We start from the raw sequence: 72,089 nt of genomic DNA, 5'->3' as shown, positions 1-72,089 counted from the left end.
TCTGTCCGTCCGTCCGGAAAAAAACTTTAACGTTGGCCATAACTTTTGCAATATTGAAGATAGTAACTTGATATTTGGCATGCATGTGTATCTCATGGAGCTGCACATTTTGAGTGGTAAAATTTCAAGGTCAAGATAATTGTTCAAGGTCTAGGGTCGAAAATACAAATCCAATGGACCTTATAAGCTTTGATGGAGATGATTATCAGACCTGCCAAATTATAAATTTTTAAAAAATAAATCAAAGTGGCGCAGTAGGGGGCATTGTGTTTCTGACAAACACATCGTGGTAAAAGGTAAAGGTTATCCTTCCAGGTCTAAGGTCGAAAGTACAAATCCAAGAGAAGTAATAAGCTTTAAAGGGAGATAATTATCATATATATATAATAATATGAAACCATACAACTGAAGCATAATCAAAATAACATTTTATGGTCAAGTCAAGCACAAGATGACACTTTTGGGCATACAAGTATCTTAGGTACTTTAAGGTTACCTGTGAATCTACAGTCACGGTAGTGGCTTATAATTATTTGCTACTAAAAATAGAGATTTGTTAAAGACAATTATTTTCAAGGGAAGTAATTTATATAATTATAAATCTCAGACTATATATTTCCTTACTAAGAATTTAAGATTTTGTATTTTGTTTATTTATAACTTAAAATGATCGATTTGTCAAAGTTTTTTTTTAATGATATAATATCATTTCTTTCCTGTACTAATATGTGAATGGTATATTTCATTACTTACCTGTGGACTTATACATAGATACATGATGAACTGTGGCTATGATCTCTTTGATAAACCACAGGCCTTGGTAGTCAGCGATGTCTGACTTGGTCATTTTTGACTGTCTACAGACCCCCCTCCCCACGCGGTAGGGTGGCATATAGCAGTTTAACTGTCTGTCTGTCAGTCGCGGTCCGAAAACATAGGCCATAACTTTTGCAATATTGAAGATATCAACTTGATGTTTGGCATTCATCATGTGTATCTCATGAAGCTGCACATTTTGAGTGGTGAAAGGTCAAGGTCATTCTTCAATGTCAAAGGTCAAAAAACAAAATCCAAGGGAAGTAATAAGCTTTAAAGGGAAAAGATTTCTATACCTGCCAAATGATAAATATAAATTTGTATGCCCCCCTCGAAGAAGAGGGGGTATATTGCTTTGCTCATGTCTGTCGATATGTCGGTCTGTCGGTCCGTCCACCAGGTGGTTGTCAGACGATAACTCAAGAACGCTTGGGCCTAGGATCATGAAACTTCATAGGTACATTGATCATGACTCGCAGATGACCCCTATTGATTTTGAGGTCACTAGGTCAAAGGTCAAGGTCACGGTGACCCAAAATAGTGAAATGGTTTTTGAATGATAACTCAAGAACGCATACGCCTAGGATCATGAAACTTCATGGGTAGATTGATCATGACTCGCAGATGACCCCTATTGATTTTGAAGTCACTAGGTCAAAGGTCAAGGTCACGTTGACTCGAAATAGTAAAATGGTTTCCGGATGATAACTCAAAAATGCATATGCCTAGGATCATTAAACATCATGGGTAGATTGATCATGACTCGCAGATGACCCCTATTGATTTTGAGGTCACTAGGTCAAAGATCAAGGTCACGGTGACCCGAAACAGTAAAATGGTTTTCGGATGATAACTCAAGAACGCATATGCCTAGGATCATGAAACTTCACAGGTAGATTGATCATGACTTGCAGATGACCCCTATTGATTTTGAGGTCACAAGGTCAAAGGTCAAGGTCATGGTGACCCGAAATAGTAAAATGATTTTCGGATGATAACTCAAGAACACTTTTGCCTAGGATCATGACACTTCATAGGTACATTGATCGTGACTCACAGATGACCCCAATTGATTTTCAGGTCACTAGGTCAAAGGTCAAGGTCACAGTGACAAAAAACGTATTCACACAATGTAGTGTTTTATACAGGAAGGAAAAAGGGCGTGGTGCAAAATTTCAAAAAGGGCACTTTAGCGCGCGACATCCATAAAAAGGGCACAAATATATCTGTATAGTGACTTAATAACAAGCTTTGTTACACACAAACATTGTATGTATAGTTTTGAGATTTATTGTTGAATAATTAAACCAACAAAATCCAGAATGTATATTTTATTATGTGTTTTATATTTTCATGTAGTAACAAAAAACAAGATTAAACACCATAGGATATATATCTTATACAAACTATAGCTTTTCAAAGAAGTCTTAGAATACTGTTAAATGAGTTACCCTCTTAAACAATTATTTAAATTTAAAACGTGACACACATTGCACAAACAAGTCCTTTATATGCATCTTAAATGGAGATTCACAAACACTAACACTTTGTTGAATAGTCAGAAAGTTCTGCGTAATGACATTGTTTTCATGACCACGTGTTGTATTGTGTACATTTTATTTCGCAAAAAGTGTAACTAGGAACGGCGCCGTACTGTCTTTTGTTCATTGTCAATTAATTCAATACACGTTAATTGGTCTCCGATATAAACTTGTTTTGCTTACAAAGCAATTTGCATCAATTTCTAATTTACGTTTCGTCGAAAGTGGAATGCCAAAATCGGAAAGCGTACGTTGCGACATTCTAAACACAAATGATAAGTGGTACAAGTTCAATATTTTTGTAAAATTCATATCTGTGTTTGCCAATTAACATATTTTGACAAGTTACAAACGGGTCATAATGTTCTTAATTGAACCAATGGTGAAGGCCTACTACTGTTACAACAATTAACAACTTTTGGCCAAACAGGGTCCAAGACGGGGTATCAACTTCTTTGCCGACATTCACACGTTATTGTTATCAAAACATCGTGACAATAAACAAGCACGTGCTCCAATAAAGCGCAGTCTGCCTAACCGTGAACAGCAAACGTGTTAAGATTGTCGTCTGCTACAATTCATCAACACACATCTACTTAACTGTGAGCCTGCGCCAATTGTATTGGATAGGAGGCGGAGCGTTATTTTAATCGACAGCTTTAATAAATGAGCCTGCGCCAATTGTATTGGATAGGAGGCGGAGCTCTATTTTAATCGACAGCTTTAATATTTCACAGGTTGCTATTTTTGGCGTATGGCCAATTTTCAGGAAGTACAGTGGACGTCATGGGGTTTTGTAATCGGCGTATGGAAACAATTATCGGGCGTAATATACGGCCGTACGCCGCTTAGTGCAAGCCCTGTAAATTAATTATATTAACTTAAAACTGTTTTGCATTAAATTGAAATCTAATCACTATTTTACAGATACAACTGGTGTTTTTTGTTAAATTTAATTACGCGTAAAAATAAATGTTTTGATATAACTGAATAATGCATGAAATGCACAATTTCCACGTGAATAACATCGAGGTTTTCATCAAGTCTCCTAAGTAACTGTGCACGATTGTATCCGGACCGATTAGTGTTACAAAGCCACTGAAATTATCGATTGATATTGACACATGGTTATTCACGCATGACGTATTCACAACCGCGCGAATCTTCGCTGATAATAGTCGGCTTAGAAGCTTGGTTAAGAGGCAATTAAGATGTTATCAATAAGGTCGCGCACGGCGGAAAACAGGGCGGCGGCCTTTGAAAAGGGCAGCGTGGCGCTGATTTGCTTTGAAAGGGGCAGCGAGGCGCTTCAAAAAAGCGGCGTGGCGCCGCGCCATGCTAAAACGGCCTGGATAAAACACTACACAATGGCTGCCACTACAACGGACAGCCCATATGGGGGGGCATGCATGTTTTACAAACAGCCCTTGTATTTCAAAGCGGTGCAGTAGGGGGCATTGTGTTTCTGACGAACACATCTCTTGTTGCATACAATCTTGACAAGGAACAAGCAATGGTCGTGTGGTTCCCCGCTTTTGATTTACGATGATCAGAAGGATTGAAGCCAGTTATATGCAATTAAACCACAAAAAATGCGTCACGAAGCACTGTGCAATATATTTGACTGGTTCTTAGAATGGCACTTGGAGCTTGCTACGTCACTTTTTTATCCCCACGCTTTTTGAAAAAAAGGTGGGGATATTGTGGTGATCTCCGCCGTCCGTCCGTCCGTCAGTCCGTCTGTCCGTCCGTCCTGGCCACTATCTCCTCCTACACTAAAAGCACTAGAACCTTGAAATTTACACACATGGTAGCTATGAGCATATGTGCGACCCTGCACTATTTGGAATTTTGATCTGACCCCTGGGTCAAAAGTTATAGGGGTTGGGGTGGGGCCGCGTCAGAAATTATCACTCATTTTTTTAGGTTATTTTACATTTACTTCTTTATTTCTACACCGATTCACTTCAAATTGATACTGGACCTCACCTATGACAATACGGTCAATCTCAACCATGCATGGCCCCATTCCCAACCCTGGGGCGCCCCGCCCACATAGGCCACACCCACCAAAAATTTCCATTTACTATAATTTTTTCATTTCTACACGGATTCACTTCAAATTGATACTGAACTTTTGTTATGACATTAGGGTCAATCTCAACTATGCATGGCCCCAATCCCAACCCTGGGGCGCCCGCCCACATAGGCCACACCCACCAAAAAATTCCATTTACTATAATTTTTTCATTTCTACACGAATTCACTTCAAATTGATACTGAACTTCTCTTATGACATTAGGGTCAATCTCAACTATGCATGGCCCCATAACCAACCCTGGGGCCCCGCCCACATAGACCACACCCACCCAAAATTGCCTTTACTATAATTTCTTCATTTCTACACCGATTCACTTCAAATTGATATTGAACTTCTCTTATGACAATACAGTCAATCTCAACTATGCATGGCCCCATTACCAACCCTGGGGCGCCCCGCCCACATAGACCACACCCACCCAAAATTGCCTTTTACTATAATTTCTTCATTTCTACACCGATTCACTTCAAATTGATACTGAACCTCTCTTTTGACAATACGGTCAATCTCAACTATGCATGGCACAATTACCAACCCTGGGGCGCCCTGCCCACATATGTCACACCCACCCAAAATTGCCTTTTACTATAACTTCTTCATTTCTACACCAATTCACTTCTAATTGATGATGAACTTCTCTTATGACAATACGGTCAATCTCAGCTATGCATGGCCCCATTACCAACCCTGGGGCACACCTAGGTCAAACATTCGGCGTGGGGATACGCGTCGGCCTCTGCCGCGCCATTTCTAGTTTCCATATGGAATGGGGCCGAATACCGCACCAGATTTGGGGCCGAATACCGGACCGGATTTTTAACGAAAACGACACTGCAGCTTAAGTATTGGATAAATATTTTAAAAAGAACGTCCTCCTTCCAGTCCTTACGATTTAAAAAGAATATCTCAAAATCTTTGTATTTAAAAAAAAATGCCTCATGTTACAACTTAAAAAAAATCCCCTGGAACGGTGATACTATTTTGCAACATAATAATAAATGGGCCTCTGCCATGATTGCTGTAATTTGGGCTCTGGGATCATTCAGTTACAAAGCATATTTAAACAATGGAGCATATCTCGTTAAACTGTCTGAATTAATTAGCCATAATTAAATAACAAAAGCACTACCAATACTGGTCTATTATCATTCTGGTCTGTGATTTATCTTTAGCCTCGTTGACCCTTTCTGTTGAAAACAATTTAAGCAGTTACACATACGCCTTTATAAATGTTAAATTGTTCTATGATAAAATAAAAAGATTCAAAAGGTTTGAACATAATCTTTAGACATCAGTGGGCACAAGAAGATTTTAGGCTCCAAAAAACCTAACCTCTTTGCATCAATGTTTGTTAATTGAGTGAATGATCTAATCAGAAAATCCAAACTGTTTAAAGGGGCAAATGAAAAGTATTTCCCCATGACAATGCATATTCTTTGTTTTCAAAACGGTATTTATCTAAAGAATATGTTTTATTTTTTGTTTGACATAGATGCCTTTAGTGGGAGTCAAACTTATGCCTACACAAAATCTCCTTCCATGAAATTTTAGCTTCACTAAAGTCCTCTTAGTGATTGTGTGCATGTGTATCGTGGATATTTATGTACATTTCATTATATATTATTACTACCGGGTACTACCAATTGTTCCATGCATACTAAAAGTCTACGTAGCGACAATTTCTTATTTAGGTATCCAAATGTTTTAATGAGTGTTTATAAAATGGAGACATTATACAAGCAAATGTGTCCAGCAACCATTTAATCCAGTCTTGTTTAAATTTAATATTATTTTTCAAAATGTAATAAGGTATTAACCATCATTCTACCCCTTTAATTATGTATATTTAAAAATAAGATCTCTATTATAAATTTGGACAATACAAAAGCCTATTCAAGTGATTTATTCACCCAAATTGTCATTGTTCATAATTGATCATTTTTATATACCTGTTCGATAACTGTTGTTAATAAACTTTGTAGTGACCGGTATATAAGAAGAAACAGAGATAACACATTGTTTAATACTTGCTAAGGAGCCAATACTCAACATACATGCAGGTAACTGATGGCTTAAAACATAACCAATGCTATTGAATTTGATTATAGTGTACTTCATGAATATTTAAAGCTTGAAAATTCATGCCAAAATCACTGAAGGCAAATTATTAAAGTTTTATGTGTTTGTTTTTTTTTATCAATATCAATTTAACAGGTTTTTATAATTGGTAGTTCTAAAATGTTGTGCTATTACCTAATTTAAATATAATGCAAAATTGTAGTAGAAGAAAATTAAAACACCTGATAGCAATGTATTAACTCAGATAATTATCCCCCGCCATAGGCGTTGTCCGTCCGTCCGTCTTTCCGTCCGTCCGGAGCCATATCTTGGAAGTGCTTTTGCCGATTTCATTGAAACTTGGTATGAGTATATATATGGATAAGAGAATGATGCACGCCAAATCACATTGTAAACCATCTTTTAATAACGGAGTAATGGCCCTTTGTATATTGAAAAAATGCTTTTGTTGTGTGTCCGGAGCCATATCTTGGAAATGCTTTGGCGGATTTCATTGAAACTTGGTATGAGTGTATATATATTGTATATCAATAAGAGGATGAGGCACGCCGTATGGCATTGTACACCATCTGTTAATAACGGAGTTATGGCCCTTTGTATCTTTTTTTGAGTGTCAAATATTACACTTTTGTGTCCAGAAGCATATTGGCAGGGGATATCAATTCAATGAATTGCTTGTTGTACATAGTTTTCCTCAAAAGGCAATTCATATAAACCCACTTGGAATAGGTGTGTATGTGGGGAAACTAAAATCACTTAGTTAATGTGTCTGTTTGTTGGTCTGTAATTCTTAACATTTCCAGAAAACATTTCTTTTAACCCATACTGTTCCAAATACACGAGTTTCTGTTATATATCCAGGCCTTTTCCGCTCCATTTTGGGAAAACGCCACACTGGAAATTTGGGAATTTCGCGTCGTGAAAAACCCCATTATGGGAAAAAAAATAATCGCAAATAATTGGGGAAAATAATCGCATGTAAATAGTGTTTCTTATATTTCAAAGAAGTCGTTAACTGGTAAATAACGACTATTTTGATAACATATTAGTAAAATTTTACAAAATATTATGAACATGTGTGATAAGTGCAGGGTTTTTTTATCTGATTTTGGGGAAAGTGCCTGGCCTTTTTTGAGGTGAAAAAAATCGAGCGAAACACCGGTTTTGGAGAAGAGAAGGAAATTCTTAAGTAATCATTTATACTTATTTTACTGTTTTTAAAACAAATTCAAGGCAACATATAATTTAATTATGCAATATTTTTATGCCCCCCTTCGAAGAAGAGGGGGTATATTGTTTTGCACATGTCGGTCGGTCGGTTGGTCCGTCCAACAGATGGTTTCCGGAATGCCCCCCTTCGAAGAAAAGGGGGTATATTGTTTTGCACATGTTGATCGGTCGGTCGGTCAGTCCGTCCACCGTATGGTTTCCGGATGATAACTCAAGAACGCTTAGGCCTAGGATCATGAAACTTCATAGGTTCATCGATCAGGACTGGCAGATGAGCCCTTATGATTTTCAGGTCACTAGGTCAAAGGTCAAGGGTCAAGGGTCAAGGTCACTCAAAACAGTAAAATGGTTTCCGGATGATAACTTAAGAATAATTAGGCCTAGGATCATGAAACTTCATAGGTACATTGATCATGACTGACAGATGACCCCTATTGATTTTCAGGCCACTAGGCCAAAGGTTAAGGTCACAGTGACTCGAAACAGTAAAATGGTTTCTGGATGATAACTCAAGAATGCTTATGCCTACGATCATGAATCTTTATAGGTACATTGATCATGACTGGCAGATGAGCCCTATTGATTTTCAGGATCATGAAACTTCATAGGAACATTGATCATGACTGGCAGATGACATCTATTGATTTTCAGGTCACTAGTTCAAAGGTCAAGGTCACAGTGACTAAAAACTGCAGGCTTCCTGAAAAGGCCAGACGGCTGGTCTTTTCCGGCAAAATTCTTTACGGTCCGGCAAAGTCTCTAATATTGCCGGTCCTTGTGACAGGCCAAACAAAATATGGCTAAATAACGAAAAGTCTATTACTTGCTGAAAGAACGATTACACCCAATTGGAATCACTCTTTTCGTGAATTTTGAGCCTTTTTGTCATTAAGAACACTAACGCTTTACTAGTTCTTAAGAGTACTCTCCCTTTGTTGTTGTTTTTCAAAAACGTCAATTTCATTGTTCCGACCTATTACCATCTATCCAATTTACAAAGGTTGTAACAAAAAACTACACATGAAAAAAATGCTTATACAAATGATCGAAATTGTTTAATTTGAAGTTGTCATCATCATATATAAGCAATGTTTCGCTTTATGTATTGTTGGAACGCATGAAATAACACGGACATTTGCTTATATCAATGTTATATCCCATAATGCCATTATTATTTTATTTTTGATTATATAAACCAGATAGTTTTGGATTGATATTGTACAGAGAATATATAAGTATATTTTGTACAAGTTGACTACATAATTACATATTATATTGAATGAATCAATTTTACAATTACAGTTTGTTACATTTGCATAAGAACACATAATGATTTGATGTTATATGTTCCAAAATCAATTACTTATAGTTGTCCAATACTTATACACAGGCTGCACATTGCAATAAATATGAGTTAAATTTTACTAAATTCTTCAGTTATAAACTCACGCTGTTCGGTCAGGTGAATTTTTGTCCGGACAGGCTTACTTTTCCATCAGCCTGTCCGTTTGACAGACACTGTTTGGGACTTTTCAGGAAGCCTGAACAGTGGTTTCCGGATGATAACTCAAGAATAATTAGGCCTAGGATCATGAAACTTCATAGGTACATTGGTCATGACTGGCAGATGGCCCCTATTGATTTTCAGGTCACAAGGTCAAGGTCACAGTGACTCGAAATAGTAAAATGGTTTCCGGATGATAACTCAAGAATGCTTAGGCCTAGGATCATGAAACTTCATAGGTACATTGATCATGACTAGCAGATGACCCCTATTGAATTTCAGGTCACTAGGTCAAAGGTCAAGGTCACAGTGACTTGAAACAGTAAAATAGTTTCCGGGTTATAACTCAAGAATACGTAGGCCTAGGATCATGAAACTTCATAGGTACATTAAAATGACTGGCAGATGATCCCTATTGATTTTCAGGTCACTAGGTCAAAGGTCAAGATCAGTGACAAAAAACTTTTTCACACAATAGCTGCATCTACAACTGACAGCCCATATGGGGGAATACATGTTTTACAAACAGCCCTTGTTCTATTTTCTACACTGGATCAGGTTAACTTATATATTTAAAGGTTAAAAAAAATAATTTGGAATGGGATTTTTTTTTTCAATTGGGAAAAAACAACCAGATTTGCATTGGGAATGGGGCCGAATTTTGTACCCGTGGCATAGGGCGGAAAAGGCCCTGCATTCAATAACAAAGGGTCATTAAGTGTTTATCCCATGCGCATGTCTTTGCAAGTTTGATAGAAAACATAGTGGGTCTGTACACATCTTTTAACGCGTCATAACATTTTTTTCTTATAATTGTTCCTATCGGCATAGCTTTCAACGGCTTTTTTTCTGATCAAAGCATCTTGTATCTGACAAAGTTTATGCTTAGTTTGTTGAAGGCATCATTCCTAGCTACGGACTTTGGGTTTCTGAGGTAGGCTTTGTGGAGGTGGTGTTTCTCATCCAATAACTGTTTAATGTCCTCTCATCAAACCAGTCTTTGTGTTTCTTGCCCCAAGGGTGTCTGTGGTTGTAGCATAAATCAGTTTTCTTAGTAATGCCCAATCCAATGCGCTTCCAGAGCATTTACAAAGGAAAGCTTGCAGCTGGCAGTCTTTAACTTGGCAATGTTCATCCCGCCTGTAACTTTTTCTCAAGATAACATAGTCAATAAGATGCCAGTGTTTTGAGCGAGGATGCATCCATGACGTTCGGTAATGGGTGTGAAGGGGCAAGAAAGTGTTTGTGATCAGAAGTTCAAGATCATTACATGTGTGGAGAAAAAGACCATTGCTGTTGCTGTGGACCACTCCATGGTGTCCAAGGACTCCTTCATTGTCAGTGCAAACTATTGCGTTTAAGTCAATTAAAAGTTGAGCTTGTCTAAATATAACATTATTTGATTATTTTGGTCACCTGTGATGTTTAATATATATATATATATATATACAAATAAAGGGTATTAAGACTTAATAAAGTTCCTTCTTGTAATTTAGGTAATTATAGGTAATTATAGATTTTTTTAATGAATGCCATTGAAGATAATGTAAGATTAACAGAAGGTGTTCTCATCCTGAACAAGTGCGCCAACGTTTTGGGGACCAGTGAAACCCCTGCATAATGCTTCAATAAATAATAACCCTGTGGCTTATTTAACATGATTTAGTGGCTGTCTGCAATGTTTCAATACATCATGACCCTTGGGCATATGTAACATTGTTTAGTGGTTGACTACTGTTTCAATAAATCATGACCCTGGGGCGTATGCAACATGGTTTAGTTGCTGTCGACTATGTTTGAATATATCATGACCCTTGGGCATATGTAACATGGTTTAGTGTCTGTCTGCTATGTTTCAATAAATCATGACCCTGGGCACAACACTTGCCACACTGGGGAGGTCGTCTGCACTTACCCAGTGAATTATACATGTTTTAACTAAATTTGTTTTGCAAAATATCATTTCCTGAGAAATCACATGGCCAAAAGTTTAATTCTTGGTTTGTGGCAATTTATTTTGATAATTTTTATTTAATTTAAGTGGTTTTTACTTGCAACATTGAGTGTTTTTATCAATACTTTGACATTATCTCCTATTTACATGTATGTATTCTTTTACATGTCTCTGATCTGGTAGTCTTGATTTGTAAATACAGCTACACTAACAGGTTGTTCACTATATATTGTAGTAATGGAAATATTAAAGCAGTTAAAGTACATTTACAGTATGTTACAGTGTTTACAAATTAAAAACAAAAGTACACTAAAAGTGGCTTTTATTCAAGAGAAATATCTGGCAATAATTCTGTCTTTTTATTTATTCATTAGCAAAACATTTGTACACTGTAACTCCAATATAAAGCGCTCCGTTATAACGCTGAATCCAATATAACGGGGAGGGTGCTTGGATCCCATTTTTTCTCCAACCTTCCATTTTATTTCTGATTCAAATCCGTATAATGCAACTTCATGTATTTTCAGACAATTCAAAGATGGCGGCAATCACAACTATGTTGATTGCTTTATTCAACCGTCCGTTGAACCGATTATAATCGCCTCGAGGTTAAACAACACCGACAGCTAATTGGTGTTAATCTGTTGTGTAATGTCAATAAAGGTGTGAAAATCTCGCGTGTCAGTGTTTATTACATGTATACCTCATCAGAGCGGTTCAGTGCGATAATTTCTATAAGTTAAGTGCAAGCGGGATAGTTATACAATTCAAGTAATTCAAATGATTGAAAAATTCTTTCTTTGATATGGTTGCAGTTTGACTATATTAAATGAGCGGCTGTGAAATATACTGCCTACTGTATAAAACAACTTTTTCTGTCATTTTATTAGCTCATCTATTTTTTGAAAAAAAATTATGAGCTATTGTCATCACCTTGGCGTCGGCGTCGGCGTCGGCGTTGGCGTTGGCGTTGGCGTCGGCGTCCGGTTAAGTTTTGCGTTTAGGTCCACTTTTCTCAGAAAGTATCAATGCTATTGCATTCAAACTTGGTACACTTACTTACTATCATGAGGGGACTGGGCAGGCAAAGTTAGATAACTCTGGCGTGCATTTTGACAGAATTATGTGCCCTTTTTATACTTAAAAAATTGAAAATTTTGGTTAAGTTTTGCGTTTAGTTCCACTTTTCTCAGTAAGTATCAATGCTATTGCATTCAAACTTGGTACACTTACTTACTATCATGAGGGGACTGGGCAGGCAAAGTTAGATAACTCTGGCATGCATTTTGACAGAATTATGTGCCCTTTTTATACTTAGAAAATTGACAATTTTGGTTAAGTTTTGTGTTTAGGTCCATTTTATTCCTTAAGCATTAAAGCTATTGCTTTCATACTTGCAACACTTACTAACTATCATAAGGGGACTGTGCAGGCAAAGTAATGTAACTCTGACTGGCATTTTGACAGAATTATGTGCCCTTTTTATACTTAGAAAATTGAAAATTTGATTAAGTTTTGTGTTTAGGTCCACTTTATTCCTACAGTATCAAAGCTATTGCTTTCATACTTGCAAGATTTATGAACTATCATAAGGGGACCGTGCAGGCAAAGTTATGTAACTTTGACTGGCATTTGGACGGAATTATGGGCCCTTTATACTTAGAAAATTGAAAATTTGGTTAAGATTTATGTTTTGGTCCACTTTACCCCTAAAGTATCATAGATATTGCTTTCATACTTGGAACACTCACAAACTATCATAAGGGTACAGTAAAAGGACAAGTTGCATAACTCTGGTTGTCATTGTTACGGAATTATGGCCCTTTTTTGACCTAGTAACTTTTAATATATGGTTAAATTTTGTGTTTCGATCCACTTTACTTCTTAAGTATCAAGGCTATTGCTTTCAAACTTCAAATACTTACATGCTATCATGAGGTTACTGTACCTGGCAACTTGAATTTTACTTTGACCTTTGAATGACCTTGACTCTCAAGGTCAAATTATTAAATTTAGCTAAAATTGCCATAAATTCTTTATTTATGATTAGATTTGATTGATACTTTGATGAAACCACTCTTACCTGACATACCACAATAGACTCCACCCAAACCATCCCCCGTGCCCTCCCCTCCCCCCCTCCCCCCTCCCCCCCTCCCCCCCCCCCCTATGTTTTTTTTTTTTTTTTTTTTTTTTTTTTTTAAGATCATCTCACAAATGACCACCACACCCTCACACTATACCCCACCCCCCCACCCCACCCCCCCCCCCAATTTTTTTTTTGATTTTTTTTTTTTTTTTTTTAAGATCATCTCACAAATTACCACCACACCCTCACACTATACCCCCACCCCCCCCCCCACCCCAACCCCCCCCCAATTTTTTTTTTTGATTTTTTTTTTTTTTTTTTTTTTAAGATCATCTCACAAATTACCACCACACCCTCACACTATACCCCCCCCCCCATTTTTTTTTTAAAATGATTATGTTTGAAATACCCTCCAACCATTGCACCGAAACCCCCCCAGTCCCATCACCCCACCAACCCCCCCCCCCCCCCCCCCCCCCCCCCCCCCCCCCCCCCCCCCCCCCTGATTTTTTTTTTTTTTTTTTTCGCTTTTTTGGAAGATAATGTAATAAATGTCCACAACCCCACACTATACACCCCTCTTCACTCCACTCCTCCCTCCTTTGTGATTGAAAATGAGAGTCCCTTCACCTTTAAAAAGAAAATAGATGAGCGGTCTGCACCCGCAAGGCGGTGCTCTTGTTATCATTCTAGTATTATGTCATTTAATCTCTTTGAGTTAGTGTATAAGAAATTAAATAATGCAGACGATTTATTTACATGCGAACGCAGTGTACCGGCAATTGTTAACAGAGTTTCACTTTCATTTTCGCGCGGTATCAGAAAGTCCCCGGGAAACACGTTTTTTGCATGCGTATGACGCAATATAACAATTTTTTGTAAGTGAGTTGTATTGCATTCAATCTTAATTTAAAGTTGCTCGTCCAATGAAAGCTCTGCCCCATAATGCACTGAACTTTTAACACTTCTGACAATGGCATATATGCGTACGGTTGTGTTTACGAATTTCTTAAACATATATCGTCATTAATGTTCAAGATAATTATTTTTAAGTGATGTTGCAATTTTATTGGATTATCGGATAAATGTGCACATAAGAAAAGCGGTATGTATACTGTTATCGATACAATTCGGTTTATATGCATGTATTTGCGTCAACACAGCATGGCAACATGTCACATGACCTATATTATAGGCTTTTCTATACCTGTTTTGTTTATAGCGCCCTGCAGTAAATGAGCTCAAAACCTATAACGCGGATCCGTTATAACGCTGTTTCGCGGCTTGGACCCCATTGACCGCGCTATATTGGAGTTACAGTGTAATATGAAAAGTTATAAAACAAAGTAAAAAAATGATTTAAAAAATCTGTCACACATAATAACATAAACTAGCCCTTCCCCTGCAATTCCACCATTTATGGTAACCCAAGAAAGAACACTAATAATTTGGGTTAAAATAAACTAATAAAGTATGAATACTTTTGGAAAATTACCTTGTTTCAGTACTCTAGAGAAATATCTGTATGCTATTTTAGAAATGCTTTTGTCTGTGGTTAACATTCTTATTTTCATGTAGAACTTTAACATGTCTTTATAAACCTTTGTACTTCACCACCTTAAAACTGTGTATTTATCTGTTCTGAAACAATCAACTCCTTTTTGTCATTACTCACTTATTATTCCCCAAAAATGGCGGAAGGATATAGAATAAGCTTGTGCCTCAGTCTGTGAGTCTGTCCGTCCGTCAATAACTTTTCAGGGCTAAATCTCAGAAACTAAACAAGATATCAACATGAAACTTCATGTGTGCATAGATATCAATGAGAAGGTGTATTATGCACAAGAACCATTACCCCACATTATCTTAAATAAGAGTTATTTCCCTTTTTTATGGTGTATTTTATCAGGGCTTTATCACACATACAATAGTCCAACATGAAACTTCATGTGTGTATATACATTGTACAGGGCCCTCGTTTTGCACTTTTTACCGCCGAATATCAGCAGCTTCCCCCATGAAAAAAAGTATACTTTTTTCCCCTTTTTCAGCTAAAAATTCCCTCTCCAAATGTTTATACCTATGTTGCCAGCTGGTATAATGCTACTTACCTTTGATTTAATGTATATTTATATGAATCACAATAAAATATAGCAATTTGAGGTGTTGAATGGTTGGTGAAAAGATCTTCTAAAATTCCCCTTTTCGCCCAAAATGACGCGAAATTCCCCCTCATGAGGAATGTGGGTGGCTTCCCCTGGCGGCAAGAGAGGACCCTGATATATATAAATCAGGAGAAATGCCTTGTACAAGAACCATAGCCCTCCACTTTTTGAACAAAAGTTATAATGCCCTTAAGTTTGTTCTTTTTGTTTCATGCAAATGTTCATGGTTATATATCACATACCATTCAAGATTCCAACATGAATTTTCATGGGTGTATAGATATCAATAAGGAGAAATGCCTTGTACAATAACCATAATCCTTCACTGTCTTAAACAAGAGTTATTGCCCATTGTTATTTATGTATGATGTAATTGTTCAGGACTATATGTCAGATATGGTACAATATTTTTGCATGAAACTTCATGGGTGTGTAGATATCAATGAGAAGTGCTATGCATAAGAACCATAACCCTACACTTTCTTAAATAAGAGTTATTGACCCTTGCTTTTTTTTTAATGATGCAACTTTTCAGGTCAATACATCCGATACGATACAGATTTCGACATGAAAGTTCATCGATGTATAAATCAATAAGGAGAATTGTTTTGCACGAGAACCATAACCTTACACTTTCTCAAATAAGAGTTATGACCCCTTGTTGTTGTTGTACATGTATCAAGTAACATGTCAAGGCTTTATATCAGATATGCTACAATATTTCAACATGAAACTCATGGATTTATTTATATAAATTAGGAAAATTAAACTGCTTATAAACAATAACGTTACACTTAATTATTTTGTTAAGGATTATACTGTATATCAAGAAATTAGCACCCATCCATAAACAAACTTTATTTAGCGGGGATATCAATTTAACAAATTTACTTGTTATGTATGTCCTTGATCGGTGTACATTGTAACAAGGCCATTCAAGATTGAGTTTACTATTTTTAAGAAAATAAAAAAACTTAACATGAATAAATCATTGTTAACGCAATCATTTAATGTCAGTAGCAGTAAATGGTTTTTATGGCCCCCCATAGGGTGGACATATAGCAGTTGAACTGTCCGTCAATCAGTCCGTCAGTCAGTTGGTCCGTCCGAAAAACTTAAACATTGCCCATAACTTTTGCAATATTGAAGATAGCAGCTTGATATTTGGCATGCATGTGTATCTCATGGAGCTGCACATTTTGAGTGGTGACAGGTCAAGGTCATTATTTAAGGTCAAAGGTCAAATATATGGCTTCTAAGCGGTGCGGGCATTGAGTTTCTGACAAACACATCTTAAATTTTTGAAGTTTGATTATAAAATTAAGAAATGTAGTTGCATAAGATAATGTATAAATTGTGGCCAACTCAATAGCTTTAAAAGAATTTTGCAAAAAAGAAATGCCCATAGAGTGTATTAATTTAACTTAGGTCTGTTGGAATGTGAAAGCAATTTTTAAAAGCTGAATAACAGATCTATTTGCATGTTTCTCTTGACTATACTAATGACACAAAATTGACATTGCTTATTTGATCATTTGAATTGATAACACACTTGAATAATTATAGTGGAAATATCATACCTCTATGGTCAAATTATAACTTTAAAAAATTCTTCAGTACCCATGCTTCAATAGCTCCTACAATCAGATTACCCTACCCGTGAATACCTGACAATTGTAATATATTTATTAGATATAATCGCTCTGCAAATCTCTTTGTGTGAGTGTAGTGTCAGGCAATTTGAATAAGATTTTTAATAGATTGAATTGCTTTCATACCTGCCAAATCAATTTAGGCCTTAGACTATATAGTTTTAATGGCTGTAATATGAGAACCATACTTAAAATTGTCTATACAAAAATCACTGGTGATCATCAATTAAAAAGACTTTTGCAAATGTTACAGTTACAACCCCAGGTTTCAAAACTGACCATGATCAAGTGACAAATAAGCGATATAGATGTACATATTTGACTAAGATTACAACTCATCTTTACAGGCCAAGTCAGAGTAGTTATATATGGCATGCAACATCATTTAGTGGTCATCTACCAAGTTTGTTAAAATAATTATCTTGGATGAAAATTGGCCATGCTTGTTGATGTGGGAACTTAAATATTTTTAAAATTAATTGCATAGCTTAACAACTTAAAAAACACACACAAACTACACAGCTTTGATACATGTATGTGGTATGTTTGTCCTCTATAGAGATTGTATGAAACAGTTGACCCTATTATACAGGTAAGTGATCAAGAGCATTCTTGGTTCTCTTGTCTCAACCATTTAATCAATAGAACATTGTTTTCAATGATAAATTTCAGCTTGAAAAGAGGAATACACGATATTAATGATTATAAATGCAGTGCTTAAATAGTGCCTATATTTAGAGGAAAGTCTATCCTTATGCTGCTTTAAGTTACTGTAATCCTCAGGGCCGATCACAGGATTTTTTTACTGGGGGGCCCATTTATTAACCCGGGAGGGTTTGGGAGGGGTCCCCCCTCCCTTTATATATTACAGGTGTTGGGCGCGTGGCCAAGTCACTTTAACACTATCAATTTGTCATAAAACAACATTTTTTATCATATTGACCAAAAAAACATAAAAAAATTCTGATATGTAATATATATGAACGTTCATATATAACATATCCGAAAAAAAATAAAAAATTTTTTGGTCAATATGATAAAAAATGTTGTTTTATGACAAATTGATTATGTTAAAGTGACTTGGCCACGCACCCAACACCTGTGATTTAAATACTTTTTTTTAATTTGGCACTTTAAAAGGTGAATTTAAATGCTTATAAAAACCGTATTTTGTGATATGAATTAATGGAATATAACACGTAAATCAGCACATTTCGGAAGTCTTAAGCTTTAAACATTGGGGTGATTTCACAACAATATTAAAAGCTTTAGATTTCAGAAACTTACAGGTTAAAACTGACGATTATCCACATCAACTCTCGTATTGCTTCCACCATTTTTTTCACAAATCAATAACTTCACAGGGTTTTTTTAATCTGATTTTTTGCGAAAGACCTTGCCATTTTTTAGGAAAAAAATTGTGCGAAACGCCTAATTTTTGGGGGAAATAATGAAAGTCTTAAATAATCAATTTAACAATATTTTTCTACACTAGATCAGGTTAACTTATATAATGAGATCGATTTGTTGTTTCAATTTTCATTTCTTAACCAATGATCCATTAATAGGTTGATATTATTCAATTCTCGGTACCCAATTATATATTAAATACTGAATTCTGCCAAATTCTTATCTGTTGCTCGGCAAATTTATGAATCTGTTTTTCTTTTAAACAAACATGTTAACTATCTTCTCGTAGTCTTTTTCAGTGATTTCCTGTCAAAAATTATAAATACTCAGTTTTAATACCTTTGTCAGTGTTTTTGTTCCGGTTGAAATTCAGGGCCCTATTCTCAATGCAAAAAGTATATATTGGGACCTAAAAATTCCCAATAAAAGGTTTCCAAAAAAAAAACAATTAAACTTTTAGAAGGGAAAAATACGTCTAAGGCCTTCTCAAAGAAGGAAAAAAACCTGCGTCAGCAATTATCAGACCATAGTCTACGACCTCCTGTAGCAGTTGCTTCCATTCGCTGCACTTATCAAAATACATGTTACATCAACCATCGATAGATGAAGCATTCATGATCACAATGGGGGACTGATCGGGGATGTGTGTACACGGCGATAAGAAAACATTGCCTAGAGGCTTATCTCAATTGGCGAGCTTTAATCCCCTTGTTTATCAGGGACAATAAAACATAGCTGCTCTTTTGTTTTGAGGGAAAGTGTTCTGTGAGCCCTTGCACGAGAGAAAAAATTGCAGTGGGCCGATTATTTAAAAAAAAAATGTAGTTATACAGCCAGCTGGGGGGGGGGGGCCTGGGCCCCTGGGCTTATGGCCTGGATACGGGCCTGATCCTTTCAGTTGACACAAACATGGATATAACATTATAGGAAAGAAAATACACGTTCTATGGCCCAACAAGTTTTAATAGTGTTTGAAAACAAGTCAATACACATGACAAGATTTTAATAGCTTAGCAAATTAGATTGTCCTCTCCTGCATATTCCTTTTATGAAAAAAGAAATGTTCAAATTACTGTAAAATTTGGTATACAAGGTTTTGCATTTAGTTCACAGTAGAAACTGTAGTTAAAGTATTTTCAATAAGTAATTTGCCTATTGTCTTCGTAATCCACTCCAATAAGAATTTGACCCTTATCAACATATTAATATTCCTTTATGAACGATTTTCAAGGCATTTTTGTGAAATTGTATATTTTACAAAATAAATCTTGAATTGCTTCTTATTGAAATTCATATCATAAAATGTTTAAAATCAATCCTGTTAATTGCCTAAAATATTGTCGCTTTGAGGAATGGCTTTGCACATGACCGTCAGTTGGTCTGTCTAAAACCACGCAAATTGGTATGACATTATTTTGTGAGAACAAAAATGCACCTATTAATTTTGAGGGTTACAGGTCAAAGGTCAAGGTCACAAGAGTTTGTCACAGTATATTTGTTTCTACATATCTTGAGAATTCTTTGACCCATTATCGTTACCATGCAAAGGTATACATGTATATTGGTTTTTGAGAGAAAGAACAGTGGATACTTATTGATCTAGGGGTAATGAGGTCAGTTATACACGGTACAGCTCCGGGCTTGTAACAGGAAATCATCCTGGCACCGTAATCTGAAACCTTTTGAACTACAAAAATGTGAGTTTGTGATGTTTTAATTAGAGGTGTCGTGCGAAATGTGTCTTTGAACAGAAGCGACCAGCAAAGCTGCATTCCAGCGAGGCATCTGCCTTACTGTCTACAGATCCGTTAAGTATTGCCAGCCCATATTGTTCTATAGTCATTCTAACCCAAGCTCTGATGCAACCATAACAGTTGTCAGATACTGGCATTGGTATGTGAACTTGGCACTGGTAAACTGTTCAATGGTAAACCAGCTCATCCCAGGAAAGTGCGAGTGTAGGTCTTAACACTGAACATGACTGAACTATTATTGCACAAAATCAACAAACCAAAAAGAGTGTGCTCCCAATTTTATAAGAGTTTTTTTTAATTTTCGTTGGTAGGTCCTTCGGTTGATCCGTAGACTGTCTAGAAGCGAGCATTACATGTACGTTAACACATATATTTGACGGTTGATCTACAGGTTGTTCTTTATCTGCGCGTGCAATATCTGAACCGGAAACCGGAACTGGAAATTTTCAAAGTAAATAACCAGCGTCTGCTGATTGTTCATAATGATACAATATATAAAAATGATCAAATTTACGGCTTTTAATATTCCAAAATTCTTCTCTGTATTTATTGTGACTATATTTCGAACAACGCATCAGCATTCTTCGTGTAAAACAGTTGTCTTCATCCTGGGAGTTCCCCGTTCGATGACGTCAATTTAGCACTGTAGTTCCGATGTTTATGATTTTCGGGCATTTGATTGGTTGAAATGTTAGAAAATTGAAAAGAAACGGCTACAAACGACTACATTGTATACTCTATTCTAAACAACAACTTCGTGAAATGTTAAAATTTAATTAAAATATTATCTTTATTTAAGCTTTTTGTAAGTTAAATCTTGTCAGACTGTGACAATAAACTAGGACAAATTTATTCTGTTTAAATGCCATCGATACAAATGCCTGCATTTTATGCAGTGTGTGGTATTTCAAAGAGATATGACAGAATACTATGTAAGTATCATTGAGTACTGGAATATGTCAGATGCGTTAAAGGAAGGATAACACGGCGAGGCATGCCATGAGCAACACATCATTAGCATCATAAAGTGACTAAGAAATAAACAAAATGATCAAACACAATTGTAATTTAACGAAGCACACAATTGGGATATTAAAATATCTATTGCAACTGAAACTGTTTTGTAGGATAAGTTGATGATACAATTACAGCTTTAACAAGAGTTTATAAAAAACTTAATATAGTATAAAAGTCACGCTTACCTTAATGACATTGTTAATCCACTCCTAGATTAGGACTTATTTGAAGATTGCTACTCAACATTTTGCCCATTCACATCAACAAAATGTATATTCTAAGATTTAAGAGAATTGGGTTCACCCCATGCAGCTACAATAATGAATGTGTGTAGTAATTGACTGCTTTAAGATTTTTATTAAATGGTAGTTATTGTCTGTACCATATTTTAAATTACTTAATCAGTGGAATAATAAAAGTAAAAAACCCACAACATTTGGACATATTTATGAAAAGCTTTCAAGTATGTTGATTGTTTAACAAAATATTAAGGTCACAACTTTCTCAGTAGCTCAGGCTCAATGACTTATCCGAAACTTATAATGAATGCATCAAACACATTTATTGTCAATGTTATTCATTCATGTGTTTAAAACAGAAGGTGTATCACTCAGGCTTTTGCTATGTCAGTATGCAATATTCACACTAGTCAATTAGCGCAATTGCATTTAAATGGCCAAGTATTACTTGTCAGTTTTAAATGCTGTTTGAGGAAAAGTATCTAATATATTGTATTAAAATATGTTTATGTAACAAGCTTCTGTATTATCATTATAATTATATTATCATAACATGGCATGTATTAGAGCAATTAAAAATGTGGTGTGTTAAACAATCTGGTTTAAAGTGTTTATCTACAAAGCTTGTTTTTTGCAGTTTAAAGTAATCAATACACTCAGTACCCAATAGTCAGGTGACAGTATACATGGTTACACTGTTTACTCCTATAATACAATCGCCATTTGACGGTTAACTTGGTTGCTGTTCAGTTCAGTTCAAAATTTCATATTACTTGCCTGTGTTAAATAATAATTGTGTGTGCTTTCTGGGATATTTATTGTAACATATACTTGGACATAAATATTTCAATTGATTTTAGATTGTATAATCTTGTTTGTTGAAAGTGAATTATCAAAATGGCGACATCTGCATTTTCTAGAAATTTTGATTTGGTTAAATATTATTGTTGTACAATCTGCGAGAAAGAACGGTCTGTAGAAATAGATGCAGAATTTTACTGTAAAAAATGTCGCAAGTATTACTGCAAACCGTGTATTCAATCTCATAGACAGCATGGTTGGTGGTTTAATAAAAAATCTCCTTATGGAAAGGATAAAATAATGAAGTGGCCACGTTCTAAGAAGATGGAGAATTATCTCATAACATGTGACATACACAAGGATGAAAAAATAACAATATTGTGCAATAGCCATAGTGAGCTGTGCTGCTCCAGTTGTGTTGAGCTTAATCACAGGTACCTGATAACGAATAATTATGTTGTTTATTAGTATTATAAATACTGGAATTGTATGATGAAATTACCAGCGTCCATAGTCAGTCATTGAGATTATTGTTAGCAGTTGCTTTACTTTTATTTCCTAATCATTACATGCATGCTATTTGTTGGTCAGCTTTTAATTTACTTACTGTTTAAAAAAGATGTTTATTATATAATGCCATTTTTAAATGCAATTTAATAATCACTTTACAGATGTAAATCAAATTTTCATTAACTTAATTTCAAGAAAACATAAGTCATTGTCCCATTCTAATGTTATCCTTAACTATAAATGAACAAAATCAGTCAAATAATATCGACTTTGATTATAACATTTTTCCAGATAGAACAAACTTACATAAGTTACTTAATGACCTGTCCGATGATTTGGCTTTCAGGCTACATCTTATATTAAACAATAAACCTTTATATCAGTTTATATTTATTTATATTTTATGTTCTCCAACCAGTTGGGAGCTCGGTTTATCACTTTATTGATAATCAATATAATTTTTGATTTCGAGTTTTGTTGGAATAGCATAAAATTGTGTGTAAATCAAAATGCTCTGCTAATTATATCTGTCATACTCCATGCTTGTCTGCCCATTCTTTTGTCTGTATGACTGGTAACTAGTTTCTGGGTTAGATTTCAGAAAATAATGATAAGAATTGACAAAACAGTTGAAACTTTTTTAAAGGGTTGACAAGTTAAGCTATTATCAAACAGTTAAAATATACCATAAAGAGACATGCACACAGATAAAAAATCTGCTTTGATTAAATTTCATTGAGCTTTTTGTCAATTGGTTAACAATAAGTGAGACAATATTATATGACAGTGTTCGTGTTTGCACAAAATTTCATGAACAAGTGAACCTAAGTTAATCAAATGATCTAATGATTCTTTTGGATGTTATAATTACTTTGTAAAAAGTAGATATCTGAAACATGTAAGCCTATATCATGTACTTTTTATGCCCCGGTAGAGTGTCATATAGCAGTTGAACTGTCCGTCAGTCAGTATGTCAGTATGTTTGTATGTCAGTCTGTCCGTCCGAAAAAAAGATTAACGTTGTCATGTACTTTTGCATTATTGAAGACAGAAACTTGATATTATGCGTGCATGTGTATCTCATTAAGCTGCACATTTTGAGTGGTGGAAGTTCAAGGTCAAGGTCATCCTTCAAGGTCCAAGGTCAAACAAAATTTTTTTTTTCAAAGCAGCGTTCTCATGAAGCTGCACATTTTGGGTAGTGGCAGTTCAAGGTCAAGGTCATCCTTCAAGGTCAAAGGTATTTTATTGTATTTCTAAGCGGCGCAATAGGGGGCATTGTGTCTCTGATGAATATATCTCTTGTTTTAGTCAGGTATACAAGAGTTGTGAGTATTTTGTGAGGTTGTTCTGGTCTGTTGATCTGTCAGTGAGTAAATAAATGTTGACTAAATTGTCTCAGAAACCACAGGGTCCTAGATTGTTAGTTATTTTGCATGTAATTCTTAAAGTGGTTTTCTACTCAGTTTGTTTCAAATCATGTTGATGGGGACAAACTTGCCACTCCAAGTGATCAGATGTATAAAAACCTTTATTGTTTATTTCAATAAACCTTAAAAAATCTTCTCAAAAACTGATATTTTGTGTGTAACAAAGTATGGTACTCCTCTTCAAAGTTTGCTCAAATCATGTGTCTGGGGTCAAAACTAACCAAGCCTATGTGTCAAATGATTTAATTAGACTGATGTAGTAAATAACCTTAAAAATTGTATTCTAAGAAACCACAAGGGTCTGGGGTTTAATGTTTGGTGTTTAACATCATTATGTGGTCCTCTACATAGTTTGATCAAATCATGACGCTGGGGCAGTCTTCGAATAAGCCTACAAGCCCGAAGCCCAAGTCGATTCTTGGGCCAGTTGGTCGATCCTAAATGCTTATAAAATAGCCCGACAGGTCGATTAAATATTTGAGCGTTATATCAATAACCTGATTTATACCCGTTTTTAAGATGCACGATTAAATTCGCTATTTAAATGCCTAAAATGACGTTATACTTTTAAAGAATTGCATGAACACATGCGGCCGCCATTTTTTTTAACTGTTGTGTAAACATCCGGCTATGTTGCTATTTAAAGTAATGATGATGCCCAATCGAGATGAGATTATTCAAACTGACCATGCGTAGATCACGTTTCGGGATGTTAATGCATTGGTCACTTCGTAATGTTTTAAAATAATGACTAATCTAGAAGCGTATTTAATTTTAGAAGTGTTTTTCGAAAATGTATTTATAATTCATGAAAAATGAAGGAAGTAATTTTTCAAAAAAAATAAAAGAGTCTGTAAGGGATATTGTACGCATTGGTTTACAAACAAATTGATCCTTAATACAGATAGATTTCCATATGTTTTACTCAATTATTCTTGCGTATTAGGAGACGTTTTTTTCAACTAATTATTAATAATTGTAGAACTTTCGTTTATTCTGTAATCTCTTTCTGCTACGTGACCTACTTTGCTACTTAAAATCTGCTTACGAATATACAATACTTTTCACGGTTGACACATGCTTATCAAAACATCGGGAGTAAATTGAAGAAGCAGACATTGTCATTTGGTAGATTGGGCAATTAACACAAACGGTGGCCTTTTTGTTTTGAAGCCACATGCCGACAATTCGGAAATTTACCGGCGATTGTCCTAGTAATAATACAATAATAATCAATTTGCTTTAAATAAAACCAAACACCGGTCAAACTGATTAATGGAATCATTGAATGAGAACATGTGTAATAATAAAGTTAAAATAAACAGCATAATCATCTGGTGCATTTTGTATAAAATGCATTTCAACAGGAAACAGAATATCCTTTATTACTGTAATCACATGCATCTGTTTTTACTAATGGAAGTAGATTTTCTGATTGTTAATAACTATTTTGGTGTTCCTGGCCAAAAAAGTCATAAAATTTATATTGACCTCTTCGGGCTATCAAACATGTCTTCGGGCTATTCAAAATTCCATCTGATTAGCCCGAAGGTCTATTTTGCCAAAAAAATTAGCGTGAAGATTGACGCTGGGGTCAAAATTCCCCTTACTCTAGGTGTTATTTGTTTTTGTCCCTTACCGGTATTACCGGTGGGGACTTATGGTTTGCGCTCTGTGTGTCCGTGAGTCTAGCTGTGAGTCCGTCAGTCTGTCACACTTTTCTGTCTGTCTGTCTGTCTGTCTGTCTGTCTGTCTGTCTGTCTGTCTGTCTGTCTGTCTGTCTGTCTGTCTGTCTGTCTGTCTGTCTTCATTCATTCATTCATTCATCATTCATTCATTCATTCATTGTATGTGTGTGTCCCAAAACTTTAATCTTGGTTAAAGTTTCATTTCTTGCGCATTATTGAAGATAGCAACTTCATATTTGGCATGCATGTGTATCTCACAAAGCTGCACATTTTGAGTGGTGAAAAGTCAAGGTCATCTTTCAAGGTCAAAGGTCAAATATCATTTATTTTTCTTACCTTAAACTTTAACCTTCGTTAAAGTTTGGTCATAACTTTTTTAATATTGAAGATAGCAAGTTGATATTTGGCATGCATGTGTATCTCATGGAGCTACACGTTTTGAGTGGTAAAAGGTCAAGGTCATCCTCGAAGGTCAAATGTCAAATTTATGGCTTCAACGCGATGCAATAGGGGGCATTGTTTTTCTGAAAAACACATCTCTTGTTTCATGTTTCATCACCCCAACCAATAAACAAGAGCAGACAACTGTATCAAGCATTTTGTAAGAATTATGGCCCTTTTTTTACTTAGAATATGCATATTTTTGATAAATCTATGTTAAAGTTTACGTACCGCCTCAAATATTTTCAATGTCCCTTGACATATTGCTTTCACATTTTGCAAACTTCTTTACCAACATGACCCCAACCTATAAACAAGAGCAGACAACTGTATCAAGCATTTTGTAAGAATTATGGCCCTTTTTGTCTTAGTAACTGAATATTTTGTTAAATTTTGTGTTTAGATCAACTTGACTTATAAAGTATCAAAGCTATTGCTTTCAAACTTCAAATATTTTCTTACCATCATGAGGGTACTGTACCTGCCAAGTTCAATTTCACCTTGACCTTTGAATGACCATGACTCTCAAGGTCAATAGTAAATTTTAGTTAAATTGCCATAACTTCTTTATTTATGATAAACTTGTATTAATACTTTGACAAAACAACACTTACCTGAATACCACAATGGATTCCACCCAAATAATACCCCACGCCCCAACCCAGAATCCCTGCCCCCCACCCCCAACCCCCCCCCCAAAAAAAGAATTCTTTATTTTCGAAAGATCATCTAATAAATTACCACACCCCACATTATACCCCCTCTAAAATACAAATATTTATTGTCCCCTACTGGTTTCACCGGAGGGGACTTATGGTTTGCGCTCTGTGTGTCTGGCTGTGAGTCTGTCTGTGCGTCTGTCTGTGAGTCTGTCACGCTTTTCTGAATCCTGCAAAAACTTTAAAAGTTCTTAATATTTTTTCATGAAACTTGCAACATGGATAGATGGAAATATGGACATTATGCACGTCATTTCATTTTGTTCCTAAGTCAAAAATTGTGGTTGCTATGGCAACCAAATGAAATAACATTCTGAAAATGGTGGAATTTCTGACAATGGTGGAGCCAGTAGGGGACTAGATTGCTTGACAATTGCCTTGTTTACTTTATTTTTGAAGGACCGTCCAAACTTTCCACCCAAGCTATTACTATCAAATTTGAAATAAAATCTTATTACTTTGTTTTATGTCTTTACAAATGTTCAATACATTGCGGAATATATTACTTTGATCTTATTGAATTATTTGAACAATTACCCCATGATGGCTTACGTTATACTGTCAAGCACTCGAATAGTCGAGCGCGCTGTCCTCTGACAGCACTTGTTTAGGTTATTTTACATTAACTTTTTCATTTCTACACCGATTCACTTCTAATTGATACTGAACTTCTTTTATGGCAATACATGCAGCGTTGGGATACCCGTCGGCCTCTGCCGTGCCATTTTTAGTTGTATTTGTAAAGTGTCTGGAATACTTGTTGAGTAACGTGTGACATAAAAGTTGCACTGTTGGAAGGACAGACAGGCATGTGCAAGTATAAGCTCTCCCTCCATATTAAGCCTCAAAATATCATGCTTTCATTTAGTTTCCATTTCCATAGTTCTTGTTATTATGCCCCCCTTCGAAGAAGAGGGGGTATATTGCTTTGCTCATGTCGGTCAATCGGTCGGTAGGTCGGTCGGTCCGTCCACCAGGTGGTTGTCGTATGATAACTCGAGAACGCATACGCCTAGGATCATGAAACTTCATAGGTAGATTGATCATGACTCGCAGATGACCCCTATTGATTTTGAGGTCACTAGGTCAAAGGTCAAGGTCACGGTGACCCGAAATAGTAAAATGGTTTTCGGATGATAACTCAAGAACGCATACGCTTAGGATCATGAAACTTCATGGGTAGATTGATCATGACTTGCAGATGACCCCTATTGATTTTGAGGTCACTAGGTCAAAGGTCAAGGTCACGGTGACCCGAAATAGTAAAATGGTTTCCGGATGATAACTCAAGAATGCATACGCCTAGGATCATGAAACTTCATGGGTAGATTGATCATGACTTGCAGATGACCCCTATCAATTTTGAGGTCACTAGGTCAAAGGTCAAGGTCACGGTGACCCGAAATAGTAAAATGGTTTCCGGATGATAACTCAAGAACACATACGCCTAGGATCATGAAACTTCATTGGTAGATTGATCATGACTCGCAGATGACCCCTATGAATTTTGAGGTCACTAGGTCAAAGGTCAAGGTCACGGTGACCCGAAATAGTAAAATGGTTTCCGGATGATAACTCAAGAACGCTTTTGCCTAGGATCATGACACTTCATAGGGACATTGATCGTGACTCGCAGATGACCCCTATTGATTTTCAGGTCACTAGGTCAAAGGTTAAGGTCACAGTGACAAAAATCGTGCTCACACAATGGCTGCCACTACAATGGACAGCCCATATGGGGGGCATGCATGTTTTACAAACAGCCCTTGTTTAAATGTGTAGATTTGTTTAAAGCATTACATAATATCACTGACTATTCCTTGGTATGTACATGTATTGATTGTTTATTTCAGCCAGTGCAGTAAAGTGACTCCAATTAATGAGCTGACTGACATGCAGCCCACAGACCTACAGGGACTGTCAGTGGAGCTGGAAACTGTTCTGGGAGAAATCAAAAGCCTTCAGATCAGTCAGGAGCTCAGTGTTCAGGCATTGCTAAGAACATATAAGGAACATGGGGCAGTCATGATAGAACAAATGCGTGGCAATTTAAATTTTAATATAGATGATATAGATGAGTGTGGTAATAGTTATGTGAGTACATCGGGCGGACATGAGCAATATTTAAAAGAAGAGATGTGTAGGAGTGTTCTTTTTATCTTGAATGAATTTGATAATATTACTGTGAAGGAACTAAACGAGATGAGAGATGAAGTTATAAGCATAAAAGGGTCAATTACAAGTTCTATTCATAAATGCACCAGTCTTCACAATGACTTGTCACATTTCCATGAATTTGTTCAGAAAATTGGAGATAATAAGGAGCTCTGCCTTATAGCCAGCATAAAATGTAAGCATATAATACAGCAGGCATTAACTCTGCTAGGAAAGTCAGGCAAGGCGTTTAATGTCCAGAGTAATACTAAGCACAATGTGAGAATACCAAGTGATTCATATAATTGTATTATCTCAGGCATATGTGTTCTGACTGATGGGCAGGTACTGGTTGTAGACTGGAAAAATCAGAATGTCAAGCTGCTGAACCAGCAGTACCAGGTGGTGAGTCACTGGGATGTGAATGCTCGGCCAGTTGACATTTGTTTGATCACACCCAGTGAGGTTGCAGTGGCTGTGAATGACCATGATAGCAAGATACATGAGGTCCAGTTTATCACTGTCAACCAGGGAAAGCTTGTTTCTGGCAGGAAGTTTCAGTTACAACATGAATGTACATGTATTACCCATCACCAAGGAGACCTTTTTGTCACCTCTGGTCAAGAACTGTACAAATACTCACTGAATGGCAAACTGATCTACAGACTCTACCAATATAGATCAGCTGATTGGACAGGTAAGAATCATGGTGAATCCATCCTGATAACATGTGTATTATGTACAGGGATTTGTCTAGCCATTGTGGACAAAGGAGTCTAGTCAAATTGTGTTATTTTAAAGCGGGTATATACGATTTTGTCAAATATTTATGAATTTATATAAAATGTGTAAAAAACTAATTATATATATATTTCAATATAAATTAAAATAAAAGCTAAGAAGAACATGTGTCGAAAAATGCGAAATAAGCCAGATATTTAATTCTCAAATTGAAAACGGCTGTACAGCCGAATTCGCCAGCATGTATATCATACATGTACAATGTGAATCTAAACTTAGTTTAACGGTTTATTTTAATTTCTGCAACGATATCTATTCATACGACACACGAACACTAACTCCAATCCTAATACAAAGACGAATGCTTCGGTTATTGTAGGAAAATATGTTCGTCACAATCGGCTCGGGCCGCTAATTTGTCTTTGCTGCATTTTATGAAATTCGGCTTTAATGTATAATTTTTCTTGTCTATTTTGTGTAATTGTAACATATTTTATCAATATATTACAAATAAACACATATAAAAAATCGTATATACCCGCTTTAAATCCATACAATGACAAATTTGGGAATTTTTATTGACTAAATGAACCGAGTTGGAATTTATTTTTTTAATCAACAAATATTGACCCATTAGGCCTTTATCTTGTTATTTTGAAAAAAAAATCATATAAATTATAGTTATATACTTTGTGAGATGATAATAAAATAAAATTCAGATGTAATAGCAGAAAACCCACTGATGTTTTATAAACTATTTGTTCTATAATTCATATGTGCCCTTTGAATGCTACAGTACATTGTAGCCAAAACAAGATTCAGAAATATTGATTTATAAATATGAGTAATGAAGTATTTTGACTGTCACTACATGGCATGTCTATAAATAGAAACTGAGTTCCTGGGAAAGAGACACTTTCTGACCCTGTCTTAATTTTGTGGTTGTTAAATGATTGTACATGAACACTATGTTTACCTGTTGATTGAACTGTGCAATTGTTTCAATATGTGTAATTGTTTTCATCTGTGTAATTGTTTTACTTCAATTCATATCTTACTCAACAGTCGCATTTCAACATGTCAAACGTTAACTAAATAGCTCTGCTACTGAAGTTTATTGTCATGTTTTACTATTGAATCATTGAAATGTATGCATATATTTTAGATGTGTAAAGGCCTCTTTATAGCAACATATGCGTACTACAATATCACTGCAGTATGTTTAATAAGATTATTTAACATTTACAGTAATTCAATATCTTGATGTTACTCTGTTTTGCAGTATACAGGTGTGCTGTGAGTCCCACAGGAGACAGGCTGTACATCACCAACTACCAGCAGGACAAGCTTCTCACCCTGGCCAGGGATGGCACACTCCTGGCTACATACTCAGACCCAGCACTAGAGGGCCCACATGGTCTACATGTGACCCCTGCAGGCCAGGTGCTGGTCTGTGGATGGCCCCACACTGTACTACAGGTGGGCTGGGAGGGAGAGAGTAAGCTGGCTAATCTTGCTACTGAGGAGGATGGAGTGTGGTACCCAGTGTCAGTCTGCTACAGCAGCACAACATCCTCCATCATTGTGGGACAGAGGTGGAACGACAACATCCTGGTGTTCAGAGTGGAATAGTGTGTACATGTATGTATTAGTTGTTGTAATTAGTGATTAGTATTTCAAGGACAATGTGTTGTTCAGCATACGAACATAGTAGTGTGTGATGTTACAATACAACATTAGTGTGTAGTTAAAGATACAAATAATTTATGTACACATATTCTTAGCTGATTACACATTGTGAGGGGTTTTGTTTGAACATTAGATTTTTTGCATATTATGTTGTTTGCATAACATTTTTGTCATTATGGTCCTAAATTTTAGTTCTTGTAAACTTTGCATGTAAAAACAAAGCACTTCAAATGAAAATTTAATATTTGTACATAGATGCACATGTACATAGCAATGGGGCTATTTTTAGACTTTCATTTCTATAAATACCATGCCATGTAAGAAATGTAAATGGATGAATACTTTTATTTATAAAATATCAAATTGTTTAAGTAATCTTTCGAGTAGTATATATTGATACTTTTCGCAATATTTACAGAAAGGTTACACTTTTTATGCACCCTTTCGAAGAAGAGGGGGTTTATTGTTGTGCACATATGTCCGTACGTCCGTCCGTCCACCAGATGGTTTCCGGATGATAACTCAAGAAGGCTTAGGTCTAGGATCATGAAACTTCATAGGTACATTGATCATGACTTGCAGATGGCCCCTATTGATTTTCAGGTCACTTTGTCAAAGGTCAAGGTCACGGTGACTCAACTTAGAAAAATGGTTTCCGAATGATAACTCAAGAACGCCTATGCCTAGGATCATGAATTTTCATAGGTACATTAATTATGACTTGCAGATGACCCCTATTGATTTTCAGGTCACTAGGTTAAAGGTTACAGTGCCAAAAAATGTATTCACATGATGGCTGCCACTGCAACTGACAGCCCATATGGGGGCATGCATGTTTTACAAACAGACCTTGTCAAATGTGAGATTTATTAATGTGTCGACTCGTATTTTATGCTGTTGAACATATGTTATTGATTTTCATTACATTTATATAAATATGTGTGAGTCCTAAATATAAATACAATAAATACATCAATCTATTCTGCTTCTCCAGTGGCTGCTGAGTCAGGGCAACAATGATGAGGATGTGGTGGACAAGAATGACCTGAGTACGCAGAAGGTAAAAAAGACGTTTTAATTGTCAGGCCTTTTCTTGGCCACTTTGGGAAAAAAATGCAATTTTGGGATTTTGACATTTTTTGTTCCAAAAGTCCATTGATTTCAGCAAAACTAATATAATATAACTCTTTCTAATACTTCAAATTATAAAAATAAAATCATAGTATGATAGTAATATACTTTTCTAGATAATTGAGATATATTAATCATAAGGCACTTATTAAAAAAAGAAAAACGCTATTCGTATGGGTCCGTTTCACTTACCCATAAATATACAAGGAAAAGGCATGCTTTTTTATTTCCTATGTATTAAGAATGCAAAACAGATGAGGTGGAAAAGAACAGTATGAATTTACATAAGGTAAACTATCCTCTTTAATTGTTTGTAAACTGTAAACCATTTATATTTGTCTGCATGAAATTGTCTGCATGAAATTGTCTGCATGGTTGAAAAGACTTTCGTGGATACAGTAGTTTATGCGTGGATTGCTCAGTTTGGACAAATAAATGAGGAATTTGTTGCAGTGTGTTTGTGTTAAATTTGTGGATCTGTAAAACCTTACAATCAATACACAATAATGTCCCAATAATAATAATGATTTGACTGTGTACCTCCGTATTAAGAATAATAAAGATGAATTGGACAATACTGATATGATTTCACAAAAGGTTAAATGACTTATTTTACTTGAGGATCCATAACGCAAACCCTTCTTCAGATCGGGGCTTTCCAAACCTGAGTAACAGAGAATTTCAAAATGGGATTCAAAGTAAGCACCGTTCTGTGAAAAGGGGGCTTAATGCATTCAAATTAATTCAGGGACAATATTTTCCGCTTTTGAGGAATTATTGTTTAAAGGAAATTTCTTCTAAACAAAAATCAAATCTAGGCGGAAATTGTCGTCTCAGGTTAGCCTGTGAGGACAGCACAGGCTTATATGGGACGACACTATATGCACATGCATTAAGCCCAATTTTCCCAGAACAAGGCTCGAGTTCTTAAGTCAAAATTTATTTGAAAAAAATGCAATAATGCATGTACAATAAAAAATGTATAAAGAGAACCTATTCATGTATTAGGACTTGTTCACAGATTAGTAGAATGGCAAATTTTTACTAATTATAATATCCAGCAATAAATATTTAGATTGTATTAAAACTAAGGAATACACCTGACTAAGAAACGATATATATATATATATATATATATATATATATATATATATATATATATATATATATATATATATATATATATATATATATATAAATTAAAAATAAATAAAATAAAGCATTACAAACACTTTTTGCAGAAAATGTTATATATGAATTATACAATCGCTTTTATTTGTGGGACATTAATAAATGTTGATATCATGGGTTTACTGATACACAAATTAAAATCACAAACATAACAAAAAATCAAGTACAAATTCCTTTGTTTTACAAAATAAAAAATCCACAAATTTACATAAAGACGTTTGTAACTAATTTATATTTTCAAACTTTTGTTTTCGACTTATTTTTTCACAACATGAGGGAGCCAAGGCCCCTTCACAAGGATGAGAATAAACAAGCCCTGTGATTTGATTTGTGTTTGTGGGTGTTATTTACTATTTTTTACTGAAATTTTTTATTTTCCCTGAATTTATCAAACACAGTAAATGCTCGTATTTACTTGGAAAAAAATCATGCTTTTGTATTGGTTACTGTGAAAATGTGGAACTTTAGGCGTCTTCAAATACGGACAAACTAGTTTAGCCAGCTGGAAGTCGTTCAGGGCAGGTGGCTTGTAACAGAATTTTACTCCCAGGTGAATGTGGACAGCCATGTATTTCCTTCTTTATAAAGTACACGTTCAAGGCATTTGCTTATACGCTTGCAGGCTAATTGGCACTGACACTGCAAATTAGCAAAAACGCATATAAAATAATAATTCGCTGGGTTTGTGCAACCCATTATTTCCAAATTAAAAAAAAAATCTATGAATTTTGCAAATGTCATTAATAATCACAGTAATTACAGTAATTATTCCTAATTGATGTCATAAGGGGACTTAAGCCAATTTGACCCAAAACATTCGCTGGCGTTTTACTTACGTACTGCATATAGTTCAAAAGGCTGACTATGCCAACATATTTCATATTGGTTTCCTCCACATTACAGCAACTGCTCAGCACAGAAGATGACTGTCTGACGAAGGCTCAGCCGTATCACAGTCCAGTAATGTGGGGGGATGATGCGGTCGTTCCATGTCGCACCATGAAAGACATTTTAGCTGACACTTGCAAGGAAGGGAATTGAAGATCTGCAACAGCAGTGAGTTGTTTACCTTAAGTTACTGTTTAATCAATTTAGCTGACATTAACAAGGGAGAGAACTTTTGATTTGCACCAACAATGAGTTGTTGCCCTTGTTGCTATTAAGTTTATGAAGCTAACACTAACAAGGGATATAACTGTAGATCTGCACACAGCGTTTTTTTTCACCTGTTTGGGAACAGGTCCTGTCCACTAGAAATTGGGAATTTTTGAGTCGCGAAATCCTTCAATTTGGGAATTTTCGCGTCGAAAAATCCATCAAATTGGGAAATATCAAAAATCATACCAATACATCAACTGGAATCTATTTTATGTAGTAAATAATGCTTTTATACACTATCAATGGCATTCTGGGATAGGGTAGATCATAAGTCTGTATAACAAATACCAGTTTATTTAAAAAAAAAAAAAGAACTGGTTTTCCAGATATCGGGAATTACCGTCTGACTCCATATGCCCACTTAATGAAGATAATGCATAACAAATCTTACGTCATGTTTCCCGATGTTGCTTGAAATTGAACATGCTTCAACGGCATCTGCTGATAGTTGCATGTTCTAACGTGAACAAACACATTCAAATAATTAAGTCACTGAAGTTGAGTGACTGAACATAGCAGATGTGTTTATATTTATAAGGGTTGGCTGCAGCAACTTTTCACCGAAATTTGTTACAACGTTCACCACAGCGAAACAGGAAGCCATTTGTTCTGGTCGTCTCGATCGAATTTAAGAGCGTCTGCAGTTATCGATTAAAAAGGTTAAGAAACACTATATTTGGCATTTGTATTAAGCGTCAAATTTGGGATTTTCGAATCGATACGAGGCCGTTTTTATATAAACTATTTGGGATAAGACCGTTTTCTAAATTGGGAAGGGTCCGTCGGCGATTTTGGGACCAGGTCCGGTCCCGATTGGGAACAGGGCCGTTTACCGGACCTGTTCAAAGAAGGAAAAAAAACGTTGGCACAAGCAGTGAGTTGTTGCCCTTTAGTTGCCTTCTAATTTTGTCTACCACTGTTTGTTGATTTACTTTTAAATGTTTGTCTATTGAAAAATGTATCTCAAATAAAACACCTTTGGGCATTTTAAAAGCTAAGTGATTAATTGAATAAGTACCATTAGAAAACATTACATTTTCCATTATGTTTGTGTTGTTATGCAGGACAGAACTGGCAAACAAAGATAAATGAGCCGTGCTGTGGGAAAATGGGGCTTAATGCATGTACTCTAATTGTTATTCCATATTAGTCTGCGCAGTGCGCAGGCTAATAGGGAAAACACCTTCCTCTACAAAGGTATTTTTCGTTGAAAGGAATTGTCCTTTTAATAAAAATCCAGTCTAGTCGTAAATTGTCCTACCTGATTAGCGTATGTGGACTTGACGTGCTTATCTGAGACGACAATAATGAATATTAATGAGCTGCATATTGGTTTACGAAATAACATCTCTTCAAGTTGAGAAAAAAAACGTTATTATAAATTTGCAGTTTAATATAACATTGACCAACACTTTTAATGTTTTAATACGAAATGGTTTGATTGAATAAATTGTCATGCTTTTTTGGGCAAGGAACCAATGAAATGCCTGATTAAAAATTGATGAGAATGGAATGTATCTGTTGAAAACCTTCACATCCTATCCAATAAAGAGGCATAGTTTGTTATAGAGTGTTTGATGAACTTTTCTGTTAATGTTTCATATTGCCCATGGTGCTGTTGATTTCAGGTGAGCATGAGCATTGTTATCAAGTTGACATCGCAATGGCACCAGTCGGACCCCCAGGAACCTCAGTCCAGGACAACCCTTCCCCTCCCATGACCCATAGCTCCACCCCTTTGACCTCCTGCCTCAAAGCTTCGTTGAACAATACCATTCTGCTGGAATGTCTGAGCATGTTGAGTTTTCACAAGCTGTTCTCAACAACAGGACAACCCTTCCCCTCCCATGACGCATAGCTCCACCCATTTGACCTCCTGCCTCAAAGCCTCGTTGAACAATACCATTCTGCTGAAATGTCTGAGCATGTTGAGTTTTCACAAGCTGTTCACAACAACTGCCGCGTCCGTGCTGATCGATAAGCACTCGAGCCTGAGTAGTTTGGATAACTTGTTACATGCTTTGTGGGACTAACAGAGCAACAGCGAATAATGTGAGAAAATCAAGAAACAGGTAAAGAGTTAAAATTGGAAGCATAAGCTATCCACGGGGGCTACTTTTGATTTCAATAGTAGAAGCATAATGGACCATCCTGATTTGTCCTCTAATGCGTCCAAAATGTTCAAAACAAACATGCTTTTTACGCAGTTGCTGACAAAAAAACTTTGTTATGAACACTCATAGCATGATGAATACATCGGGTGTGGTTCAGGCGCAAATACTGCCCATCATCGTTAACAAGGTGCTTAAGGTGCATCCATCAGGGTTGTTACAAGTACTTCACACTCTGAGACAAAACGGCCTTGCATTGAATAGACACTAGATGAGGCGTTGAAAAATGACAGCAGTTTTGTTGTGTGGTCAAGTATGACCTTTGACTCTCAACCCGACATTAGGTAGAACTCAAACTCGGCCCTCAGCAATATCAGCGAGGCTAGCAGTTTTGTTGTTTGGTCCAGTAAGCCCTTTGACTCTCAACCCGACATTAGGTAGAACTCAAACTCAATCCTCAGCAATATCAGCGAGGCCAGCGTGTCATCTCGCCTTCTTCAGCCTCAGGTGAGACCTTACAGTTTTATTTATTTAGAAAATTAGGGCTGATAATTCAGTCCCATTTCTAATCTCAAAATGTCTATATTTAAACATAATTACTGGTTAAAATTCCCAATTGACATTTTGCCATAAAAAAGGACACTTTTCACAGAGCTAGCCCCTAGTTCTAGCACATGTCTAAGAAGAATTACTGGCTGAATTTTCTTATTTCACTAAGTTATAACTATTTTGAAGTTATAGATGTTATAAAAATTGTTTATGTTGTTTATTTCACAAAAACTGTGAAACCATTTATTTTCGTCAGCTCGAAATTGTGTGTTGAAGAAAAATGACTATTTCATCAGCACTTCAATTTATAAATTTATGATAAAACAAAATTAACAAAATTGTGTCAGTAAATACCCGGTTTGTTTGTAGTACATTTCCGCGATAAATTGCTGTGGGAAAAATGGGAAAACCCTTGAGAGTAACTTGCAGGATGTAGACCATGTTTAGCACATGTAAATTAACTAGTCTTTTATTATCAGGTTATTATGTCATCCACTATAGTAGTGGGGGACATATTGTTTTTGCTCTGTCTGTTGGTCTGTTGGTCTGTCTGTTTGCGCCAACTTTAACATTTTGCAATAACTTTTGCTATTTTGAAGATAGCAACTTCATATTTGGCATGCATGTGTATCTCATGAAGCTGCACATTTTGAGTGGTGAAAGGTCAAGGTCAAGGTCATCCTTCAAGGTCAGAGGTCAAATATATGTTGCCCAAATCGCTTATTTTATGAATACTTTTGCAATATTGAATATAGCAACTTGATATTTGGCATGCATGTGTATCTCATGGAGCTGCACATTTTGAGTGGAAAAAGGTCAAGGTCATCCTTCACAAGGTCAAGGTCATCCTTCAAAGTCAAACGTCATATAGGGGGGCATTGTGTTTCACAAACGCAGCTTCTTTTTTTTTTGTTATTGGTCACTGTAGTTACTGGCCCTTCCTTACTGTATGCCATTAACAAGTTCATTGTTATGAATTAAGCTGATTAGTGGGACTGAATAACTGTTTTCATACCATTTTCCTAATATTAATATATATTAACTGTTAACATACCATTTTTCTAATATTAATATATATCCTAAAATTGAATATAATTTATGGCAATTTATTACAGAATGTTTAAGTACATGTATATCAGACAATAATGTCAATGAATTAAACAAATTTGAATTGAATGGTACACAAACATTAGATAATAGTAAATGTAGGTAAACGCAAACAATCAAACACACATTAATACGTGTTTTATTTCTTTATAATTAAAATTCAGAATGTAAATCAGTCAGTTGTTGATCATAAAGTGTTATTGTCTTTGATCCAGATCCCCCATTTGCCTGCAATACCCCTGAAACACACAACACGGATCATACAGTTGTAAACAATTAGCGCTAATCATTACTATTGTACCTTAGTGAAGTCAATGTTTTCAATACAGCTTTTGGATTGTAATTGGATTTGATTATTATTTAAATAAGAGCCCAGATGTTTGCGAGAAACAATGGCGCTATATTGCTTTTATATCCTATTGCACACAATTTCAACACTAGAAGTGAAACTTTAAATCAAAGGTGTGTCCTACAAAAAGATGCCATATAATGTAGATACACTGTATAACTGCATGTAGTATCTATTCAATATCACTTACATTGCATAGTTTCAATCAGAATAGGCAGTAATGACTATTAAAAGTATAAAAGTCCCCTGTAGCAAGATAGAATGTGGTACACTGAATTCACCTTAAACATCCATCTATTTTTGCATTTGTGTCTAATCCATACACAAAACGTGTGTGATCAAGAACTCATACACTTACAGTATTCAACTCGTAAATTTATGTTTCTTAAGATATGCTATACAGTTGTATAGTCTCACATTTAAAGTTGAAAAAAGTTTCACATTTAACGTTGTATAGTCTCACATTTAAAGTTGTATAGTTTTACCTTTAAAAGTGTACAGTTCTAACATTATAAGTTGTTTAGTCACACATATAAAGTTGTATAGTCTCACATTAAAATTTGTAATGTGTCACCTTTAAATCTGTACAGTCTCACATTAAAAGTTGTTTAGTCTCAAATGTAAAGTCGTATATGTTCACTTTTAAAAGTTACAGTCTCACATTTTAAGTTGTTTTGTCTCACATGTTAAGTTTTCCTTTTCAGCAACCATTATTAGCCAACAAGACAAACATTGTTGAGGTAAATGTCTATGGCAATCCGCACCCCCTTCTTGCACAAATACTATAACTCGCTCAAGAAATTCAGCACGGGGACATTTTGCTTCAGTCTAGCATGCCACCTATGATCATCTTCTCCCATGTTGGATACATCAACACTTTGAACAGCAGAGCCTTGGTGAGTCCGACTTCCGACCCAGCAGCGATGTTGCTTAGCAACAATTCCATGCTGGGTATGGAAAACTTGTTCCAGACGAGTTGCTCGAGTAGAAACGATCTGCTACAGCAGATAGAGCAGGCGTTGAGTGACTTTCTGTAAATATGACTGACCTTGATATGTTGATCTCGAATAATGTGAACCTGATGCCTGTGATGCAGTCTGTGATTGACGCCATTTAGCAGCAGCTGTTACCTGACATGCCCGGGCTTGGGGTGGCGACTACGGCACCTGGACTTGCACCATCTCTGTCTGTATCCCATTAACGGCAGCTGCAGCATTAACAACAACAGGTAGTATTTCCACCTCATTCTGGGAAAACAGGGCTTAATGCATGTGGATAGTGTTGTCCCAGAAAAGCATGTGAAGTGTGCTCAGGCAAATCAGAAACAACACTTTGTGAATTAACCTTTAAACTAAAAATCACATAAAAGCAGAAAATGTCAGAAAATGTCACAACTTATTAGATGTACAGACTGCGCAGGCTAATCTGGGACATAGTTTAGGCTTATTAAGCCCAGTTATAGTTTAGGCTTATTAAGCCCAGTTATAGTTTAGGCTTATAAAGCCCAGTTATAGTTTAGGCTTATTAAGCCCAGTTATAGTTTAGGCTCATTAAGCCCAGTTATAGTTTAGGCTTATTAAGCCCAGTTATAGTTTAGGCTCATTAAGCCCAGTTATAGTTTAGGCTCATTAAGCCCAGTTATAGTTTAGGCTTATTAAGCCCAGTTATAGTTTAGGCTTATTAAGCCCAGTCATAGGTTAGGCTTATTAAGCCCAGTTATAGTTTAGGCTTATTAAGCCCAGTTATAGTTTAGGCTTATTAAGCCCAGTTATAGTTTAGGCTCATTAAGCCCAGTTATAGTTTAGGATTATTAAGCCCAGTTATAGTTTAGGCTTATTAAGCCCAGTTATAGTTTAGGCTTATTAAGCCCAGTTATAGTTTAGGCTTATTAAGCCCAGTTATAGTTTAGGCTTATTAAGCCCAGTTATAGTTTAGGCTTATTAAGCCCAGTTATAGTTTAGGCTTAGTAAGCCCAGTTATAGTTTAGGCTCATTAAGACCAGTTATAGTTTAGGCTGAGTAAGCCCAGTTATAGTTTAGGCTGAGTAAGCCCAGTTATAGTTTAGGCTGAGTAAGCCCAGTTATAGTTTAGGCTTAGTAAGCACAGTTATAGTTTAGGCTGAGTAAGCCCAGTTATAGTTTAGGCTGAGTAAGCCCAGTTATAGTTTAGGCTGAGTAAGCCCAGTTATAGTTTAGGCTTAGTAAGCCCAGTTATAGTTTAGGCTCATTAAGACCAGTTATAGTTTAGGCTGAGTAAGCCCAGTTATAGTTTAGGCTTATTAAGCCCAGTTATAGTTTAGGCTGAGTAAGCCCAGTTATAGTTTAGGCTGAGTAAGCCCAGTTATAGTTTAGGCTGAGTAAGCCCAGTTATAGTTTAGGCTTAGTAAGCCCAGTTATAGTTTAGGCTGAGTAAGCCCAGTTATAGTTTAGGCTTATTAAGCCCAGTTATAGTTTAGGCTGAGTAAGCCCAGTTATAGTTTAGGCTTATTAAGACCAGTTATAGTTTAGGCTGAGTAAGCCCAGTTATAGTTTAGGCTGAGTAAGCCCAGTTATAGTTAAGGCTCATTAAGCCCAGTTATAGTTTAGGATTATTAAGACCAGTTATAGTTTAGGCTGAGTAAGCCCAGTTATAGTTTAGGCTTATTAAGCCCAGTTATAGTTTAGGCTGAGTAAGCCCAGTTATAGTTTAGGCTTAGTAAGCACAGTTATAGTTAAGGCTCATTAAGCCCAGTTATAGTTTAGGATTATTAAGCCCAGTTATAGTTTAGGCTTAGTAAGTCCCATTTTTAAAGAGTTAAGAGTTTCACATTTATTTCATGTAACATTAGTTCGACTTTTTCCTGACCTTTTTAGAGGAAGGTACCTGTGACTAATTGGGAATTTTGTGTTTTAGATTTGTCAAACTGAGTGAATACATACATTTAACAGTTGATTTAATATAAGTTTAAATTATAAAGGGTCAAGACATATTTCCATCCATTTTGGGCTGAAATTCAGCCCTAAACCAAATGTTTAACTATTTTTCACAAACTTGTAACACAAAATTCCCTTGCATAACTACCACCAAAATAATTTTGTAATGCTGTCACTTAAGTGATAATGATCTGATCTATTAAGTTACAGATAGAGCAGTTGTTGAGTGACTTGTCTATTAACGTCATTTACCGTAATGATCTTGAATAATTTGAACATAACGCCAAGAGCAGTTGTTAAAAGCCAATAGACACTCAAAATCATAGAATATTTCATTCAATATTTCTAAACGTAAAGTAAACACATATAAAATCAGTGTACCTTAAAGCAATAGCCAAAATTTCAACGCTAGATGTGGTCTGGTAACATAGATTTAATAAGATACACAATGGTTTTTGTGGGACAAAATTTCAACACAGGTTCATGTGCCATGTTAGTTTTCGTGTGTCGCATAAATAGAAATCATTGTGGGAAATCAAAATGGAATATATTGTGTAAAAAAAAATAAGCATTTTATATCTCGTGTATTTTATGTAACTAACATTGTCTCTATTCAGCAGCAACTATTGTTGGACATTGCCGGGTTTGGGGTGGCAACGTCAATGTCGGGACGCTCCAACTCTGTCTATGGCTTGGTTGCAGCAGCACCAGCAGTGGCAACAACAATAATAAATGCAAGTAGTCATTGTGTCAGAGTCTGGGAAAATAGTCCTTAATGCATGTGAGTAAAGTGTCTTCCCAGATTAGCTTTAAATTGTTTTCTGCGAAGATGACACTTCGTTTAAACAAAAAATCCATAAATGCGGAAAGCATTGTCCTTGTTTATCCTCTGCGGACTCATCTTGGATGACACTTCATGCACATGCACATAAAGGCATGTATTCCCAGAACAAGGCTCATATAGTTCTATAAACCTCCTTCTGATCTTTGTTGGGAAAAGCTATGAAAAGGGTGTTTTTAAATTTACATCAAAACAGTTTAAATCATAAAAGGTGAGGGCAATTTTGTTTTATGTTTTTGGGCAGAAAAGCAGCAAATTAAAGAGCGTTACCTTGGACATTATGTCTGTTACTTCTCATATGAATGTGTGCCTGTTGGTATGTTCATTATTACCCAGTTAGAAATGAAAGAGGGGGTATATTGGAATCACCTTGGCCATATGTCTCTCATTCAGTCTGTCTGTTCGTAAACACAAGCTTATCCTCAGGCATTCTTCTACAAATAAATCCATGTAAATACAGACCGATTAGATGATTTTCAATTAAGAACCATTTAAATTGTTTACAACTAAGGAAAGTTCAGATTTTTAATTTTAATTATTGAACATTTAGATACATTTTGGTGATTTCAAAAATAATGAAGCCTAAATAAAACATGCATTTATTTTCTAACCATTAAGCATGTTTGACTTATTTTGCTTTCTTACAGAAGCGTTTCCATGTGGTTAACTTAAATGTGAAAATTCTTCTCCGTAACTTGCTTCATTACCAAAATATCTTAAAAGATATTCTTAAAATCGTCCCAAGTGTACTGGTTTTGAGTGACATTTTAAGTAAAAGGCAATTTTCAAATCTATACATAAATAAAATTTTAAGAAATATTAGGTATTTCCATCATTTAATAAATAGGAAAATGTATATACTTTAAGAAACATAGAACATTGCGTCTTGCTTAGGTTGACATCTCTTGTAGCATGTGTTCAAACAATGATGTTCTTGGCAATTTTGTGCCACAATTTTCACCTCTCTTCACATATTAAGAGGTGGCATCATAAAGTGCTTCAACATTTATAGGCAAATAGTGTCCTTTTAACATGTCACATGCTTATTCTACACATGTGTACATGTATTTATACAATTATTTGTCATGTAACTTGTGAACAGCGGAATACTAAATATGGTCAGAATTTGTCCCAAGTGTAAACTTTGTAAGAAAATTCTTCTGAAATTTTCATAAGATAGAATTTTCAAGGTTTTACATCATTTCTTCAAACCATTAATGCTTATCACAAGATGTACTGAAAATTTGATGCCAAAACCTTGTGAACTTTTTTTGCAAGACAAATATTGTGTTGTCCCAAGTGTACGAATTTTTTATCATGTTTGATGGACAGGTGTCATCTTTAAAAAATACACAAAGGTACTAATTTTCTGGAAAGAAGTACACAGAAGGGTGTAATCTCCAAGAGAAAAGGTGGTTGTTTTACTCTGGAGGCGAAATACTCTTATTATATGGGTATGTCTACATATTTTGTGTTCAGAAGGAAAATATAAGCGTATTAACCTTTATGTGTAGGAAGTATATTTGACTTTACCATAAGATTATAACACAAATACATTTCCGTCAATTTTAAACAAAATCTTTCTCCAATAATCTTTAATGTTAGCCTGAAGTTGGTTATTAAATCCAATAAAGTTTTAAAATGTCAATTTACACACACTAGTTATTGAAAGCTATACCTGTATCTTTCGTCCGTGTACTACGGACTTCATCAGCAGGATGAATGTCTACTGTTGGGAAATGTTAACACCGCTAATTGTCGGGGTGAGCGATGTTAACGTATGGTTCCAGGTGTGCAAGGTTGGTTTAAATTGGATCATCATGAAAGTTGTTGATAATGTTTGTGGTCAAAATATCTCGAACCAGTTTAGTAACAAGCCAGAATGCATGTAGCACTTCCAAAATATGACTTTTTTAACTAAAAACAAATGACCAAAATAAACTTTTCTGCCATTGCACTCACGATCAATTTAACCCAGTCTTTTAAACAAGTGTATTTTGTTGGCTTTCTTGTTTTGAATGAACAACACGGTAAGCCGTCTGAAATCTTGCCCCTTGTCAGTGCAAAATGCCATCAGAATGTATGCAATAAGGCGTCATTATCTCAACATTTCATACACTAAACTTTGTAGTGCTGTGTATTGTTTTTGTCCTGTGTCTTAATTTTAGTGAAGTACCTTTTAGTGATGCTAAGAATGATTTCCTACAGATGCAACTTGAGTTATACTGTGTTTATATTTAATTGTACAGGACATCTTGCCAATGAACATGGTGCCCTTTCCGGAATGAACAGTGCCACTGCGACTAACGTGACCCTTCAGAGAAATAGAATTTTAGGACCAATATCACCCCAGTATCAATCAGGGCTCCAACAACAGCCGCCCCCAGTCCAAGCCTTGTGAGCCTTTGGGAAGGGGTCAAGATGCCCACAAGGTCTCAACTCTGTTTGTCCCGAGGCTTCTTCCAGCAGCAGTGGAACAACATGGCATCCCAGGTTAGCTGTGGATGCATGTTTCGGGCACGATGCCGGTTTAATCCAATGATTTTGACCACAGAAGCCTACTGTTGCTCTTTCATTACTATTTGTATAGAGGACTTAGTTATCGCAAACAATTTAGGGGTTTAGAATAAATGTTAAATAAATAATAAATAATAAATACATCATGGTTCTCTGGTAATAAAAGTTCAAAGGGGTACAATCAGTCGCTGTCAAATACTTCGTCTGTTGGTCTGCATACATTTTGTGTTATAAGTTTGTTGAACAAACTTTGTCCACTCCTCTTAAGCAATTGCATTTTACCTTCATCGGTGTCATCCCCTTGAAGAATACAGCTAACATGGTTATATTCCCAACTTAAGAACACAACAAGAAACCTTAACCAAGTCCATCATATTAAAATAAAATAGCTCTTATAGCATTTTCAAAATTATCGAGGAAAAGATTTACAATGCTGTATTATTTTGCCATTTTGAAAGTTGATTATCCATTTAAGAACAAACATTATTTTTAATGCTTGTTAAATTTTAACACCCATTCATCACGGTGCTTATTTCACTTGTTTAAACATTATGAATACATTTTTTGAAACTTGTCATTTCATCAAACTGTGATAAAGTCCCTAAAACAACTCTGAAAAGTCATATTTCGTGGAGTTCAATTGATTTTTATCTCTATCTTCCTTTCACAGCAGGGGATATCACACTATAACAACGGTCACCTATAATTGTCTGGTGGCGTTCAGCTTCAGACGTTGCAAAATCAGCTTTATTCGTTCAGCGAGCCCACAGTATCCAAACAACAAAGCCACCCGCACAGGAACAACAACAACATCACGCGGATCAGCCATCTCAAATGTATGGACAGCAGTTTATTGAAACGTTTGCTCAGTATGGAAAACGATTATATATGCTGTGTTCTGCAAAAAGTGGGCTTATGCTTGAGCATAAACTGTTGTCCCAGAGACTTTCTTTTAACGAAAACTACCATTCCAAAGGAAAGTGTCCTCCCTGATTACCCTAGGTTAGACTGCACAATTTAGGCAAACACTTTAAGCACATGCTTAAAGCTCACTTTTCCCAAAACAAGCCTTATATTTATATACCACGTGCATGTTGCAAATTTCCATGAATCATTCCTTGTGATATCAAAGTTTGCATATTACATTTTGTATAATCATACGTTTGTATGGATCATGTTAGGTAAGTTTTGTTTACATATATGTTTCCATATGAGCCAGGCGTTGGGAAAACCAGGCTTCATATATGTGCACTCCACACAGGCTAATTAGGGAAGACAATTTTTGGTTCATGTATGTGCAGTCCACACAGACTAATCAGGGAAGACAATTTCTGCTTCATGTATGTGCAGTCCACACAGACTAATCAGGGGAGACAATTTCTGCTTCATGTATGTGCAGTCAACATAGGCTAATCAGGGAAAACAATTTCTGCTTCATGTATGTGCAGTCCACACAGGCTAATCAGGGAAGACAATTTCTGCTTCATGTATGTGCACTCCACACAGGCTAATTAGGGAAGACAATTTCTGCTTCATGTATGTGCACTCCACACTGGCTAATCAGGGAAAACAATGTCTGCTTCATGTATGTGCACTCCACTCAGGCTAATCAGGGAAGACAATTTCTGCTTCATATATGTGCACTCCACACAGGCTAATCAGGGAAGACAATTTCTGCTTCATGTATGTGCACTCCACACAGGCTAATCAGGGGAGACAATTTCTGCTTCATGTATGTGCAGTCAACACAGGCTAATCAGGGAAAACAATGTCTGCTTCATGTATGTGCACTCCACACACGCTAATCAGGGGAGACAATTTCTGCTTCATGTATGTGAAGTCCACACAGGCTAATCAGGGAAAACAATGTCTGCTTCATGTATGTGCACTCCACACAGGCTAATCAGGGAAGACAATTTCTGCTTCATGTATGTGCACTCCACACAGGCTAATCAGGGAAGACAATTTCTGCTTCATGTATGTGCACTCCGCACAGACTTATCAGGGAAGACAATTTCTGCTTCATGTATGTGCACTCCACACAGGCTAATCAGGGAAGACAATTTCTGCTTCATGTATGTGCAGTTCACACAGGTTAATCAGGGAAGGCAATTTCTCCTTCATGTATGTGCAGTTCACACAAGTTAGTCAGGGAAGACAATTTCTTCTTCATGTATGTGCAGTCCACACAGGCTATACAGGGGAGACAATTTCTGCTTCATGTATGTGCAGTCAACACAGGCTAATCAGGGAAAACAATGTCTGCTTCATGTATGTGCACTCCACACAGGCTAATCAGGGAAGACAATTTCTACTTCATGTATGTGCAGTCCACACAGACTAATTAGGGAAGACAATTTCTGCTTCATGTATGTGCACTCCACATAGGCTAATTAGGAAGACGATTTCTGCTTCATATATGTGCACTCCACATAGGCTAATTAGGGAAGACAATTTCTGCTTCGTTGTCTGAATAAGTGTCAAAATCGTTTCTGATCAATAACTCGTCAACCAATTGACCGATTGGCTTGATCCTTCCTATGCCGATTGGACTTGGGCAGTAGATGACCCCTTCACATTGGGGTCACTATGTCAAAGGTCAAGGTCACTGTCACAATAAGTGTAAACATCAGTTCCAATCAATTACTTGTCAACAATTGACTGATTCACATGTGCATTGGCCTTGGGCAGTAGATAACCCCTATTGAAATGTGCACATTTTATCATCCTATGTGAAAGTGACATAATGTATGCCCCTTGTTATACCCAACCACACCCAGAGTGATCTAGAATTGGCTTTGTCTGTATGTCATTTTGTCACACACTGTTTAGGGCTATATCTAAGAAAATATATAAGATTTTACATTTAACTTTATGGTTGTATAGATGAAGAGAAGTAACTTGCACAAGAACCATAACCCAACATTGTCTTATGTAAGAGTTATTGCCTTTTGTTGTTTTTATATGATGTAACTATTCATGGCTATATCTCAGATACGATACAAGATTTCGACATGAAACTTCATGGTTTCAAAGATATCAATGAGTAAATATGCTTGCACAAGAACCATAACCTTTCACTTTTGTAAATAAGAGTTATTGCAGAAAAATATAAGGCAAAACAATTACTATTTAATAAATAAATACATTGAACCACATTATTAATGAAATAATAAATCCTAAATGGAATTCAGAGCTAAATGATGCTTACCTGATCATGGATTTCAACCAATTAAGTAGAATCCTGCTTTTTGATTCAACCATGTGGCAATGTTGTCACTTTTTCCCTGTACTCATTATCTGCCTTGCATCAGATCGCTGCAAATGTTACCGGAAAGTTAAATAATTTCTTTTATATTAGTACAAATTATGTTAAATTGCATAATTGTGTAAAAATGTATACTTGCCCTTGTCTGGTCATAGGTTTTTAATGACTAGGAGTTAAATGTTTATAATTCATTTCAGGTCCAATATCTGAAACACAACAACTTTCCAGCTGAGAGGCCCATTATGGAGATACCAAAACACCAAGATACCAAGCCGCGGCTTGCTACCATGCTCCGTGTCCACCCCACCCAAACTTAGACCCCTCTGTCTTCAACCATGCCACATAACCATAGGGGAGTTAACCAGGACTTGAACCAAAACAGGGACTTTAACTGTGAGACAGTTTGGAAGGTCCTGAAACAATACTTCTCGTTCAGAACTGCTCAGGAGGGACGGTACTCTCTGTCAGATTTTCTGGGGGCGTCCTTGTCTTCAATTCAGTCCCCGGTGTCCACTCTGGTTCCATGGGAATGTACTCGAATCTCCAGTAGAGCTACCAAAACCAACAAAGCAACTACCCGCAGCCAAAGCTAGTTTACCCTTAAACATTTAGCACGGCAGGGAAATGCAAAAGGCCAAACCATGCCTCAGCCAAATGGCAGCAGCATAAACGCTTATCCGGGGCAGTCCGGTTTGTCGCAAAGTGAGCCCAAAATGTTTGGCACCCCAGTTACATCACGAGGTTATGTAAAAAATTCAGAGTGTTTAAGAACAAACCCTGAACCCACCTTTCGGAGCAGGAAATCTTAGCGAGGAACAATTATGGTGGATATCAAACCTGCCCAGACAAAAAAAAAAACTCAGGCACACCAACAGTTTTCAACGCCGCAACCTTAAGCAGAAGAAAAGAAATGCTGACTAGAAGTTTGTTGAGGATGGACACGGAGGAAAATGGATAGAATTAAGCTATAAGACAAGTTAGGATGGTGAAATAAATCATGTCATACCTGTATCAGCTAGAGTTGAAACCTTTTATAGTGGATGTTGTCGCTCCTAGGGAGTGTACAGAAGAAACGCAGGATGGTGCTTTTTGTAGTTCAATGAAGGGTTAGAGGTTCATGAACGTGTATCAAGCCAAACCTCTGTTTGTATAATGCCAAGAGCCTGTCTAAGACTAATCGGGGACGATACTTTTGCCCAGACTAGATTTCTCGGTTGGAAAAGACTACATTTAAACAAAATTTCCTTTAAAGCAGAGAGTTTTGTCACTGATAAGGACTGCATTTGCTACCCGGCACTTTACTTTACTCACATGAATTAAGCACGGTTTTCCCAGTGACAGGCTCGTCCAATATTGAACATTTAACATTTACATTTGAATCATTCATGCAAAGTGGCTGCTTGATCAAGCTAGCACAAAATCTTAATATTATTCATTGAGACCTTGACATATTACTGCCCGCCAGTACAAAGATGGATTGAATAGACAATAACCGGTTCAGGGCATTTGGATTGTACTACAGTAACATGTTGTAAAGTTTTTAGGTGATAACAATTGACTTAGTATCCACTATTAAATAATTGTTGCAGACATTGATCTACACTCATCAAAGTATTTTTGTTTTGTTGTAATATAAAATGTAACAATATTAAAATGGACGAGATGCAAATACGATAAGTATTATATAATAGCTAATGTGCAATGTATTGTTTACAGTAAAGTTGGCAGACAATAGTGTTGAAATGTCTCAAATTGCAGACTTTAAATGTAACAATATTAAATAGTGATTATAGGCAGTTAATGTGTTCTCCAGATGTCAGAGGAATATTCTGTTACGTTTGGAAGATAGGATACAGTCATAAGAAAGTGTATTCATTTCATGCATAGTAATTGTTTTATGTTTCGATGTTACGTGAAGTTGATATTATACTTGTGTTCAATGTATTATTTCACTCATGTGGATTATCATAGTAATAACACATACTTATGTGCGCTATACTATTTAATGATGTTACTATGCTGGTGGCTCAAGTAAGACTGTATCAGTCTCGTGGCTTGTGCTATTTCGCGTCACACTCGAGGCTCGCATCTCGTGTGATACGTCATTACACAAGTCACTCGACGGATACAAACTCTTTGAACAATCGACTAGCGTAATATTCCGCTTATAAATCTGTTTTGTATATGTCAACAAGTAAAGTATTTCAGCTTAGGTTTGAAATAAAAATTAAACGACACATTGTTAACTAAAAAGTTATCAATGGTTTCGTCAGAAAAATACTGCAGGATATTTATGTCAGGAGTACCAACACAGAAAAACAATATCTTAACATCCTTTTTCTTGAAATGAAAAGTAACACATTTAGATTTAGAAAATGGTTTGCTATTCTAATCTAGAAATGTATTTTAAATAGGTAAGGTCTTCTCATGATTAAGTATATAATTGATTTGAAATACTGGAAATATAATTAACGTCGTGATACATATATAGTATAATAAAGCAAAGTATTTTTTAACGAAACTCATATCATAAGATTTGTATATACAACATGTACTCACTTCATGTTGACGAAATGCTTATTCTTTTTGAAAAAATACCGTCTGCAGTCAAATTAGTTTTGTTGATTTTGTATACATTTTATTGAATGTACATACATATTTATGTATAATACTATATATTTTGTTTAACATTCAAAGTACCATTTTTTTAGCACTTAATACCTCACCTTTTATGTCAAATTCAGCCCATTTGAGCCGCATTCTGGTAAAATGTGACTTGACGCATGTTGGCTAAGTGTCGTCCCAGATTGGCAGTCCTCACATGCTAATTTGGGACGACAGTTTTCGCTTTAATGTATTTTTCATTTTCAATAAGTATTTTATAAGCGAAATCAAGTTTTGAAAAGTGTCGTCGGTGATTTCCAGCAGAATGTTAGGATTGCACGAGCTTATCTGGGACGACAGACACTTTACGCACATGCGTTACGTCCCTTTTTCCGACAGAGCGGCTCATTTAAAAGTTGATAAAAAATCAGAATGACCACAGTTCCTTAAGATATATCCTCAATAGAGATTGTATATGGAACCAAATCATATTAAAGCGATAAACAAAACCACAACAACTTTTTTTTGAGTTGTAGTTACTTTGCCCAAATCTCCTTTTTCAATTCTCAGCGCAAAGACCAAACACACTCCCGCTGTTTTTAGTTTATATATTGTGTCCTTTAGAGAGATATGACGAACGCTTGGCGGACACCATTCCCACTGAGTCACTGCAAAATATAAGAAGATGTTTATGGACAGTTTGACAGTACGACAAGCAGACGGACGGACAAAGATGCTGACATTAAAGACAGACCAGCTAGATACATTTAAATTTAGACATTCGCATAGTTACTTTAATTTGTTCTTATGTACTGATGTTTCAGTATTATATCAACAGTATTTTAAAACATCCATGCGAAAAAAACACATAATTTCCAATTGATGGAAATGACACTTAGTCACTGAAACTTATTTCCTTTTTAAGTAAAACATTTAGTTATGTTCGTGTTTATAAGCGCTTGGTGCGAAACAAATATATCCATTTATACGCATGGTACGAACTCCATGTACTTACTCGATCTACTCCAGAAGCGTCATCAGCTGTCGCATGAATAGAACCAAGAAATATCAATAAACATCAGAAAAATGCTTATTGAGAGATCTTTACTAGAAACTTTGCAATTGGTAATTTTCAAGCCTTTTTTAGCTCACCTGAGCACAATGTGCTTATGATGAGCTTTTGCGATCGTCTTTGTGCAGCGTCAACATTTGCCTTGTTAACACTCGAAATGGTTCCGGTTGGTTGAAAAACATGACCGCAAGGGTCCGGGGCATTTTTCCGTATATGGCAAAAAACTTGTTAGCACTCTAAAAGTTATATTTATAGTTAACTTTACATGATACTTGGTCACAACATTTGTTCTAATGCTATCTTGGGCTGCAAAGAACAGGTCAGTTCCTTTATGTCTTTGTGAGGTAAGCGAATTTGTGCCTTCACGCCATCTTGTTGTTTGATCAGCACGTGTTTTAATGTATTGAAAACGGTATCATGTCCATTAGAAGCGATTTCTGTAAAGTTTGTTTGAAGTCTGAATGGGCAGGGACTTTAAGCCATTTATGGACTCTCCCATCCTTCTAAATTGGATCAGTGTATTTCCAAAATTAGGGATGTATATTTATTTTCATATTTAGAATATTGCTTACAGAAATTCCTTTAAGCAAACAGCGCAGACCGTGATGAGGCGCCTCATCATGCGGCGTCTCATCTGGGTCTACGCTGTTTGTCAAGCCTTTTTTCTAGACGCTAGGCATAAATGGGTTAATATACATGTATGAGTCTCGCTCCGGGTAAACAGGGCTTAAAGGGACCTGTTCACGTGTCGGTAAATTGACAATATTAAAACAAAAAATTCAGATTCGCAAATTTTCATTGTAGTTATCATTTTGTGAGGGAACAGTAATACTGAACATTAACCATGCTCTAAAATTTCCGTTACATGCATCTTTTGACAATTTAAACATCTGCAAAATTATAAAGCGTTGCAACGCGAAACTATTAAATGATTTGGAGAGTTCTGTTGTTGTCGTTAGTTTTGGGACACTACGAGGATTGCTTATATAAAGCATAAAATAAATCACTTATTGTATCAGCACGGATGGCCAAATGGTCTAAGCGATAGACTTACTCCAGGGTTCAGTGGTTCAGATGAAGGTTACTTTTTCCTTTTTTTAATTGTATTCTTGTTGTTTTTTTACAGGAGCTTTTTAGATCAAATGTTAACATTTTTATCAATGTAAAGCATTTAATGACAAACTTCAATACTTTTCAAATTCTGTGAAAAGGCCCCTTAAACGCATGTGCGTAATAAGTCGTCACAGAGATTAGCCTGTGTCCGCACATCCTATTGTTGGGCGATACTTTCCGCCTTTATGATATTTTTCTATATTAAATCGAGCCGCGCTCTGGGAAAAAGGGTCTTAATGCAAGTGCGCAAACCATCAGGAACGTCACTTTCCATCGTAACTTGATTTGAGTTAAGATAAAAAATACTTATTTTCAACAAAAAATACTATAAACGCAGGAAGTGTCATCCCTGATAAGGATGACTACACAGGCTTATCTGGGACGAAACTTAACGCACATGCATGAAACCGCGTTTTCCCAGATCTAAGCTTAATTATATAATTTGAGAGCACCAGAGCGAATTGTGAGTTATGTAGATATTATTTTCTATCACTTTGTTTTATTAAGTTTGTAATTTAAATTGTCTACGATATTATATTTTCTATTATTATGGTCTACACTTTGTAAAATTAAATAGAATTTTTTTTTAATTTAATAAATGAGGCACAACGACAGTTTGACATAAAGAGCGGCAATACGACGTAATTTCTTTAATTCTGATCTCAATAAAAACTAATATTAAAGAGATATTTTACTTTATGTTGTTGGTTATGTGGTAAATATTTTATCACGGGTATAAATACAATTTATATGAAAATTTCAGACGAAAATTAATACAGAAGCAAGATGCTTTCGCACAATGGCATCATAGCCATTTTTCTTAACAGGAAATGACGTCATTATTTCTAATGACGCGGACAACACAAACATGTTCGGTTTTGATATATATATATATATATATATATATATATATATATATATATATATATATATATATATATATATTTCTTTATTAATTTAATATACCTAAACTGGAAAACTATACATCAAGTGCATAGTTTATGCCTTATCATATACATAAATTAATCGGTTCCAATCCCAATCTAAAAAGATATGGGCCGTGCTCTGTAAAAAAGGAGTTTAATAATTGTGCTTAAAGTGTCGTCCCAGATTAGCCTGTGAAGTCCACATAGCCTTAGCAGGGACTACACTTCCCGCCTAAACTGGATTTTTGTTTAGAAGAGACTCTTTAAACTGAAAATACAATTAAAGCAGAAAGTGGCGTCCCTGATTAGCCTGTGCGGACAGCAAAGGCTAATCTGGAACGAAACTTTACGCACATGCATTCAAGCCCTTCAAAGAGCACAGCTCATATGTATTGTTTCAAAATGAGAGCTTACAATTCGCACTTGAAAAATTTCCATTTTATTTCAGCTGAAAGAAGGGAATGTAATAGCATCGTTTCCCGTCAGAGTCTCCCGCTTCTTGTTCGGAACATAACTTAGAAAGTATTGATTGGATTCACATAACTCAGAAAGTATTGACTGGATTCACATTAATCATAAAGTATTGACTGAATTCACATAACTCAGAAAGTATTGACTGGATTCAAACAACTCAGACAGTATTTACTGAATTCACATAACTAAGAAAGTATTGAGTCGATTCACATAACTCAGAGTAGTATTGACAGGATTCACATAACTCAGAAAGTATTGACTAGATTCACATAACTCAGAAAGTATTGACAGGATTCACATAACTCGGAAAGTATTGACTAGATTCACATAACTCGGAAAGTATTGACTGGATTCACATAACTCAGAAAGTATTGACTGGATTCACATAACTCAGAAAGTATTGACTGGATTCACATAACTCAGAAAGTATTGACAGGATTCACATAACTCAGAAAGTATTGACAGGATTCACATAACTCAGAAAGTATTGACTGGATTCACATAACTCAGAAAGTATTGACTGGATTCACATAACTCAGACAGTACTGACTAGATTCACATAACTCAGAAAGTATTGACAGGATTCACATAACTCAGAAAGTATTGACTGGATTCACATAACTCAGAAAGTATTGACTGGATTCACATTACTCGGAAAGTATTGACTGGATTCACATAACTCAGAAAGTATTGACTGGATTCACATAACTCAGAAAGTATTGACAGGATTCACATCACTCAGAAAGTATTGACTGGATTCACATAACTCAGAAAGTATTGACTGGATTCACATAACTCAGAAAGTATTGACTGGATTCACATTACTCGGAAAGTATTGACTGGATTCACATAACTCAGAAAGTATTGACTGGATTCACATAACTCAGAAAGTATTGACTGGATTCACATAACTCAGAAAGTATTGACAGGATTCACATAACTCAGAAAGTATTGACTGGATTCACATAACTCAGAAAGTATTGACTGGATTCACATAACTCAGAAAGTATTGACAGGATTCACATAACTCAGAAAGTATTGACTGGATTCACATTACTCAGAAAGTATTGACTGGATTCACATAACTCATAAAGTATTGACTGGATTCACATAACTCAGAAAGTATTGACTGGATTCACATAACTTGGAAAATACTGATTGAATTCAAATAACATTACTTTATTAGCCTCTCTCTGTAAAAACTGGGTTTAATGCATGTCCGTTAAGTCCGCCTTTATGGATTCTGGGTTTAATGCATGTCCGTTAAGTCCGCCTGTATGGATGTTTTCCTTTAAAGGAACTATTTTCTGAACGAAAATCCAGAAAGGCCGTCTGTGGTTAAACTGTGCAGACTGCGCAGACCTATCTTGGACGACACATGCATGCGGGAATTTGGTTTTGAGGTTCCGACACAAACATTCAATTTTGCGAACATATTTTTTTAAGCGTAATATAATTGATCACAAACATAATTTGCAAAACATATAAATATATAGTGCATGCTTGTACACAAATGTCCCGTTTTCCTGTGTTGCGCGCAATTATGCAGATTTCAATATACATATTAACAAGGGAAAGCACTTCGCATTAATGACTTCGTAAGCGCACTACGATAGCCTCTCTTACATCAAATGTTTGCTTTTTACAAACATCAATTAATCACGAAAAACCTGACAGAGGCCAATCTTTGCAAAACATCGTAGTAACTGCTTCAGATTATATAAATTGTTAAATGTCATTTTTTTTTACAAAAAGTTTTGAACAAAAATAATAACACAACCAGATAAAACATCAATAACACACACTGAAAACTCGAATCCAACTCGTCTTAAGCCCTTTTAACACCGTGATCTGAACGCATTCTTGGGGCATTGACTCACATCACATAACAATCACTAAAACAGCCGCTTACTACGACTCCAACACCAGTTGCCACCACAACTAACCCCATCACGTCCACCGACTCAACCACACCACCAACACACCGCAACTTCACCACCACCACCACTATAGCATCACCACTATAACCACAACAACCATCACCTACCCCACCCCTACCCGCCCAAAGCTAGAACCGCCACAAACTCAATTACCTCCCCCGCTTCTGATATCACCACAACAACTTCCACACTCCCACAACCACGACCGCATCTCAACAGCCACCACAACAACGTCCACCGCTATCGCCAAAAACCACCACCATTATCACCATTACTACAACCACCCTCCCAACCACCAGCAAAACCATCACCCCTGTTCTTATTCAAACCACCTCCAGCATCAATTTTACCACCATAGCAAAAACCACCACGACCGCACCCCGCCCCTCCCCACCACAACGAACACCCACACCAACAACTACTTCGCGCTTTCGAGCATTGCCATAATAAAATGCATTTCTTACGAAATAAATAGTGTTCCCTTTAATTAAAACTAATGCTCTTTTCAAACGAGTTCATGTAATATCTAAAACATTGGCCTTTTCACAGATTTTGGCATGTTACGAAGTTTGTCATTAAAAGCTTTATATTCATAAATGTAAACATTTGATATAAAATGCTCCAGTAAAAAAATCAATTATACAATTTTAAAAAAGAAAAAAGGTAACCGTTAGCAGGGCTCGAACCACTGACCCCTGGACTCCTGAAGTAAAAAGTCTGTGACTTAGACCACTAGGCCATCCTTCTGTATATACCATCAGATGTATTTTGTACTTTATATAAGCAATCCTTGAAGTTTCCCAAAATATAACGGCAACAACAGAACTCTCCAAATTATTAATTCGTTTCGCATTGCAATGCTTTATAATTTTCGGCGCTTTAAATATTCAAAAGATGCATATAATGGCTATTTTAGAGCATGGTAAATGTTCAGTATTACTGTTTCCTTACAAATATCATAACTAAAACAAAACTTTGCGAATCTGAAACACCCAGGACAGAGGTTGACAAAGGTTTTCATGGAAACTGATAGCAACACCATAATAAGTGGTTCATGATTGACATGTGTCAATGTGCCCTCTTTCACATAATCATCGACTTTGCTTCAACCAGAAACCGTCAAAAATCTCTGACAATTATTACGGAAAAGCGTGATTGAGAACTTTCATTGTTTTGTCAAAATTCAAACCCGATCGTCTTGATAAAGTTAAGATCGATTCTCCAGAAATTAAATTGGTGGCGGATCTACTTGACGGAAACTCATGGCTGCAGCCTAAGCAGCGAATTGGAAACCCGTCACGTTAATTATTGCACCCGTCACGTTAATTAGGGCCCCCGTCACGTTAATTAGGGTTCCCGTCACGTTAATTAGGGCTCCCGTCACGTTAATAAGGGCTCCCGTCAAGTGAGCGGAAGCAAATTTTTATGTATTCGAGAAAACGAAACAATGTGTGTCCACAAATAAAGACAAAGAATAATTTCCACGAGTAAAAAACTCTGTCACTCGATCGAAAGTAAATGTTGAATTGGCAAATATTGTTCCTGATGGTACGATATACATGTAGAATAAAATCATGTTGTTATTGGTCAGCAAACTAGAATATCACTTACCTTATTTTTTATTTATCAGACATATTTAAAAATGTTTCTTTTAGTCTTGTGTTTGTAAGCACGCAAACATATTTTAGCATCTAATTTTAGAGGGGCCGTCCAACAGAATTTGGCATGTATTGAATCTTGTCATTAAATTTTTAAATGCTTTATATTGATAAATTTAAACATTTGAACTTAAAATATCCAGTAAAAAAATACCATTTAAAAAAAGGAAAAAAGTAACCCTCAACATGGGGTCGAAGCACTGACCCCTGAAGTCCTGGAGTAAAAAAACTCCTGCCTAGACCACTCGACCATTAATACTCGTGCTTAAAACGGGTGAATTTGGTAGCTATATAAGCAATCCTCGTAGTTTCCACAAATAATGTTTCGCGTCGCACGACGCTTTATCTGTTGGACGGCCCCTTTAAGGGCACTTGTTCACGGTTTTGTAAAATGAAGAAATTTTTGTCATGATTAAAAAAAACACATACATAATATTTAAACAAGCGAAATAATACTGATGTCTTAGAAAACTGTTTAATATAGTGTTTCATTATACTCGTGATTCGAAATCGGCAAAATACTAAAATAATAAATCGCTTGTTACGCTTTACTCGATTATTTAAAGAATGCGTGTAGTCCTAAAATACGGTTTATAATTCGGTAATGAATATAAAAGCCAGCGTATCTCAGTGGTAGCGTATTATCTTTTGCTTACACTGGGCTCGGATTCGAATACCGGGACAGAAATATTTTATTTAATCTTTGTACTTGTTTTTGTAATTAGTTATGACTCTTAAAAACAGTATGGTTTTCTAAGTACATGTTTAGTTATTGTAAACATATTACATGCCAATTTTCTAAAGTTGTACTGTGTAACTCAAAACATTTTTCTAATTGAACACGAACAAACCATATTCATTCAATTGAAAAATATGTCTCTGGCGGTCATTCTCCCATGTGTCGACGTAGAAATCCCTCAACGGAATTCGCTGTTTGCTGCATCAATTATTCTAGACTTGTTCCGTACGTAATACCGAATAATTCTCAGAATTAATATCGCTGTCTTCAGGTCGACTGGACAGCTGACATATATATAATATTCGTTATACACTAATTTAACCTTGGGACGGTTTTTTGTTAGGCTCTTTCGCAGAGACTTAAGTCCGGCGATTGTATTCAATCACGATGCAATTTAGCCTCTTTCTGGAATAAAACGGGGCTTTCTGCATGAACTTAAAGTTTTCTTGAAGTTTAATCTGTGCAGTTCGCACTTTCTTCCTATACTGGATTTTCGTGTAGAAGAGATTCCTTTCAACTAAAGTTTCCATAAAAGCGTAATGTGGCCTCCCTGGTTTGCTTGTACGAACTAAACAGGCTAATCTGGGACGAAACTTTGCGCACATGCATTAAGCCCCATTTTCTCAGATCGCGGCTCAATTTTACTTGTATACTAACCAGAACTGCTAACTTGATACATAAAGTATGCATTTCATACTGGTATATTTTCGGAAAATGTCAAACCTTGCAAATAACTTACAATCGCACTTGTCCGACTACCGGGTATATATTTTTAACAACATCATGGGATAATGAATTCGCGAACAGAATCAATATACTTTATATCAGCAAAACAAATATATTCGCAAACATTAAAATATTGCTATAAAAGCCAAATTTTAATTATAAAACAGTTAACACAATTAAACTATAACTTCGTTTGCGTGTATATTTGCACTTTAAAATAAACAAGTTATGATTGAGCCGCATTCAGTGAAAAACGGAATTTAATGAATGTGCGTAAAGCGTCGTCACAGAAAAGCCTGTGTTATCCGAAATGGCTTATCAGAGGCGACACTTTGCGCTTTAAAGTATTTTACATTTAAAGTAAGTCTCCTGCTAGTGAAAATCCAATTTATGCGGAATATAAATACGAGTCTGCTTCCAGCATTTTTCTCTTGCGCGTTTCAACCGGATATGTCAACGTCTGGCTTGTGTCATTCAAATAGAAAACGAAGTTATTTGGGTTTATTATTTTAAAGCAAAGTGGTTACAACTGAGTGGTTATAATTTATGACGACACTTTTGCAAATTGAGATTTATCAAAATGTAGTTATGCTTAAAACGCTACGTTATTTTGCGAAAATTACCACACTGTTTGTATGTACTTTAACTGTTGGGGCAATTGCAGTTTACCGGTACGTAAAAAGAACGGAAAAGCGTACCCTAATTCTTACCCGCAACACCTTACACATAACACCAAACGCAACAGCTAATAATCCTTTTTATCCTATATATTTCCTTACAGTAGTATCGGGGGCTACCGCCCCCAAATTCCCGCTTTGTCGATAATGGCAAAGACCTATAGTGTTATCTATAGGTCTTTGATAATGGTAAACAACTGCGTACCGGTAAAGTGCAATCTAGCCTTAACTGTTATATACTACCATATAGTAATCAGAATATGCAACACATAAATAAAATGCAAATAAATAAATTGTCGCTCATCCTAATGTTTGAAGAAAAAAAGTAATTCGTTGTTAATTAACAAGTAAAACGTCGGATTTTTCCGTATTTTATTTGGTTACATGCAACTATACTAAGATGCAATCTTGTTCAAAGCAACTTGATATTGTCGCTGAAGTTTACCTTAAATGCAATTGCGTGAAATATCGTCCTAGATTTCGTATTTTATAGAATGTTTCGTTTAGAGGAAGTCTCTTATTATCTAAAAGCAGTTTAGGCGGAAAGTTCCGGCTTCACTGGCTCTACTGCGGACTGCACAGGCTAATCTGGAACGACACTTTACGCCCACGCATTAAGCCCGGTTTTCCCAGAACGAGGATCATTCCTTAACCGATATGTAATTACAACCTCTAATATTCTTGGTAGGAGGCAGTATGGTGCCAACATTAGTATTTAACAAACAGATATTGACTGTGTATTTATTTTCTGCGCGCGATTTTGTCAGTGAGCACATTAATCAAAGGGGCAAACGTGAATATTAATTAATTAACTCGCCTTTTCCCATGATTTTCTAGATAAATCGATTCTAGCGTTTAGATAATTATTGACGCGATACGTAATGCTTAAAGACACCGATGAAGGAATCTTACAGTATGAGTGAAATCAATAGATGTCTTGGGATATTAAATTGAATTAAACTTTGCGTTATAATATATATGGGTCTTGATCTGTGAAAAGGGAGTTTAATGAAATGCTTAAAGTGTCGTCCCAGATCAGCCCGTGCAGACCGCACAGGCTAATCAGGAACGACACTTTCCGCTTTTATAACATGTTTCGTTTACATGACAAAACTTTCCGCCTATACTGGATTTTCACTCACAAGAGACTTTTTTTAAACGAGAAATACAATTACAGTGGAACAAGTTGTCTCCTATCAGCCTGTGCGGACTTCACAGGCTTTTCTGGGACGGTACGTTAAGCACATCACCTATCAGCCTGTGCGGACTTCACAGGCTTACCTGGGACGGTACGTTAAGCACATGCATTAAAACCGTTCGCTCAGAGCGTGGATCAAATGTGACTTTTTTTTGTAAAAACTGGGCATAATGCATGTGCGTAAAGTGTCGTCCCAGATTAGCCTGTGAAGTCCGCACAGGCTAATCAGGGACGACACTTTCCGCTTAAACTAGATTTTCGGTCAAAAGAGACTTCCTTTGAACAAAAAATGCCATTAAAGCGGAAAGTGTCGTCCCTGATCAGTCTGTGCGGACTGCACAGGCTAATCTGGGACGACACTTTTGGCACATGCATTATGCTCAGTTTTTACATATCCTTTTGAACATTGGTGATCGTTTTTATTTCTTTCTTTGGGAAAGCTGTAAACATTTGCGGTTGCTCTGATTAAGTACATGTAATTGTCCGTGTACATGTTTCGGTCGCTCTCACATTTGCGGTTTGTCGCAGGTTGGCTAGAAAAGCTTGCGACCAATATCCACGAGCCGTACGTCACTGACAGCGGCCCCAGCGTCAAGACGTACTACATAACGGTGCTGTACTTTACGTTCACCTCCCTCACCAGTATAGGGTTCGTCAACGTCTCCCCAAACACCAACGTCGAGAAGATATTCTCCTTTTTTGCTATGTTGCTTGGCTGTAAGATTCTATTTGATCCATATTTCCCTTTGAGCCTCGTTCTGTGAATATGGGGCTTAATGGAATTTGACTGCACAGGCTGATCTGGTAACTTTTAACGCTTTCATTGCATTTTCTCTTTTAAAGGAACTGTCTTGTTAGCGAACACCCAGTTAAGTAGGACAGCGCGAATTCACTGAACCCCGTTGTCGCAGAGCCTACCTCATGTTTAATACAGAGCTATTTTATTCGCATTATATCTGAAAACAATATCATATATTGTCACAGAATGGTTCATACATTTAGAGATCATTTTATTATTATATGATATACAATAGAACATTACATTAACTAATGTGACGTCATCTTTGTATATTGCTTTAATTCAAACCGGCTAACAAGTCATAAATTATACACATATTTTGTCATAATTGTCTTCAATTTTACCATTTGTTCAAAATCAACAGAATGCTAAGACTTTAAACGTGCGTTCCGCGGCGGCCAAATTTACTTAATGACAACATCGTTTTCAGTTTTAGTGCTTTTTGTAATGTATTTAGATTTACAAAATTAAAAATTCTTTTGTTAGGCACGTGTTAATCTTATTTTTATATTTTGCCCAATACGATGCCTATCTGAATCAGAACCTGCAAAAATATTAAGTGGCTTAGCTCCTTAGAAACACTATTTCTCGGAACATTATTTTAAAAAAAAATCTTTGAAACACTATATTTGGAAACGATATATTTTATAAACACTATTTTCGCCTCTCATAAGAGCTCTTCTAAGCGCCGCTTTCTTTGGCAACGGTAGCTCGATTATGATGAGAGTGTATCTGGGATCGGACGAATACCATGATAAAACCCAGAGCATCAAAGAGTTTATCAACTTTCACCATCTGCCCAAAAACCTCGCTTCGCGTCTTCAAGAGAGCTTCAAGCATACGTCGGCGTATACCAATGAAATCGACATGAACACAGTATGGGGAGCTTACTATTTTTAAAAAGAAATGATTCATTAATGCAGAGAGGTCGTTTAGTTGTGTGGGGAATAGAGGGCGGAGTATTTACAATTTACCTCCGCCCACTCCAAAAAAGATGTCTTACGTGCGAATTGTAAAACCGCCCACCCCATAATGTTAATTTTAAACTTCGAGTAAGCGGTGGTGATGTTTCTTTAAATGTCCTCATATAGGATGTCCAACCCTAATAGCCGGACGTGGTATTAACCCCTGTAAATTTGCCTCATATGTATTCTTTAGTTCTTAGTGGTCCGTTTCGGCGCATTTATCTCTAAAATTTGGAAATATTTTTGAGGATCAGGAAAATAAATGAGAATTTTATAATTGCACTTTCAGATTGTTAAATCCTATTTACTTAAATCTTAATTGGTTGATAAGCAACGTTATGTCTATAATTTATTGTAAAATGTATCTTTACTTACAGTAAGCGTGTTAAAATTCTGAACATATGTTTTTTTATAAAATATTAATTTTCGAATAACAAACAGGCAAACATATGGTTCTGTTCATGCAGGTTTCAAAGAGTTTTCCGAAGTGTCTGCAGGTGGATATCTGCCTTCATCTCAATCGGAATCTGCTTAACAACTGCCCCGCCTTCCAGAGAGCCTCGGCAGGTATACATGGCGTTCTTATTCCATGAATCTAGCCAACTTTACATTCCCAAGGGTTTGCGGTTACATACCATATTGGTTACAAACTCTCCGCAGCGGTTACCCCCTTATACGCTTTAAAATTTCCTCTATTGGTTTATTCCTCCTAATTGTTTCCGGACATGTATTGAAAACTCACTTAATGTGTTACCCACTCCTATCAAAGCTTTCTTATCACAATTTGAATCCTTGTGTAATGATGGTTGATGATGATGATGATGATGATGATGATGGTGGTGATGATGATGATGATGATGATGATGATGATGATGATGATGATGATGATGATGATGATGATGATGATGATGATAATGATGATGGTGATTATTTCTCACTTTAGGTAAGGACGCCTTTTTCGGTGGGGACGTTCAAGACCTGACAAACAGTGGGAAGTCTCTGTACTTTGTTCGCGCCCTGACCTACTGCGATATCAACAAGATCGAGCTGTCTGTGCTGAAAGAGACGCTTTATACGTTCCCGGAGTTTGCACAGGAATTTATGGGAAAGATACAGGATACATTCAACCTGAAACGGGTGAGTGTGGTGTTGCCTTGTTACATAGTCAAAGCACACATTAAGCTACACACTTGCATCTAATTTATACTGTGTCCGTTTTCTTATGGCTTAAATAGTGAAAAACATTGGTGCCAAAAACTATATAATCTCAATGTTAACTAGAAATCAGTCAAAGACCAACACCTTTTACTTTGACCAGACTATAGCAGATTTTTGGCAGATCATTTAACAAATGAAGTGCGAAACATTACTTAATTAAAAAGTAGGTATTTAATGCTTAAATATGTAATGAACAAATAAAAACACTTTCAAACTTTGAGTATAACTGCCCAAATCTGATACCTAATTTATATTTTGTAATACCCGGAAGTTGATATAAAATATGTCATGATCAGTTAATAAAATAACTACACATGTATATGATCATTCTTGTGAATTGTGATCTGATTTCAGTACAACTCCGATATGATCCAGAACAGGATACAGAAAATAGTACTTGTTGTTCTTTTTTAAAGCAAATACTATTTTGGACATACAGGGTGTGTTGACGGAAACCGAACGGCAGACGAAGATGGACGACGAAACACTCAAATTTATCCGTCAGAAGAGACCGCACATGCAATCGAAAGGCAGACGCCATGTCTATGACGCCGGTGAGTTGGTTAACTAGTTTTGCATATTTAAAAATGCTATTATTTGTTGTTTTTCATTTTGTGTCTTTTGTGCTGGTATATTTGTATGGCAGTAAATCACTTTCCACAAGATAAATGACCCCACGGTGTATTAACTGATTTCCTAAGTGCCAGTTGGTTTATATTTATTTGTCACACATTTGTTCTTTTTTATAGTCGCCTATTTATATAAATGTCTCAATTTATTGTTTGTGACACACACAAAACCAAAAAAAAATGTTGTAATTGTTTCTACCACTACCGGATACAAAACCGTGCATATTATTTGTCAAACTATTCAGACCTCACGACCGGTAGATCCGGCTTCCGTAGAAAAGCTCGCCATAAGACGGCGCCTCCGTCGTCTGACCCAGATGACGACAAAGCGTCTTGGGCGATCGACATTTCACCGGAACAAGCGTCTAGTGATATATCGACGTAGAGTTCATGGATAGAAGCAACCAAGGTTCGGGAAGTTCCCTTATAAAAGATCACAAAAAGTTACCAGCCTCGCTGTCGAAAAAAATGGGTTAAATGCTTTTTGTGTCGCCTCGTATTAGCCTGTGCTGTCAACACAGATTTTAGCTACGCCACATTTCTACTCAACTGGATTTTTGCTACGGAAAAATACATTTGAGCGAAAAATAATATCAGCGGACCGCACAGGCTAATATGAGACGACACCTAACGCAAATGCATTCTCCATGAGCTATTGAAATGTCTATTTGTTTAAAAACATTCTGTCCTATTTGTAATTAAGAAAGGCAGTGTTCTGTTTGTTAAAATTGCCACGTGCTCCAACAGTCGACACGTGCATCCACAGTTTCCCGTAAATGCTGCAGCAATAATAATTTGGCCGTCAATCAACTTAATGCAACAGTATTTCACTTTAATCTATCCGTTGTTACAATATTAATGTTTATTTTGAAATATACGCTTCTATTGACGGTATTAACCTTTAATTTTTTTTAAGTCTCGTTATCGTCGTATACTGCTGCCGATAGTTTGAGACTCAGGATCTACAAGAAATCACATCCGCGCATGCGCAAAAAAATCAATACTGTTCCGTGAAATGCAAATGTGTTAAATACATAAGCAATATTTTGAAAAAATAGTTGCAGTTTATTTTATTACCGGCCCTGATTGACCCTATCGATTTTATCCTATTTGACTTTTTAGGCATTAAAATATATTTTCGAAAAGTCAAATCCAACCAGTATATCCTACTTAACACCCACAGTGTATACAGGATTCACCATTGATGTCTGCCCATCGGGTTGTCTGTGTTTTGCGTAAGTTCGGCAGGCCGTTTCTGAAACATAATTATTAAAACTTCCACATATTAACGTATGACACGTGGATTCAACGTATTTGTCACTTCTAAGACTAAGCTTTTCAGGTGTTTGACACGAATTACGATTTTAAAGTCTCTATAACGCTCAAAAATCAACGAAAATTTCGTTGAGTATTTCGTAAAATAAAGTTAACACCTTAACAATCAGTGTTCCTTATAGCAATAGCCAAAATTTCAACGCTAGATGTGGTATGATTACATAGATTTTTGTAGATGCAAAATGCTCGTTTTCATTTATTTGTGGCCACAATTAATTCCCGCGAATATATCTATTCATACGACACACGAACACCATTTTAGTGTTCATGTGTCGTATGAATAGATATGCAAAACAATAATAAAAACGAGCATTTTGTATCTACAAACATCTATTTTACCAGTCCACATCTGACGTAGAAATTTCGGCAATTGCCATAAGGAACACTGATTTTTAATTGGTTAAGTTTATTTTACGAACAAATGTACGAAATTTCCGTTGATGTTAAATAGTAATGTTATCAGCTTGGTAAAAAACACTCAATTAATCTGGTCAGACAGGAATGTGTCAATCTATTAGAAACTTACTGTTGATACCTAATCTGGTCGGACAGGGATGTGTCAATCTATTAAAAACTAATTGTTGATACCTATGAAATCTTAAAAAACGAGGGACACTGTCACTGTCAAATAAGTTTCTTAATTCGTCGATTGTATTCATGATATATTTATGTATCAAGAATCTACTTTTTTACACTACAAATGATACTTATTTTCAAGCGGGGCGGTCTGAGAAATCACCATACCAATCGTATTGGTTCTTTTTACCATCAATTGTTTTGTTGCATTTGTTATGCTGTTTTTAAATGCATATTACAAATTAAAAGTATGAATGACAGGTGTGTACAACAAGCTTATTTTTTATAAACTAAGAACAAAGTAATAACTTGAAAACCTTTCACGTCTGGTAAGACTGAAAATGTCCGTATTTGTCTTCGATCGTATATAAGGGAGATAAATGCAGTAATGACTTGATTGATTCTTTCCAGCTGTTTCCTTTTCATTGAAATTAATGAAGTTGAAATACCAAATATATATCGAACACGCTTGTTGAAAGCTCGATTAATCTAGCACAATGCGAGCTTTGTGTGTTTGCAAGTGTTGGTAGAGATTATCGGAACTGAGAGCGGTTTATTCAGCGTAACTTCATCAAAATAACTTACCAGCAATGTTTAACATGGGGCAAACCATGTCTCTCGTAACACACGTCTCCCTATCGACATGGTCAATGTCACACACATATGTCAAAGGTTAATTTTCGGTATAGATGTATCGCAGATGTTGACAACGTAGCGCGCAAGTCTTGTTAACACTTAAGAGGTCAACAATCAATTATGGGCATGATGCTCATTGTTACCCTTTTTCTCTTGTTTTAAACAAGGATATCTTCCGGTTTCGTTATAATTTAAATGAGTATCGTTCTGATAAAAATGGGCTAAATGCTTATAATGTATATGCGTAAAGTGTACCCCCATATAGTATGCAGTCTTCGCATGCTAATCAAGGACGACACCTACCGACTAAACTAGATTTTCGTTTAGAAGAGCCTTTCTTTTATTCTAAAAATTTTATATAAGCGAAATGTTATATCCCCGATTAGCCTGTGCGAACTGCACAGGCTAATTTGGGATGTCAATGTACGCACATGTTTTTAAGCCCAGTTTTCCCAATGCGAGGATCAATGAAATGAGTGAATGTATACATGTGCTATACTGCAGTCAGCGCTTTGACATGTTATATCTTTTCCTCCGCAGTCATATCGGTGTCCGACGAAACCGGATGTGTGAATGCATCGTAACCGGAAATGACGTCAGAATATTGGGATGACATTGACCGGAAGCTGAATGTTCTATCAATGTAAATTAACTGTTTGTAAATTATTTCGTTAAAACGCGCCAATTTTGGTATGTATAATTTATTTTCACAGATCGGTTTGTTCAGTGAAGAATGGTATATTAGAGCGAATCTAATAGATCCGGATGACGTGACACGATAGGATTTTTCTGCGTATCAAAACAGGATGCGGTCATAAATGTCAGCGAAAAAGCATACTGAACAATCATTATTATTAATGGGACGTTAATGTTCGATGATTTCGTTTTTCGACCGATCCACGAATTAAACACAAACACATCTGTAAATGACGCAAATCCTTCTTTCTTTTTATCAAATCAGAAATCAATCAGTTCACTGGTCCACGAAACAGTAATTTTTGGAAAACCTAAGACATTACATTCCGACATGTATAAATGAGTCTACACGGAAACTCCGATGTTTATGAAGACTTCAACGTGAACACAAGTCCTGTCATACATTAAATCCTCTTTTTTACACATGTCATTAATACAGTTTGTTAGAGACAAAATATACTTAATCTATATAGGTCGCATTTCATTATGTATAAATAAGGGTATATTAACAATATTCATCAGAACATTTGCGTTTATACTGCTACCAAACGACAATAAAATACATATTTGTTCTTCAATAAAGCAAACAAAAACAAAAATACAACTACGGAAACATTTTTTACTGTTGATCAATTAGACTTTAAATCTTATTACGGGTTTACTGTAGATAAAATAGTTAAACTCCTCATACCACACACACTTTTTTCAGACGAATGCATAAGTTCGAAACCCAACTCTGTGCTACCGTTGACAATATACTGCTGTTACTCGGCCACGTGCCGTCAGTACCTAGCAAAAACGCAAACGTAACCACATAATGTAGCACCAAACATCTGGACGACCCCGAAAGAACGTCAGATCTCCTTCACTCGGACGCTTATTGTCCAAATAAAAGAGGAGCGAAATTGATAAAATTTCACATGGAGCTGATTAGAATTATCGAGAGCATATGACTTTAATTTTATATTTAATATTTGCTGTAGACCAAGACATTGGAGAAAGTGCTGCGAATGCTTCTGTGTTCTTATATTTCCCGAAAAATGGGAGGGAAATATAGTAGTCGCTGTGTTCGTCTGTCTGACTTCTTCCTTTGACGGCATAAGTTTGCTTGGGACTGTCATATTTTAAACTCATGTTCATGAAAAGAACAATTTCCGCCAAACTCAGTTGCACGAAAAGAAGCTAATATTTAGCGCATTTCGATCTTCAGTCGACATGCCCGTTTAAAAGTTCCGTATCAGAAAAAAATCAGCGTAGATTTATGCCGATTGGCGGGATAGGACGTGAGTTCCGCTTATGTTCCGGATGTAGTGACGTATCGCTATCAGGCCTGGAAATGTAACAAATGACACATGTATTTGTGTTATTAAATATGTCAGCAGGACATGCCTGCGCTCTGTGGACTCAAATTTAGTAATAAATAAATAAATGATTATAATAATGATAATGCTAATTATAATAATAACAACACTATCAATAATAATGCTAAGAAGTATTATTATTATTTTACCGTTTATTATTATGATAATAATCCCTTTGCCGTTCGATTTGACCTCTGTGACAGATATCTCCAACTAACTTAAGTATGGAATATTGTAAGATCAGATAGCTGGGTCGTTACACTGCGAAATTACTAGAGATAACGAACTATTTGTGTTTGATAGGTTTTTTCACCTGAACTTGTATTCGAAATCATTGTTTTTGGTCTTTATCCGGAACCATAGATTTAAAGTTTTAAGTAAAAGTGAAAGTGGATTCAAAAGAAGTTTACCGATTAACAATTTTCTTCATATTTTAGTTCACGAGTTTGATATGCGTCTTTACTAATCGTACTGTACTCATGAGGCACATATTTTGAACATATTGTATAATATAACAGAGCGCTATCAAGAGCCTTTCGAAATACGCGATCATCTCGTTCCTACTCATATTTATTGTCGTCATAGGAAGTGACTTCATGTTCTCCAACAGAGGAAAGAACCGGGGCTTGTGTTACTTTTCCAACAGTTCACAGCTTAAATTTATAAGGCTTGAATTGACGGAAATATACTTTAAGTTTTAATCACACAAAAACAATTGAATACATCGTACAAACACGTTACTGTTTTATAAGTTTAGATCATGGAGCTTTCAAAATTTAAGCCACATAATGTGTTTTACAAAAATTAACAGTCATGACGGTTGCAAGTTGAAAAGGTTATTGATGTACTCATTTGGTAAGGCTTGACTTGAACAAAACTTGATACTTGAAGAAGTCCAGGACTTGTGTCAAAAATTAAAAAAAACAACATGATCATTACTTAAGGTTTTGGTACCTAACGTTTTTAACAGCATACAAAATTGTACTGAGTGCAGCCGCGCAGTATAGTCGGCACCTTGTCCGCTATAAAATCGGGCGAGGTTGTGTGATCTTAATGGCGGACAGGGTAGCTTCTGAAAAGACTGCGCAAATGACTGCTCGTGGCATTTGATACATGTTTGCCGGCGTGGACACAATTATGATCTTATATGATGTCTTGTTGTTCCAACACCTTCATTGGCCACTTGAATTATGTCGGCATCCAGCATAAACATGCTAATGTGGACGACATACCTCTCACTCACGACGATAGTTAGTATAAACCCTTGTTTTGTTTTAACCTTATTGTAGCTCGATTGCATCGAAAGCCTAAGGCTTATTGGGAAGCTATATGGCACATTTCATTGAAAAAAACAAACAGTACTTGGTGTATTTTCGGGAGTTGTAAGGAAAGCTGCGAAAGCGGTGATCAAACCCATCACATCTCATTGGCTAGGCAGACATATCCACTTCACCACAGCGAAATTTAGAAGGTTTAAGACAATACTGGTTATTGCTGATTACAGATACGTGTATTTAGTAAGTATCGGAAAAGACATATACACGAACCCTGTCGAGTAGTTAAGGATTTAAGGACGAGAAAATTAACTTACCTGGGTTCAACATTGACCTGGTATTTTATTTATGCTATCGTTTTTCATTTTGCTATATGTACTCTGATCAATTGTAAGACTGTAATCGATGTTTCATTTAACGTAAACATTTTGAACGTGGCGTACAATAAAAAGACATACTTTTTTGTCAATTAGTATCTTTAATTAATCATTAAACTTGCCTGTTAAAATCAGCATTAGCTTTAACATTGGGTTGCTCAAAATAACGCTGGCTTTTAACGGCCAGTTTAATGGCAGTTTTTGCCGTTAACTTTAATTGAGGTCTAAAGCCCAATAA

The 72,089-nt window shown here is 36.0% G+C and overlaps 1 protein-coding gene across 1 annotated transcript; it reads left to right on the top strand.

The window, feature by feature from the left end:
- The first annotated feature begins 22,286 nt into the window (after positions 1-22,286).
- LOC127836090 (uncharacterized) lies at positions 22,287-51,984 on the top strand. The gene is made up of 10 exons (XM_052362544.1): positions 22,287-22,786; positions 28,994-29,991; positions 31,318-31,676; positions 32,719-32,784; positions 34,950-35,102; positions 36,833-37,822; positions 40,025-40,548; positions 45,323-45,566; positions 46,261-46,426; positions 49,056-51,984. The coding sequence occupies exons 1-3, from the start codon at positions 22,449-22,451 to the stop codon at positions 31,665-31,667; spliced, it is 1,686 nt and encodes a 561-aa protein (XP_052218504.1). The 5' UTR covers positions 22,287-22,448; the 3' UTR covers positions 31,668-31,676; positions 32,719-32,784; positions 34,950-35,102; positions 36,833-37,822; positions 40,025-40,548; positions 45,323-45,566; positions 46,261-46,426; positions 49,056-51,984.
- Positions 51,985-72,089: the final 20,105 nt, after the last annotated feature.

This window comes from Dreissena polymorpha, chromosome 6 (genome assembly GCF_020536995.1).
Source record: "Dreissena polymorpha isolate Duluth1 chromosome 6, UMN_Dpol_1.0, whole genome shotgun sequence".
NCBI lineage: Eukaryota > Metazoa > Mollusca > Bivalvia > Myida > Dreissenidae > Dreissena > Dreissena polymorpha.
The sequence above is the reverse complement of the archived record's forward strand: the minus strand, read 5'-3'. Positions and strand labels throughout refer to the sequence as shown.

Coding starts and splice junctions, on each gene's coding strand:
- LOC127836090 (XM_052362544.1), top strand. CDS start 22,449: ATGGCGACATCTGCATTTTCTAGAAATTTTGATTTGGTTAAATATTAT. Junction 22,787..28,993: donor TGTGTTGAGCTTAATCACAG/GTACCTGATAAC, acceptor TGTTTATTTCAG/CCAGTGCAGTAAAGTGACTC. Junction 29,992..31,317: donor TAGATCAGCTGATTGGACAG/GTAAGAATCATG, acceptor TCTGTTTTGCAG/TATACAGGTGTGCTGTGAGT.